Genomic DNA, 72089 nt, shown 5'->3' with positions numbered 1-72089 from the left:
AGGGCCTCTCATGCTACCCATTCCTGTTGTTTTGAGGTTATGGGTGGGTTTGCTGTGCGTTTGGTTATATTGTGCTTATGCGTTGGTTTGGTTCGTGGCGTGTTTACCGCTCTTGTGAGCGGGGCGCTGTGTCACTAATGTTTCTGAACCTGGTGTTTATGTCGTATCTCTCTGATGAGATGTATGGCCAAGTGAATGTTATCATCATCACGATTCACCCCTATGAAACCAGTAGTTTATTTCCCTTTGATTTCATCGAAAATGATGCCTTGTGCTGGCCCAAGATGTTGTAATATCGTTCTATGGCTGCCCATGATCTGTCCTTTTTTTGCGGGTATGGCGTTCTTTCTATACTCAAACACAAAAGAAATTTGTGTTAAGTAGAAGGTGCCGTGTTCAGTCACCAAGCTATAGTGGAATTACATGATTCAGATGAGCATTTCTTTATCAGCATAGAGGCCGTCCCGTGTGGCCCTCTCGCCTTTTTTGTTGTTGTTGTTGTTGTTGCAAAGACCGGGAACTTTATTGAGCAGTTGAGAGTATTTTTTTCATCTGCTTTTGTATTTCTGCAAGTACTGTTGTTTCATGCTTTACTAGTGGAAACATCTAGTTGTTTTGAAGGTCCTCATGATATACTCGTCTAGCTTGCTGTCAGACTGTCTAAGCATGTGTACATGACACTAATTCACTAGTTCATGTTGCTTGCTTGCTAACATACATGTTGCTTGCAAGCATACATGCTTAATTAGGGTTTCCATTAGCAGTACTTGCTTGTATCAGTAGCACATGGAGAAGAAGCTACTTGCTTTCTTATTAATTAGGGTTTGTATCAATAGTATTTGCTTGCTTCTTTTCAATTTCGTTCAAAGCTTGCTTGTTTCTATTAGTAGCACTTTGCTTGCTTGCTTGTTTAGTGTACATATATTTCCACTGTACATGCATGCTTGTTTAGTGCACTTACATGTTTGCTTAATTAATAACAGTACATCACTATATGTGCATGATGGTCCAAATGCTTTCCTTTATAGATACAAGTGCATCATTTTACTTTATCCCTGCCGTATCTGATTGTTGTTTATTCTATTTTGCAAGCACCACCTCAAGATCATCCATGGCAAGGAGGACAAGGTCAAGCATGAGGCCAACCGTTGGTATGCAACTTGCTCCTTGTGGCCAGTTTCATAAAATCTGTGTCTTAATATGCTAAGTGAAATGTATTGCTGCAATCTGAATAAGCTAGCTTAATTGTGCCTGTGTGCTGTTAGTCTTCCTTACCTGAATAACTAGGATTAAATGATAATAAAATTTCATAAGATATGTTTGGCTGCCTGTCCATGCATTCCAAACATTCACCTAATAGTTATGTTTCCTGTATCATGCAAAGAAGAGCCTCTCACCGAGTACAAGAAGGTGAGGGCTAGAAATATCATGAGGAACAATCAGGTGTTCCGGTCCCTTGGCATCGGTGCAATAGCATCGATGATTAGGAAAACAAAGGGTGTACAAGAAGGTAGAAGTGATGAGGTTCAAGAGGGTAGTGGAGTTATCAATGATGACCCAGAGTACAATCCTAAGGAGGATGAAGTTATTGATGGAGAGGAAGTGGATGATGTTGTAGTCAACAAGATTGTTAAGGTGCAAACTCTGTCTTGCTTGGAGGGTTGGGGTTCTGTTATTCTATGCTATTCCTTGTGCTCACATATTTCTCTTGTGATCTAATGCTTTTTTCCGTGTTGTTTGTACGAGGCACTGAAGGAATCTAGGACGAAGAGGCCTAGTGTTAAGAAGACAGTCAGCAAGAAGCACAAGAGCTCAGAAACATCTCCTGCAATGCCTCCAGGAAGGGTGATGGCCCCAGCTCCAGGAAAAAAAAAGAGGATCCTGGTACCTGATGAACCTGCCCTTGATAGAGTCACAAGGCAGAAAGCAAGGATGGCGACTGCGACAGACCATCAGGAAAGTATGCTGCTCATGGACTCTCAGACCTCGGTGCAAACGGGTGATGAGTTGCCGCCCATGGATGAAGTAACCACTCTCAGCATGGATGGAAATGGCACTGTCTGCCTAGATGAAGCAGGAACCATCTGCATTGATGAAGCAGGCACTGTCCACACAGACCTCAGCCCTGTTGCACCTTCTATTGACAGGAACACTGTCATCAATGAAGAAGAACAGCAGCTTGTGCTTCAATCAGGCAAGTTGACCTTTGCAATGCTATCTTTTACTAGTGCATTTTCCAAATGGAATGATCATGTGTGCTTTTGTTGATTCCTGCATTTGTCGATTTCTATTCTAATTTATGAGTTCATTTTCATTTTCAGATGCAATGACTCCCAAGACTAGACTTAGAAAGGGCAGAGGGCTAGAGAGGATCACCAAGTCGCTTGGTAGCAAGGTGCCTACCCAAATTGCCGAAGGGATGATTCATCCAGAGAAGCCTCTGCAGGCAGCAAAGCTTGCTTCTGAGTGTGGACTCGTTGCAAAAAGCCATCTTCCAGTTCTTCCTCACTTCAAGCTATACAAAAAAATGCTAGTCTATTGGAGAACTACATTGGGAAAGTTGCTGTAAGCTACTTGTTTCATAGTTAATGTGCTATCTATTTTCTGTTACACCTATGCATGATCACTAATATTGTTCCTACCATGTTTGCTATCTTGGTAGGCAAATTTTGAGATGAACACGGACTCGGAGACCATCAAGACCTAGTGCAAAGATATTCTGCAGAAATATTCAAAGAACAGATGCCATCAGATCAAGAAGAAGTATTTTGATACTGTAGCTGCAAATAAAGTCAGCATTAAGTCTCCGGTGCCTGATCTAACGGATGGTGAATGGCAAGCTCTGGTGGAGATGTGGTCTACCCCAAGACACAAGGTTTGTCTCTGCTTTGTTTGATGCTTTATGTTCTGCACATGATATGCTAGTGCTAGATCATGCTGACAGTATGCTTTTTTGTAGGAAACCTGTTTGTCGAACAAGATGAATCGACAAAAAGTCGTGTACAATCAAAGAACTGGTTCCAGGCACTACACAACACACATTTTTGCCACTGTGAGAACTCTTCTCTAGATACCTTACCTTTGGTTCCTCATTGAATAACATTTCTGATTCTTGCTGAATAACATTTTGATTTTTGTTGAAAAACATTTCAGAAAGAAGAGCGTAAGGGTGAGGAGCTGTCTGCATTGACTTGTTTAAGGCCACCCACAACAACACGAAGCACGGGTTTTCGGAGCCAGTCAAGACTGCTATAGTAAGTCACTCCATGCTTTGCCCTGTTTGATTCACAGCCAGCTTTGATGCTTTGATGATTTGATGTTGTTTGACTCGGAGCCAGTCAAGAACACATGCTATGTTCCATGCTTTGATGTTGTTTGATAGTTCATATTGTTCCAATTGTAGGCTTGAGATGGAAATTTGATCAGAAGTTGCTGTAGCTATTTGATGCATTTTTTATGATATGATGAAATTTGATCTGAATCTTAGTTTGATGATCGGCTCACTCGGGAAGACATCTTATATAGAACCACCATTCTAGGCTTAATGAAGTGATCATATTGTTCCAATTGCATGTCTCCAGGTCACTAGTCATCATCTTCTTGTATAGATTTTGTGTGCTGGTTTGGTTACTTCAAATAATCCATTTGTGTGCTGGTTTGGTTTCTCTTGCTTGGTTTGGTTTGCAAAATGTGAAATAGATCTCCCACTAATGCCTATCATTTTCCTCCATATGCTAGCTTGAGATGGAAAAAATGAAGGAAGCGCTGGTACCAGAAGGTGAAGAGCCAAAGTCTGCTGTTGAAATTGTCGAACAAGTCCTCAAGACCGAAGTCAAGCAAAGCACATTCCTCAGGAATGTTGGCCTCCAGTCATCTAGGAACAACTCCGGCAAAGTTGCTGCTCATGTTCTTGACCTTGAGCAGAAGCTGGAGAGGTCCGAGCTTCAAGCTGAACTGGTGCAAGAAGAATTGGCGGCAATCAAGATGAAGGCAGAAGAATCTGAAGCTGCACGTGACAAGGAACTTGAGCTGCTGCGCAAGAAGTCTCAAGAACAGGAAGAGAAGTTAGCCCACTTGATGGCTCTCTTTGGAGCTAAGGTAGTTTGATGGCTGTGCTGTGAACCTCTTTGTCTTTGAGCTAAGGTAGTTGAACCTGTGAACCTGTGAACCTGTTGCATTTTGCATTGAGCTGAGCTGAGAGTTGTTGCATTTTGTTGCATTTTGCTGTTTAAACTAGAGCACTTGTGAACCTGTGAACCTGTGATCCTGTGAAGTTATGTGATCACTTGTGGATCATTTTCTGTGAAGTTATGTCGATCACTTGTGCACCTGGGCTTGTGGATCACTTGTGCACCTGGGCCTTTCTGTTTATAGTTATGCAAAATGAGAACCTGGGCTCTAAAAAGGCCAAGGCCCAAACAAGAATAGACCAAAAAGGCTTGGGCCTAAAAAAAGAAATGACTGTAAGAAAAAAATTTGTTAAAGGCTGCATAATAGAAAATAAAAAGGCCAAGGCCCAAATTCGAACTAGACTAAAAAGGCTGTGGCCCAAAACAATAGTGGAATATAAAAAAAATCATCAGAAAAAGGCTCCATTCCCAGAAAATAAAAGGCCAAATTATTGGGCCAGGCCCATGCAGATAAGCAAAATAAAGAGAAAAAAAATTAAATGGGCTGAATTATTGGGCTTGGCCCATCAAGACGGCTGAAATGGACCGGGTTGATTCTATTTAACGACCTTTTCATTTGGTCGTAAGTCTGCCACGTCAGCTTGCCACGGTGGATCCGACGTGGTGTGGTCGGATTGCTAGTGACCAAAACATTTGGTCGTTAAATTTACGACCTTTTTTTTGGTCGTAAACGTTTGCGACTATTCCAGAAGAAAGGTCGCTATAGTTAGTTTACGACGGCCAGGTTTTGGCCTTCTATTTTTGGTCACAAAAAGGTCATAAATGGAAATTTGTGACGTTTCAGTGACCAATAGTGGTGGTCATAAGTTGACATATTTCTTGTAGTGATTGAACATTTTAGTTTTATTCAGTATGATGGGGCCCTCTAGGCGGGATGGCATGGATCCAACAACAAGGATATCGATCATGATGGATTCAACCATTCTGCTCGACATTGGATGCCATAATATGCTTATGATGTTGGTTAATGGAGGTACTCTAGCCCCAACCAAACTATGGCTCATCCAACCTCTGGTCAGGTTCACTATTATTCAACCTTAGTGCTGCATATTTCTATTTGGATGATACTATATCTTATTCCTGAGTTGTTATTTGTAAGGTGATGATGATTGATAAGAATTGATGCCCTTCTTTCTCGTGCCCCTTCTCTTTGTAGATTTAACTACTCGAGGAGGTTTGAGGAAGAGCTCGCTAGGCGAATTCTTCGGTGGGCTTAGTCGGCGCATGACACGGACACTTGGACAAGGTCGAGCCGGCGGCTAGGCTTAGCCATAAGGAGCAATGTGGAGGTCATGGGCGGCAAGGGAAGTAAGTGGCAACACGAATGGGGCGCCATGTTGCAAAGAAGGGCGTGGGCTTATGGGGTTTTGACTCTTTAACTCATGCTTACTAGGCTAAGGGCACCCGATATTTTCTTGATTCTATTCCAGCACGAGTTTACCACGGTAAAGACAATCCACAACCTTATGATCAGAAGACTGGATTGTTATTATAAATTATCATCCTCTTTTGAAGTGGGTGAGAGGCATGGTAGTTATTTTGTATTGCACCTCAAAACAGGTAAACATCACTTCTCCTTTTTGGACGTGTGCATTGTGCTCATTGATAAGTTTTGTCCCGAAATTTTTTCTCATTTGAGTTTTGCCACATTTGGTATTGTTCGATATGCTATTTAATATATAGTGTGTGCTCCCACCTCAGTTGAACGATTGTTTTTCACTTAGCCGCGGGTGCTGATGAACCAACTATGCCAGTAATGTCCTTAATTTTAGAGAAGATGCAAAACCAAGAACATGCATGAGTTTGCGTACTTGCTAGTAGCCGGGAGAATTTTCAGTGACCAATGGAAGCTTTGATGTATTCTTTTCAAGCAGAATAAATCATCTATTACCCATGTCAGGTTTCGGCTCAAATTGTGGTGCTTCTATTCTATGCAATTTTATTTTCTTGCTAATGCTACGATTTAGCATTCCTTATCTTTTGTACCCGGTGCGTGCGTGTGAACTGTGAACTATATTTTCCTAATGGTAAATCTACTTTTCCCCATCGTGTGACTTAAGGCTATTCTATTCATGGTTCATTTTCCTTCATGTACAAACGTTTTTCTTCTCTTTCTTTTACAGTAACATAGACCATGCTCACATGGTCGCAACTTGCAAAAGAGATGGAAACGTGCATATAGATCTCTGAAGCGTGCACATATTCTTCGATGTCATAAAAAGGAAGTCTTGATCGAATCACATAGGAAGTTCTGAAGACAAACAGTCCAATGTCGCCTCCGCTGACTTCGCCGTCGCCTCCGCCAACTTCGCAGGAAGACCATCCACCGTTGTCTCTGTGGACTTCACTGCAAGACCATCGGTTGTTGCCTCCGCCGACTTTGCCGGAAGACCATCAACTGTCGTCTCCACCTACTTCACCGCAGGTATATGTTTTCGTTTGCAAATTATGATGCAACTATTCTTTTTACAACCAGAGCTTACTGATGGTTATAGGATGAAAAACACGTGCATATAAGTTGCAGGATTTTGAATAACAGTTTGATTGCCCCTGGTACTAATCATGCCCCTGGTACTCCTGATGCAGAAGTAACACTTCTAGTTTGATTGCCTGAGGGAAGGGTCTCACTTCAGGTTATTACATGTTTTTTTGCATTGAAGTGTAGTACATGGGATTAACCGTGTCCAGAACTGAACTTTAGCAGTAGGGACTGCAGAATTATCTGAAAAATGCTGTATAAATGGTCATAGAATGCCAAGCTGTAAAGAAATGTGAACCGAAAGGAAGGGGCAAATTGTTTTCTAATGTGAGAAGTCCGACTGAACTCTGTAGTGGTTATCTTATTTCATTTGGCTCTATGATAACTTGCTTATATGTGCAAGTTACTCTGAAGAGGCAATATAAACAGGGTGATGTGTCATGAAAATAGGGTCTACGTAGCATAATCTAATTTGTGTTTCTTTTCTCCTACATTCATTTCTTTACTTTGGTCCATAAGTTTCCAGAGATCTTCTATTTAAAACAACCAACCTGTTCTTTTTTCTAGAATGTATAAGCTGTATAGCTGTAATTATTTTTAATATATGTTGAAGCATTTCATACCAACAGATTTTTCCGCAACTAACATTGTGCACATTTGTCATGGTTGGATTTTGTTCAATATTGAAAACCTAATATTAGTACTGTATACCGGGAGTCATGGTTAGAATTTGAATGATAAGAGATGAAATAATTGATTTTGGGTCATAAATCAAATCAAATGTGATGATTTTTCTCCCGTTGCAATGCACGGGACCTTTTGCTAGTATTCAATAAAAATTCCCCGTAAAGTTTTAGCTTATTTGGAGTTGTGCAGAATTGGTAGCCTGACGTAGCTTTTTCAGGTCCAAAATTTCAGTCGCTGGTATTCTCCCTCTTTGTGTGTACCTTGCATATTATGAGAGAAAAGGCATTAGAATTACTGCAAAAGGATTATTATGCATAAAACCAATATAAATAACAGTAGATAAACATGATGCAAAATGGACGTAAAGACAGTATTTTTCAGGTGCCGGCCGCCGAAGAAACGGAGACGCCGCCGATGACGACGCAGGCACTTGCGCTAAAGGAGGGGCAGTAGCAGGCATGTCAGTGGCTGGAGGTGGTCCCCACCATGAAGAGGAAATTGCAGAAACAACCCATCATTGTGAGGCCACTTGCGCAAATACCAACTATTCGTACTTTTTTTTGCATAAAACACTTAATATTCGTCTAATCCGTTGGACATAAGTCCTAATCAGAATTTTAGTGTGTTAAGGATGTTTCTGACTGATGTGGCCCACAAGTTAGTGCCAGCATGGCATCTTGGCCTTGTCAACGCGGGCCGGGCCAAAGAGGACATCGGGGTGGCGCGGGGCGGATGGCACCGTGTGGCGGCAAGGGCGGGCAGGCGCTAAGGCGCAGGCACACGGGCGGACGGGCAGCACAGCACGGACGGACGAGGTGTGCACTTCCGCCGGCGCCGGGGACGACGGCTCCTCCAGACAGCCATGGCTAGACACCAGAAGAGTTGAAGCTCCCTTGAACTCGGTGAGTACAGGTTGGTCGTCAGCACTGATGTTGCCACGCATACAGCGATGACGGAGTTGGGCGCGGGCGAGGGACTCGGCGGAGCCTTCTGGGAGCACGTCTCCCCGACGTCGGTGGAGGCGCGCACCTCATTTGTCCTAGACACATGTGCATCGATCGTGCCACCCGCCCGCCTGCGCCGTGCGGCACAGCCGCGCCACCCGTCCGCCTGCGCGCCTGCGCCGCGCCGCCCCGAGGTCCTCTTCGGCCCGACCTGATCCATGCTGGTGAGGCCGAGATGCAATGTTCGCACTGATTTGTGGGCCCCATTGGCCAAAAACATCGTTAACGCGCTGAAACTTGGGTTATGACTTACGTGCAACAGATTAGATGAATAGTGGGTGTTTTGCGCAAAAAGTATAAATAGTGGGTGTTTTGCGCAACAAGCCTCACAATCACTAGTAGAAAAATGACTTTATGTTTTCATCAGTAGTCCCAGTTTGACTATGGCCCGGGACTAATGTGACCATTAGTCCCGGTTCCAACGCCTAGGGGCAGGGGAATCATTAGTCCTAGTTCGTGTTAAATGTTTAGTCCCAGTTTGTGACACAAAACGGGACTAAAGGGATGGTGGCAGGCTAGTGTCAGGCTAGGGCCCCACAAGAACCTTTAGTCCCGGTTCGTGTCACAAACCGGGACTATAGGTAGACCTTTATTCCGAGTTTGTGACATGATCCTGGACTAAAGATGTCACTATATAAATCCTTCGTCTAGCTCGAGCCGAAGCACTCTGTTTTTTCCCTTTCCTTTCCTCTCTGTTCTTCCCCTCTTCCTCGAGCTCGTCCTCCATTTTTGCCAAAATTTGTCAAGATTTGAAGGCACCCCATCCATCCAAGTGTTCACAAAGTTTAGCAACTTTGTCCTTTCATCTCTCATTGTAGATTAGCTCTTGCAATGCTCTATAAGTATAGTGATTTGTGGGTTTTAGTTTAGGAGTACTTATATGTGGGAGTTTATTTTATTTATATGCAATTTGAGCTCAAATTAACTTCTTAGTTTGCATGTGCAGGTGTTTTTTACTTAGTTTCTTCCTGTCCCCATCCTAACCACCGTCGATCGCCTGCACCGTCCCGTCGCCCGCACCACCTTGGTGAGCCTTTTGTTCTTATCCTTTTTGCAAAAAAACATGTTTGTGTGATTTAGATAGTTACTTGTATAGTTTTCTTACTTGTATGGCTGTTTGTTATACATAGTGGCATGGTTTTTATATCCGTCCCTGTCGGCCCTCGTCCGGTTTATGATTCGAATGTGTTATATACTCTCTTTTATAACTATCTGTTGTATTTCGTGTTGATGACAATTATGGCCATCAAGTTGACATAGATATTTTTATCAAGGAGGTATGTGAACCGGAAATTGCAATTGACCCTCTTGTCTAGAAGTTAAATTTAGTTGAAAAACAAAACAAGTATTTGAAAGGAAAATTGAAAATAATTGAAGAAGAGAAGATGAAACTGGAGTTGTATGTCGCTGATGTCGTCGACGATCACAAGATAAAGATGGATGCAATGTGCTTAAAGATTAGAACATTTAAAAAATATGCGTTAATAAAGAGGATTGGTATCACTATGTTGTTGGATCAATTGGTATCTTAGTTGCGATCTTGATCGCATTTGTTGTTGCATTTAAATGCTAGAGAGTTCGTATGTTGTTTTATGAGAATAAGTGTGTATGAACAATAGATATGAACTTGTAATAATTTGGTCTTTTCGGTGTTGTGTAATGAAGATGAGCCGGAAATGGATGTACGATGACCGATGCTCTCCCCATTTCACTAATGGCATGCATACTTTTCTGGTTGCGGCTGCGGCAAACAAGCGGGCGGATGGTTTTATGTCTTGTCCATGTGCTGTCTGTAAGAATGATCACAATTACTCTAACTCAAGAACCATTCACATCCACCTGTTTACATCCGGTTTGATGTCCGGCTATAACTGTTGGACCAAGCACGGAGAAAGAGGGGTCCTAATGGAAGACAACGAAGAAGAAGAGGATGATGACAACTATCCTAGCCAAGGGTTCCTTGAATACTGTTGGGAAATGTTGCATGGAAAACAAAAAATTGGTATGCACACGCAATGATCTATACATGGATATACATAGCAACAAGGGGAAGAGTGTGTCTAAGTACCCTTGTAGACCGTAAGCAGAAGCGTTTCATAATGCGGTTGATGTAGTCAAACTTTCTTCGTGCTCCAACCGATCTAGTACCGAACGCACGATACCTCCGCGTTCTACACACGTTCAGCTCGGTGATGCCCTTCGCCTTCTTGATCCAGCAAGACGGCGAGGTGGTAGATGAGTTCCAGCAGAACGACGACATGGTGATGGTGATGGTGAAGTGATTTCCGCAGGGCTTCGCCTAAGCACTATGAAAATATGACCGAGGGAGTAAACGGTGGACGGGGGCGCCGCACACGGCTAAGAAACTATTGTGTGTCCTTGTGTGGCTCCACCTACCAATGTATATATGGGTGGGAGGGGAGGAGGCAGCCCCTAGGGCGCCCAAGAGACCTGGCGGCAGCCCTAGGGCTGCTGCCTTGCCCTCCCCCCCCATTTCCTTGTAAGAAGAAGGGGGAAGGAAAAAGGGGGGAGAGGCAAGGAATGGGGAGTTCTACTCCACACTTTCCCTTCCCTCCTCTCTTTCCTTCTCCTCCTCATAGGGATGACCTGTATAGGGGCGCACCAGCCACTTCTGGGCTGGTGTGTTCCCTACACTACTAGGGAAAATCTTATACACAGAATCTTAGCAGCAGCGTGGTTTAAAAACAAATGCTACTGCTAATTAGCAGTAGCGAGCTTCAGAAAACTGTGCTACTAATAGCCCAGTAGCTGTAGCGCTCTAGGTGAAACGAGGGCTACTACTATAATTGCCACGACGTTGCCTCCAGGCTAGATATAGTAGTAGCACCCTTCCCCTGGATGCGCTACTGCTAAAGTACTTAGTAGCAGCATTTTTCTTCAAAACTCGCTGCTGCTAAGTATCATCCCCTGCAACTAATTAAGTTTAGTCCCATACTGCTAAGCGAACAAGGTGTTTACCACCTTAAATATGTTACTTCTCAAACTATCTTGAGCACTTGGTCTTCATTGAACTATATGTGTAGGATTTGTGGCTGCAATATGAATCTTCACCTGTACCTATACAGGTACGATGAGGATTCATGTTGACTTTTTAGATTCTACACGAAAAGATCAATGATGATCAACGTATATTTTTAATGCTTTTACATAATTGGACTTAGTAGTAGCGTTTTTTCAGGACAAAGCGCTACTGATACTGGGCTTAGCAGTAGCGCGCTCCCTGTACTCGCGCTACTACTACAGCAAAACAAAACACGCGGCCCGGCCCCCCGCACGCTCATCTCTCAGTCGTCCCCCTCCATCCGATGCCGACAACTACGGTTATGGTTTCTCCTCCGCCACCGCCGCCGCAGGTAATGCTCCTCCCCCTCTCGCCGCCCCTCTGCTGCTCCTCCATCCTCTCGCCGCCCACTCTATCGCCGCCCGCGAGCTCTGGCTGGGCGCCTTTGGCTGACCGCCCTCGATCCCCTCATCGGCCGCTGTCGTGGCCCCCCTCTCGTAGGAAAGTCACCGGCCTTCCCCTCGTCAGCACCGCCGACCGAGCTCACCATGCCATTCCCCCTCCTCGACAACACCCCCCGAGGGCTGCCCTACCTAGATGCAGCAAGGGCTTTCGAATTTCACATGGATAACTAGATGCTTTTTTTCTGTAGTAAGTTATTTTTTGCAAAATGTGGGTGCCAATTTAGTTGAAATGCTTTGGTAGGTAGTACTGAGATCTGCTAGATATTGTTTTTGATACAAGTATTTAGTTTGCAAGTGCTAAGTTAATCCCAATTAAATTTGCCACTTGTTTTTGTAATCAGTTATCTTAGGCAATAGGGGCCAAATTAGATGAAATGTGTCTTGGTAGGTGGTACCTTGATTTGGTAGATAACTTATTACAAATCTTAGGATTATACCTTTGGTAGGGGCCAAATAGTTTTTTCGACAATAGGTGCCACTGAAATGCTTTCGTAGGCGATACCTTGTCATCTTATATGTTACTAGATCTTAGGATTATAACTGTCCATCAAATTGCTTCTCGTGGAAGAATCTCTTCATCTAGAGATATTCTAGAAGGTGTTAGTAAGCTAATTGAGAACTTGTTGGCTGATTTGGCATTTGCTTGCTAGCTGTTGGTTCTATTATAGAAGGTGTTAGTAAGTTAATGGAGAACTTGTTGTTTACTTTTTGGAATCGGGTTCCACTATGAAAATATAACTGAAGAAGAACCAAAAATATCACATGATACTGTTTTTCTTTCCTGTGAAGTGAATCATTAATCCTTGCTCATATTGCTTTAGGAAAACGGCGCCACCACCACCCCCACCAGGTCGATTGTGCAAGTCACGGTGTGCCAGCAGCCTTGCAACTGGCAAGCTGTTCGGCATCTACTTCCAGCCGAGTTTTCGTCATGCGGCGGTAAGAAATTATATGAAATGTAACAACTATTTTATTTTTAGTGTTGGCATTATTGCATTGTGTCATTTTGCTTTTTTACACAGATCGTCCCATGCAATGTGAGGTTGAAATTCAACAAGCTGACAGGAGACATTGTGACATTTGAGGCTCCTTGGGGGGCCATACACTATGGAGGTCGAGAAAGGACGCAATATGTCGTAGATTGGAGGAGATGGATGGGCCTGTTTCCTCGCCCGCATGCGTCTTACTGGTGATGAGTTGATCAGCTTCTCCTTCAGAGCAGAAAGACCCAAGCTGGCTGTCATTTATATCAACCTGGTGGAAGATGATGAAGATGACGAAGATGATGAAGATGACAAAGATGATGAAGATAATGAGGACCCACTCGATGAAGATGATGAGAACCCACTTCATGAAGCCATCGTAGTTCAAAGAATGAGGCTGAGCGAGGAGGAGGTGTGCAACCTATGGGACATAATTCCGCCACGTGCTGACTTTGTCGGGGTGCCATTCGTGACCCGCCTGACAAGTACCATGGTCGATTGGCATGAAATGGTATGTTATACTGACTGTAGTAATTTGATGATATATATATGCTTTATTGCTATACTTACAAATGCAAATTATCCGATGATATGCTTAGTGAATCCGATGATATGCTTAGTGTAGAGTCCAATGATATGCTTTGTGGAATCTAGTCCATGATATGCTTTAGTGTAGAGTCTGATCACATGCTTATTAGTGGAGAATCCAAGGAACTATTTATAGTGTAGATAATCCATATATACTTATTAGTAGAATTCATGCTTAATTAGTTAAAATGCATAGTACTCTGTCTTCTGATAGTGTAGAAATCTATACTTAATAGAAATATATTTGCAAGAGTATGTGTGAGGCTATTTATTAATTGATATGTTTTTCTTATTCAGAAATTGCCAAAGAACCTGTGTGTGAGTTGTGGTATCGAGCCTGATGAAGAAGGCTCAGCTTAACTACGCCTTACCGCAACGGGCTCCGTCACCACCTATACTTACAGCATGGACACAGACGGTCACACACACTTAAACTCGATCTGGTGGAAGAGATTCCTCGTTAGCAAAAATCTTCGTGTTGGACAGGCCATGCTAATTACTATCAGGAACACCCACTGCCCAGGCGTTAGGATGATGATCGTTGTCGATATCATCTAGAACTACATATGTGTGTGGCTCTATATCATTTAGAACTACATATGATGATCGTCGTCGATATCATGTAGGACTACATATGATGATCGTCGTCGATATCATCTAGAACTACATATGATGATCCTCATCGATATCACCCTGTACTGCTTGAGGATGCATGTTGACTATATAGGAAAGTACTACCTAATACCTATAATGCTTTATGAAATTGATATCTAGTACTACCTAGTATTTGGAAATTGCAGTTTACTGAAACTGAAACTGGGTAGGATGAAACACATAGCAGTAGCGCGGGGCTAGGAAAGCACTACAGCTAACTAATAGTAGTGTGTTATGGGAAAGCGCTGCTGATATAGTCAATAGTAGTAGCACGGGCACAGACAGCGCTACTACTAATAGTTAGCTGTAGTGCCTATTAGTAGCGCGGCTGCCCGTGCTGCTGATAGCCTCAAAACTCGCACTACTGTTAGGGTTTTCCCTAGTAGTGCTATCTTGCCCCATAAGGCCCATATCTTTGCCGGGGGTGCCCGAAACACCTTTCCGGTGACCCGATAAGTACCCGGTACTGTCCGAAGCACTTCCGTTGTCCAAATACCATTGTCCTATATATCAATTTTTACCTCTCAACCATTTAGAGACTCCTCGTCGTGTCTGTGATCTCATCCGAGGCTCCGAAAAACATTTTGTCACCAAATCACATAACTCATATAATACTATATCGTCAACGAATGTTAAGCGTGCAGACCCTACGGCTTCGAGAACTATGTAGACATGACCGAGACACCTCTCTGGTCAATACCCAATAGCACAACCTGGATTCCCATATTGCCTCCTACATATTCTACAAAGATCTTTATGGGTCAAACCGTTATGATAACATACGTAATTCCCTCTGTCTATCAGTATGTTAATTGCCCGAGATTCAACCATCGCTAACTTTATACCTATTTCAATCTCATTACCAGCAAGTCTCTTTACTCGTTCCATAATACATCACCCAGTGATCAACACCTTATTCATTGGCTTGCAAGCTTATGATGTGTATTACCGAGAGGGCCCACATATACATCTCCGATGCTCGGAGCGACAAATCCTAGTCTCGATCTATGCCAACTCAACAAACCCCTTCAGAGATACCTGTAGAGCATCTTTGTAATCACCAAGTTATGTTTTGACATTTGGTAGCACAGAGGGCATTCCTCCGGTATCTGGGAGTTGCATAATCTCATAGTCAAAGGAATATGTATTTGACATGAAGAAAGCAGTAGCAATAAAACTGAACGATCATTATGGTAAGCTAACGGATGGGTCTTGTCCATCACATCATTCTCCTAATGATGTGATCCCGTTATCAAATGACAACTCACGTCAATGGTTAGGAAACCTTAACCATCTTTAAACAACGACCTAGTCTAGTAGAGTCTCACTAGGGACACAATGTTTGTTTATGTATTCACACATGTATGACTGTTTCCGATCAATACAATTCTAGCATGAATAATAAATCTTTATCATGAGTAAGGAAATACAAAATAACAACTTTATTATTGCCCCTAGGGCATATTTCCTTCAGTCTCCCACTTGCACTCGAGTCAATAATCCAGTCCACATCGCCATGTGATTAACACAAATAGTTCACATCGCCATGTGATTAACACCCATAGTTCACATCGCCATGTGAACAACACACAAAGGGTTTACTAGAGGCAATAATCTAGTTCACATCACCAAGTGATTAATACCCAAAGATTACTAAGGTGTGATCATGTTTTTCTCTTGAGAGAGGTTTAGTCAACGGGTCTGCCACATTCAGATCCGTATGTATTTTGCAAATTTCTATGTCTACAATGCTCTGCATGGAGCTACTCTAGCTAATTGCTCCCACTTTCAATATGCATGCAGACTGAGTCTCAGAGTCATGTAGATCATGTCAAAGCTTGCATCGACGTAACCCTTTACGACGAACTCTTCGTCACCTCCATCACCGAGAAACATTTCCTTCGTCCTTTTTAGGTACCTAATGAAAATTTTGACTGCTGTCGAGTGATCTACTCCTAGATCACTATTGTTACCCCTTGTCAAACTTATGTTAAGGTACACAATAGGTCTAGTACACAACATGGCATATTTCATAGAACCTATCGCTGAAGCATAGGGAATGACTTCTCTCTCTCTATCTTCTGCCCTGGTCGGGTGTTGAGTCTTACTCAACTTCACACCTTCCAACACAGACAAGAACCCATTCTTTGACTGATCTATTTTGAACTTCTTCAAAATTTTGCCAAGGTATATACTTTGTGAAAGTCCTATTAAGCGTCTCAATCTATCCCTATAGATCTTGATACCCAATATATAAGCAGCTTCACAGAGATCTTCCATTGAAAAATTCTGATTCAAGTATCCTTTTATGCTATCCAGAAGTTCTATATCATTTCCAGTCAACAATATGTCATCCACATATAGTATCAGAAATGGTAGAGAGCTCCCACTCACTTTCTTGTAAAACATGCTTCACCATAAGTCTGTATAAAACCATATGCTTTGATCACCTCATCAAAGCGTATATTCCAACTCCGAGATGCTTGCACCAGTCCATAGATGGATCGCTGGAGCTTGCACACTTTGTGAGCATCTTTAGGATCGACAAAACCTTCTGGTTGCATCATATACAACTCTTCTTTAAGAAATCCATTAAGGAATGCTCTTTTGACACCTATTTGCCAGATTTCATAAATGCGGCAATTGCTAACATGATTCGAATGGACTTAAGCATCGCTACGGGTGAGAAAGTCTCATCATAGTCAACCCCTTGAACTTGTCGGAAAACTTCTTGACAAGTCGAGCTTTGTAGATGGTGACATTACCATCAGCGTCAGTCTTCTTCCTGAAGATCCATTTATTCTCAATGGCTTGCCGATCATCGGGCAAGTCCACCTAAGTCCATACTTTATTCTCCTACATGGATCCTACCTTGGATTTCATGGCCTTAAGCCATTTATCAAAATTTGGGCTCATCATGGCTTCTTCATAGTGCGTAGTTCGGCATGGTCTAGTAACTTGACTTCCAGAACAGGATTACCATACTACTCTGGTGCAGATGGTGCTCTGAATGACCTATGAGGTTCAGTAGTAACTTGATCTGAAGTTTCATGATCATCATCATTAGCTTCCTCTCTAGTTGGTGTCAGCATCACGGGAACAGATTTCTCTGATGCGCTACTTTCCAAATTGAGAGAAGGTACAACTACCTCATCAAGTTCTACTTTCCTCCCACTCACTTCTTTCGAGAGAAACTCCTTCTCTAGAAAGGACCCATTCTTAGCAACAAAGATCTTGCGTTCGGATCTGTGGTAGAAGGTGTACCTAATTGTTTCCTTATGGTATCCTATGAAGATGCACTTCTTCGATTTAGATCGAGCTTATCAGGCTGAAGCCTTTTGACATAAGCGTCGCATCCCCAAACTTTAAGAAACGATGGCTTAGGTTTCTTACCAAACGACAGTTCATATGGTGTCGTCTCAACGGATTTAGACGGTGCCCTATTTAACGTGAATGCAGTTGTCTCTAATGCATAACCCCAAAACGATAGTGGTAAACCGATAAGAGACATCATAGAACGCACCATATCTAATAAAGTACGGTACGACGTTCGGACACACCATTACGTTGTGGTGTTCCAGGTGGCGTGAGTTGTGAAACTATTCCACATTGTTTTAAATGAAGGCCAAACTCGTAACTCAAATGTTCGCCTCCACGATTAAATCGTAGAAACTTTATTTTCTTGTTATGATGATTCTCCACTTCACTCGGAAATTCTTTGAACTTTTCAAATGTTTCAGACTTGTGTTTCATTAAGTAGACATACCCATATCTACTTAAATCATCAGTGAAGGTCAGAAAATAACGACACTCGTCGCGTGCTTCAATACTCTCCGGACCGCATACATCGATATGTATTATATCCAATAAGTCATCTACTCGTTCTATTGTTCCGAAGAATGGAGTTTTAGTCATCTTTCCTATGAGGCATGGTTCCCAAGTATCAAATGATTCATAATCAAGTTATTCCAAAAGTCTATCTGCATGGAGTTTCTTCATGCGCTTTACACCAATATGACCAAAACGGCAGTGCCACAAGTATGTTGCACTATCATTATCAATTTTGCATTTTTTGGCATCAATATTATGAATATGTGTATTACTACGATCGAGATTCAATAAACCATTTACATTGGGTGTATGACGATAGAAGGTTTTATTCATGTAAACAGAACAACAATTATTCTCTGACTTAAATGAATAATTGTATTGCAATAAACATGATCCAATCATATTCATGCTCAAAGAAAACACCAAATAACATTTATTTAGGTTCAACACTAATCCAGAAGGTAGAGCACTACAAAAATAAGACAGATCCGTGACATTTTGGGCCGAACAATTTTTTTCTGTCATGCTTATGACATTTCAATAACGATAATTGTGACAAAACCCGGTATCATCATAGATGTGGTGGGCTCCTACTTCTATGACAAAAAATCATGACAGAAAATGGGTTTTTCATCCTCGGCGGGTTAGAGACGCAGGTGCATGACATTCTTTGGGCCGTCCATGTCGGAAAAAATGGTGGTAGAAGCGAGGGCGCGAAAAATATTGGGGAGTTCCCGGTTACGGTGGGTGGTCGGGGCCGAGTGATTCGCATTTCTCTCGTACACGTACGCGCGTGGGTGCGAGGCGTTGGGCTCTAACTGAACCTGAACGAGGCGTTTGCCTACTGAACCCGAGCGATTGCACTGCAGGCTACGTGTTATTGAACCCGAGCAATCGATCGATGGCTGTTAACTGAACCAGATCGAGCGATTCCTTCGCTACTGCTGCTAACTGAAGCCGATCGAACCTGCTGCCTCTTAATGAATAGTGAGCGTTGTTGGGGATTTCGATGAATAGTTCCCGGTGGGGGTTGGATGAACAGGAACCCGTGGTAGTAGAGGGCGTTGTCGCTGGATGAACAGGACCCCGATCAATCGAGCCGGTGGATGAACAGGACCCCGTGATGGGCTGGATGAACAAGACCCCGTGGAGGGCTAGTTGAACTGTAGCCGGTGGAGGGCTGGATGAACAGTAGCCCATGGAAGGGTGGTTGAACAGGACCCCGTGGAGAGGGCTGGTTGAACAGTGGCCGGTGGAGGAGCGCCTGTGGTGGAGGCTGGATGAACAGGAGCCCATGGATGAATAGTCGTAGGTGGATGCCGGAGGAGGTCGACGGTGGATGAATAGTAGCCTATGGAGGCTGGAGGAGGTCGACGGTGGAGAGGAACAGTATCCCGTGGAGTCCCGTTTTGCGGTACGCCACACCTCTCCCGATGAATAGGACCCCCGTTTCGACCGTAGCGCTCCAACACAAGTCCGTTTCCTCCGTTTTGCGGTACGCCACACCCCTCCTGATCAACAGAACCCCGTTTCGACCGTAGCAGGTCCAAGAGAAGTCCGTTTCTCCGTTTTGTGGTACGCCAGACCCCTCCCGAAGAACAGGATCCGGTTTCGACCGTGGCCGGTCGAACAAAAGGCCATTTTCCTCCATTGCGGGATGAAAATTTCTATTACTCAAACTTCGAAACCCTTACTATCCATCGCAGCCAATACCAAAGTATCAGGAGGACCAGACCCTAACCAGGTCATGGTTCTACCCTCAATGCCAGCAAAACTTGCTAAGCTATCACTAACTTTATTTTGACTGCGATAAACATGAGTAATACAATTTTATCTTAAAGACATAAGATATCTAATCTCCTTGACGATGGACGAGTAAACCGATCTGTCAACCTCTGAAGCTTGGATCAACTTCACCGCGATTATGGAATCCATTTCAATCTGCACTGGAAAGGTCACTTCTCTGAATAGAGAGAGATAAACCTTCCATACAAGTGCATAATTCTGCTTCGAGAGCATCGCGACACGAAAACAGCTGCCTGCAAGATGAGAAAATTATGGCGCCATGTTCATCTCTTAACATCATACCAGCATCAGCCGATCCATCATCCTTGTATGAGCCATCAGTACACAACATTACCCAGGCGGGTTGAGGAGCAGACCACAAGGTATCTGCTGCACTTGACAACGTATGTGGCTTGTGTGAAGCATACGTGATGATTGTTTTGCCTTTACTAGGATCATTGGATTGGTCAGTCTTAATGCCTATAAGAGAGTCCAACTAGCTCATCAAGAATATTCTAGACGTTTCCATGGGAGGCGGGGATTTACGATGGACAATTTCGTTGCGAATGTGCCACGCCCTCCACAACGTCATAAGAAGCATCGAACACTCAATTTCCGTTAGAGGTTCAAGGACTTGGAGCAGCCATTCATCTCCAGTATTCCTCACGGGGAAAATATTCTGTAGAGCATAGGCTTTGGGACACCCCCTTATCTAGCCACTCATTTTTGCATCGCGATTCATGCAAGTACATTTTTCTTTTTTGTTTCTCCCATATAGAAAAACATATGAACTTCAAACTTGGCAGCTCAACAAAACATTCTTACTAGAATGTGGGAAAAAACTTTCAGAATTTTTCGTGCAATATAAATACTAAAAAGTACATTCTTAATTACAAAAAATCTAATTTCACATATTTATGTTTGACAAAAAAATCTGAAAGTTTTTTCTCACATTCTAGTTAGAACGTTTTGGTGTCTTGCAAAGTTTGAAGTTCATATGTTGTTTTATTTTGAAGAAACAAAAAAGAGAAAATCTGATGTATAAAGTTAGTTGTCTCGCACGGATCTCAAAGAAATGTTAGAGGGTAAGAATAAGGGGTATCCAGAAACCTGAACTCTAAAAATCCGCGTCTCACTTCCTCACGGAAGTAATACTTGCAAGTGTCCATACTTTTGCCATATTTTCTCAGAGAACTCTCGAAAGAGTACAGCGACAAAGTGCATGGTAACAGTCGTCAGTTTCAGATGCGCACACAGGGCACAAATCACTAACTTCCAGCCCCCTTTTATGTTTGTTTCTCCAGGTTGGCAAGGAATTTGTAGCTAGCCTCCACGCAAAATTACGAACTGAAGAGGGAACGTCCATAGACCATATAAGTTTTCAGCAGCCACGTCTTCAATCCGGATGAAAACTAGAGCCCGTCGACGTACTTCTGTGGGCCTCTTCGAAACCGAATTGGTAAGCACTTTTAACTGAAAATACTCCGTACTTTCCTGGACCCCAGGCAAGCGTGTCATCCTCCTGTCTGGGTGATGCCCGGATTCTCATAATCTCAACCACATCGGCTTGCAAAAAATATTCCTGCAACAGGCCAATGTTCCATGACCCATTTTCATTGAGCAAGTCTGAAACAAAGCGTATCGTGCACCTCCCTTGTAATGTGAACGGTTTATAAGAGAACGGTCTAGGGATCCAATTATCGCGCCACACACGTATATTCCTTCCATTCCCCACTCTCCAAATCAATCCCTTCTTCAAGAGCTCGAGCCCATAACTAATTGCTTGCCAAGAAGAAGATGCATTACTAGCGAAGACGGTGTCCTCAATTTTACCATCTGGATTATACCTGGCTTTTAACACTTCTGCACACAAGCTATCAGGTTTAGATATTAATCTCCATGCTTGCCTGGCCAATAAGGCTTGGTTGAAAAATCTGAAATCTCTAAAGCCAGCACCACCTTTACTCTTAGGTTGCATCAAATCGTCCCAAGCTCTCCAGTGTACTTTCCTACTTACATGATGGGGGTCTTCAAGCTACCTTTTTCAGTGTGTGATGAACTATAACCAGAATGGTAAGAGCCTTTTATTGATGTACATGTCGTAACTACCTGCCTATCTCGTGATCTCTCGATTGATCCATGTGTGAGGGAGCTTGTTGCCAATTGGGTGAAGAGAATGAGTCATATCAGCGAATGGGGGATACACGGAAACTTTGATTAATAACAGTAGTTCAGAGACGTTTTTTTTTGAGACAATCTCGCGAAACTTTATTAACCCGTCACAATGTTTACAAGGACGAAAACAAGATCTCCCGGCTGGCCTAACCACACATGTCGGCCAACCGCGAGGGAGAGAGAATGTTTCGCAAGATTGTGAGCTTCATAATTTGAGCTCCTAAATTCATGTACTATGTTGCAAGTAATAAAACTAGAAGAGTATTCTGAAATCTCTTGAAGAACAGCTCCATAAGTAGCTAGCTTGCCGTGATGCAGCTCGTCGACAACCACCTTGCAATCTGATGCAACCTGTATATCTCTCGCATTTAGATCGTCCGCCAACGAGAGAGCTTCCCTTATAGCTAGGGCTTCCAGCGTTTGAGGCTCTGTAATATTCTTGAACACAATGGCCGAAGCCCCCCAAAAGTTGCCCTGTTGATCTCTGCAGATCGCTCCCACAGAACCATGCTTCCTCCTCACAGCCACTGCTCCGTCAACATTGATCTTGACACAACCTTGTATTGGAGGCACCCATGTTGCACTCCGCCTGACTCCCGTTGGTGCTGCATTCGTCTCCCTTTTGTTAACTATCTCCAACTCTGAAAGATACTTACTAATGAAAGCCGCCGTAGCATGTGGAGATTGAAATATATCCTCATGAATTGCCTTTCTTCTTGCAGCCCAAATTGCCCACATGGTTACCACAACACGAGTGAAGTCATGAGTATCTAGTATTTCATGTATGGCAAATAACCAATCCTTTGCGTCTTCCTCTTGGTGTGTGATGATTTTCTCAACCAACTCCTCTTGCGCGAGAGCCCAAACACTTCTTGAGAGAGCGCAAGAGAGGAGTGCATGTCTCCATGTGTCCCTAGCCCCACACAAGCAACAAGTATCTGTCTCGGCCATATGGCGATGATGGAGCACTTCTCCGCTGGGCATAGAATGTCTGGCAAGTCTCCACAGGAACATACGGAGTTTCGAGGGCACCTGGTTATGCCATATGGTACTCCACAGGCTGCTGTTATGTCCCGCAGACGAGTCGTCGGCCTCGTTCCACCACCCCTCTCTACTCATCTTCGTACGCAGTATCATTCTATATGCAGACCGTACGGTGAAACTGCCAGTTGGTTCTTCATGTCAAGCCCAAAAGTCCGGCTGCCTGCGCATACATACTGGTATTTTTAGGATCTCCTCTGCATCGATCGGGATAAAAACTGAGCGAACCAGTTCCTCGTTCCATTGTGCTGTGGTGGCATCAATCAAATCATTGACCCGCCGAGGAGGGTTTTGCACTAGGGAAGTGATAGGCCTTTTGAAACTATCACGAGGGATCCAGTTTTGTAACCATATGTCCGTGCTGCCTCCATCCCCAATTCTCCTGATAATTCGTTGAGCTAGTATCTCCCTTCCATCTAATATCGCTCGCCATATCTGAGATGGCCGAGCACCCAATTCTGCCTCCAATAAAGTGCTATTCGGGAAGTAAACAGCCTTCAAAATTTGAGCACTGAGGGATCGTTCATCATTCAATATTCTCCAGGCTTGCCGCGCCAGCAAAGCTAGATTAAAGATCTCCAAATCGCGAAAACCAAGTCCACCCATCTGTTTATGTTGTATCATAGTGTCCCAAGCAACCCACGCTGGTTTTCGCTTGCCTTGCTTACTCCCCCACCAAAATTGCCTAATGATGGCCGATATGCTGTCACAAAGCCCTCTAGGGAGCCTGAAGCATGACATAGAGTAGACCGGGATTGCCTGCGCAACTGCCTTGATCAAAACTTCTTTACCGGCCGCAGAGAGTAACTTTTCCATCCAACCTTTAACCTTCTCCCACACCCGGTCTCTCAAGTACTTGAATGTTCCATTCTTTGAGTGTCCCACGTCAGTTGGCATGCCCAAATAACGCTCGCTTAAGGATTCATTATGAACCTGCAAGGAGGTTTTTATTGCTTCCCTCATAGAGCCTGGACAGCCGCGACTGAAGAAGATGGATGACTTGTCATGATTGATACGTTGCCCAGAAGCCTGACAATATGTTTCCAACAGGTTTGACACTGCACCTGACCCCTCAACATTAGCCTTAAAAAGCAGCAGGCTGTCATCTGCAAACAAAAGGTGGTTTATAGTTGGGGCGGTTGGGGCCACCTTAGTACCTGCAATTGATGACTGTGTACTGGATTTCAAGAGGCACGAAAGGCCCTCTGCTGCAATCAAGAATAAGTAGGGGGAAATTGGGTCTCCCTGTCGGATGCCTCTGGTTGGTTTGAAAGAATCAAGCTTCTGACCATTAAAAAGAACAGAAAAGGACACTGAAGAAACCATACTCATAACAGTATTAATCCATCGATGAGAGACGCCAATCTTGATCATAATAGCCCTCAAGTAAGCCCACTCCAACCTGTCATAAGCCTTCATCATATCCAATTTTAGGGCACAATAACTGTTAGTCTTTGCTTTAGATCTCTTCATGAAATGCAGGCACAAATAAGCACATATGATATTGTCAGTGATAAGCCTCCCCGGAACAAAAGCAGACTGTTCAGCCGAAATAATGTCTGGTAGAACTAGTTTCAATCTGTTGGCCACCACTTTAGAGGCAATTTTATACACAACGTTGCATAAGCTTATGGGCCTAAACTGAGATAGGAGAGTGGGGTTTATTACCTTCGGTACAGGAACAAGGACAGTGTCATTTATACCTTCTGGGCTCTCTTCTCCATGCACTATCTTCAGAACCACCCTTGTTACATCATCCCCACAAATATCCCAATGGTGCTGATAAAAATGTGCCGGAAAACCATCTGGCCCCGGTGCCTTTGTCGGGAACATTTGGAATAGTGCTGTTTTCACCTCCTCCTTGGTATATTCTGCATTCAACATTGCATTCATCTCCTCAGACACTTTCCTGGGCACGTGAGCAAGCACAGTGTCCATCCCCTGGACCTCCTCGGAAGTATATAGCTTTTGATAAAAATCATTTACCCTGGCTTTGAGCTCATCTGGATCTACTACAATCGCTCCCACCGAATTGTGTAGCACTTTAATCATATTTTTCTTCCTCCTCAAACTTGCCCGGAGATGAAAGAATTTGGTATTCTTATAACCCGCCCTGAGCCAATCTATCCTCGCCCTCTGGCGCCACATTATCTCCTCGTGGTGATACATCTCAATGAGACGTTCGTTTATTTTGAGTTCCACATGTGATGGCCCCGTTCGCAAAGGATCGGACCGAAGTTCTTCTAGCATTTTCTTTAGCTGCTTGATCTCCTTCCTCACGCTTCCGAATGTGTCTTTACTCCATCTGTCAAGTCCCTTGGACAGGTTCTCAATTTTAAGTCATATCTCTTCAACCGAGTTACAGGGGGTTTCGTTACTCCAGCTTTGAACCAACAAATCTCTCAGACCTGCGTGTGTCTCCCACATGGTCTCATATCTGAACTCCCTTTTTGCCCTTTCGCCTCTACCTCTGCCAAAATCCAAAAGCAACGCCATATGGTCCGATGAAGCCGCAACCTCGTGTGTTATAGAGGCTAATGGGAATCTTGCCAACCAATCTGAGTTTACCAGCGCTCTGTTAAGACGGCATCAAGTAAACGAGCCACCAGTAACTTTCTTCTCAAACGTCCAGAAACAGCCCTTATAGCCCAAATCAAGCAACATGCAAACATCAACCGTGTCTCTAAATGCCTGGATTTGAGCATTACTGCGCTCTCCTACACCTTCATGCTCACTTGGACGTAGCACTTCATTGAAATCGCCTATACATAACCATGGGAGGCCACTTAAAGTAGTGATATTTTTAAGTACTGTCCAGGTCTGGTGTCTAAGATGGGTCTGCGCCTCCCCATACACACACGTCATCCGCCATGGGTCCGCCCCCTGTTCTGAAACTGAAGCATCAAGATGATAACACGAATAACCGAGTATCTCAACTTTTATTGCATTGTTCCGAAATAAGCCAATTCCACCACTTCTTCCCTGACTATCAACAGCATAGCAATTATCATATCCTATCGAACTAGCCATAGCTTCTACCCTTCGACCATCTATTTGTGTCTCAACAATACAAAGTAGGGTAGGAGTAAACTTCCTTGCGAAATCGCGAAGCTCTTGAACTGCCGCAGGTTTACCCGCGCCACGACAGTTCTAGCATAGTGCATTCATTGGGCTCGGCGCCACGATTGTTTCTCCCATCATTACCATCATCCTGCTCCGATCGGGGGTTTGATCCACGGCCACCTCGGCCACCCCGACGTTCTCCTCTTCTTCCACGACCCCCTCCTGGGCCTTGTCCTGTTCTCATGACCCACGAGGCCCTAAGATCCTTGAAGATCAAAGCTGACGGAGGGTGTATACCATTGCCATGCTCCTTTTACTGATGACCCAACATGCCGCAGACCGCACACCAATCCGGAAGTTTTTCATACTTGATCCTGTATATCTGGCGCTTCCCCTCCCTTATCATTAAAACTGTGTTCTTCAGAGGCTTATCAACATTAATCCGGACCCAAACTCGATGGAAGTTGCCTGCAAAGTCTTGCGATTGGGGTTCGGCGTAGATGACCTCGCCAACCTTTGCTGCTAAAGAAGGAACCAGATGAGCATATAATGGAGGTACATCATGAATCTGCACCCAAATTTCTATAGTGTCAAGTTGCACCATGGTTGGCTTTGTCAATCCATCATACGGCTTGAGGATTACAGCATCTCCTCGGAAGTGCCAGGGGCCGTCCCTCGTTACTCTTTCCCAATCCCCCAAGCAGGAAAACTTCACTGTGTAGAGATTATCCTCTAGGGGCTTAAACTGAACTTCTTGGGCAAGATCCCACGCGGCTCTCATGTTTTTGAAGAACCAATACTAGCTGTATGTCTTTGGCGAGTGAACCCTAGCCAAAGCTATCCAGCGCGCCGCCTCGACCGGAGCCTCCTCATCAAAAATCATGTCGTTGAGATCCTCCTCCCGAAGACCTAGCTCCTCCATAAGAGCCGTCACATCATCAGTATCCCTTGATCCACTCGGACGAGATCCTGAAGCCCCGCCCGATGCCATGAAGTTGTCGAACCCTAACCCGATCAGATCGTCTCGGGCTTTTGCAGAAACCCTAGGTCCTCCCCCTTCCCTTGCCCGCCTCAGGCCGAAGAGCGTACCCCCCAAATGAGAGAGGGCAGGAGATCACGGTGAAGATAGGGAAAAAGTTCTCAACGGCGGCGACCGAGATCGCCCCGAGAGGATGAAAACCCTAGCGTGAGGGAAAAAGCTCCCCCCTCAGAGACGTACTCTGTGTGATCCATTGTTCGGTTGATTCTGGCCTGGCCTACCGATGGATTGTTCGGTTCATTCTGGCCTGGCCTACCGATGGATCGATGCTGATAGGTTAGTTAATTAGTTAATTCTTCACTAGCAAGTCATTTATACTCCCTCTATTTTTTTAGTCTGCATATAAAAATTGGCCAAAGTCAAACTTTGTAAAGTTTGACTAGCTTTGTAGGAAAAAATATCAACATCTACAATACTAAAGCTATATGGTATGAAAATTAATTTTATGATGCATTTAATAATATTGATTTCATATTGTGAATCTTGATATTCTTTTCCTATAAACTTAGTCAAAGTTGACAAAGTTTGGCTTTAACCAAATTTTATATGCAAACTAAAAAAAGGAGGGAGTACCTAAGGTACGTGCCCAGTTGAAGGGCTGCCTTGATTCAACGGCATTGGTCGGTCATGCTAGCTTTGCATTCTAGCTTGTTTAGACTACGAGCCACCCACCATTGACGTCAAATGTTTTTAACGTTAGGTGCAATTAGGCGAGATGTACGACCCGATCTAGCTAAATTGTTTCATCTATTGTGAACAATTTAGGTTTTTGGGGTTTGATCCATTTCTACTGTGAAGCATGAGCAAGGCATTTATCACTGAAATGTATGTGCAGTACATTTCATCTGTAGGAACATAGTATACTTGGTGTGCATGTCGGCCGGCTGTAAAGTTTGCATGAAACTTGCTTTGTTAGGAAGGCAGCAAGAAAAAGGGAAAGGAGAAAGCAAGCAAAGCTTTGGTTACAACCAATGGAGAGCCCTGTTGAGTACGTAATTAAACTGCTAATGGTCATGCACCCTTGTTGAGTGGTCTATTTTTGGGGTCATGCACCCTTGTTGAGTGGTCATGACCATAAAAGATATTACTCATATAAATAGAACATGTGGATTGACTGCCCGACTCCTCTGCCTGAAGATCCAGCGGATGCTCTCCTGACGGAGATGCTGACACAGGCCCCTTACGAGGTGCCTGAGAAGAAGATCAAGAAAAAGGCCACGGGAATTCGGAAGAGTTCCCGGCACCAGGTGTTATCAGATTCATCGTCCGATAATTCTGAGGCGCACTCCTACCGCGGAAACGAGGAGGAGGCAGATAAAGGTTCTTCCCCTCCAGCCGGGGAAGATAAGAAGAGGAAGGCCGCCCCAACTGGGGAGGCCGGAGGGTCCGAGAGGGGAAGGACTCTCCCTCCGGACTACTCCGCCACCACCGTCGACAGCGAAGACGAGTGGCAACCCAGGGCCAAGCGCCTGGCGAAATCGTAAGTATTCGGATACCAGAGTAACTCGTGGCTCCGTTTCATTGCACAACTTCACTTAACGCCGGACACGGCTATGCAGTCCGTCTCGGGCCCATATTGCCGTATCCTCGTCGAGTGGTTCTTTGGACCCGTCGGCCATGAGCAGCGGATGATCACTTCCAACCGCCTCCACCCCTCGCCCTACAGACAACGCCGAGGTGTTGTCACAAAGGGCATCAAACCGAGGGGAGGTAGTCCTGGAGGCGCCACAAGGCGACCTTCCGGACTGCAGGCGCAAAGGGAGCAAGGCTCCCAAAGGGCAAGTCCGGCCCCGGGCCGAACACTGCACCGGAACCTCCAGTGGTTCCGGACTCCGGCAGGCGCCCTCCAATAAGAGGGGCAAGTCTACCATGCCGGCGACCTCCGTGCAACCGAAGGCGCCGGATAGTTTGCTGGAGGTGCTTAACGGCGCCTCCATCGACGAGGAGCACCACACTATTATGAGTGTAGTGATCTAGAAGGTTCAGTCCGCCAAGAGCGAACTGACTGAAGCCTATGCCAGCCTTCTAACAGGCTTTGAGGTATGTTTTCAAAATATATGAAAATATTACCGCATAGACAGTAGCCCCTGATGTTCTGTTTGGCGGTCATAAAGAAAATCTGAATAGAGGATCAAAATAACATTCGCAGGAGTCAAATAATATTATGTTGATATGCGTATGCAGGCTTCGCCGCTGACCACTGCCGCATTGACTGCGGAGGTGGATTTGCTAAAGCAGAACCTCGAGCGGTCCGAGAAAGAGCTTGGCCTTGCCAAGAAGCAGCTCGGGGAGAATCAAGGTAAGTAATGCCTTGTCCATATGTGTATATATATATATATAGAAAAGATGCAGTTGCAAAAAATATGATAGGATCATCATGAATGTGCCAGGGACCACGACCGAAGTGGTGGCCCTGAAGCAAGCGCTTTCCGAGGCCGAAAACAAGGCGGCCGCGGAGCACACCAAGCGGGAGAAGCAAGAGGCACGGGTTGTGGAGGTGCAACAAGAGCTCCGAGCTCTCGTGAAGAAGCATGAGACTTTGGAGCTTGACTCGAAGACTCGAGAGTCCGAGCTTGCTGCGGCCCTTGAGAGTGCCAAGGCTGCCAAGGCCGAAGCCCAAAAAGCCCTCCAGGAGATTGAGGCGACGAAGAAGACAACGGCGGGTAAGGCATTCATTATGCAAAGCAAGCATGTGAAAGTAAATTACTTGTTACTTACCCGAGTCCGGAGCTCTCCAGGGGCATTCGCAGATTTGCCCCATAGCGTATCGGATGCCGCCAAGTACTACCGAGCCGAGGAAGGGAGTTCGACGGAGAAGGTGTTCTGGTCCCAGTATGCTGAAGCCGAACACCCGGTGCCCTTGAGCGACCAACTGAAGCAATTGGTCGAGCTCCACAAGGCGACCGAACAGGCCATGAAGGGCCTGATAGTCCGGCTATGGCCTGGAGAGGCAATGCCCAGGAGCTATTTCGGGCTGGTGAAGCGGCTGGTGGATGCCTGTCATTGGCTTGAAGTTATCAAGCGCTCTGTCTGCATCGAGGGCACCCGCAGGGCGCTTGCCCGTGTTAAAGTGCACTGGGGAAAGATGGATGCTGAGAAGCTGGTGACGGACGGACCACCGCAGGGCAAGGAGCATCGCCGCCTCGAAATGTATTATGAGGGCGTCCTGAAGGGTGCCCGCCTTATGGCGGATGAGTGTTCCAAGGATGTAATATTTGAGTGAACTTGCTCGTGTGATCCTATGTTTATGAAAACTTGTTTCATATGCGCTATGCAATGCTCGTTTGAATTTAAAATATTACCTTCTGTGCGGCCGTTTATCAAATCTGAGAGATGGCCAGTCGTCGGCTTCTGCCCCCATGCCACGAGTGCTGGGGTGTTTGGGGTAAATCTGAGCACTCTTTTTCCCATGCTTGGGTCCATCGAGGGAGGTGCTCAGCGCAACGAACAAGGCAATAGGACTATAATGCTTTATCACTCTCACTTAGCCAGAGAATTTTATAATTTTAAATTTCGGCGAAGCCCCTAGTATTCGGAAGACCGAGATCGGGGCGCTATACACGCCTTAGGCCAGACAAAGTCGTCTCCTCGCTCTAAGCGGCATAAGTCTTTAGGGACTCGAAAACCTCTCGAACAGCGACCAGCTCTCGCCTTATCATGACAGTCAGTTTTAGCTTTCTCTACTGAGGTGCTTAGCCCAGCTCAACTGGGGCACAATCACAGTAGTTCTCCCAGCGCTACCTTAGCCGATATAGAGGAACGTAAGGTAACAAAACATGGGAGCCGGGCAAACCCAACTATTGACCCAAGACAAGATTAGGAATTGATGCATATAATGCTATAAGCTCGCGGTGCCGCACTTGTGAAAGTGTTCGGACTTATCACGTCATATTATGGGGTACTTAAGCCCCTGGCGTATTTGCCATACCAAAGTGTACGGTTGCTAGATGTCTTTGAAGAACATATATATATATATAAAGGACGGAATAGAGGATGCAATAATAGACTAAGCCATGCATTGTTTATTCGAAAAGGTGCATTAAGGCAGAACGATACAAGTAGTGAGATAAGCAAAAGAAAAAATATGGGACTATTTGACATGTCCCCTCAAGGGGCAAGCTGCGAAGTGGTATCAAAAACAGGTATTTTGCTCGTTATAGAGACCACCTGGGAGTTCCGTGATATGATGTAGCTTTTCTGCCTCCCTGGTTGTTGTATCGTGTGTTCGGCGATTATGCTGCCGAATAGGTCTTCCGGAGAGTAAGGTCCTGAAAGAAAGAAAAAAAATAAGAAAGTGGGAAGCCCCTAGTGCGGTTGAGCCGCAGTTTAGGGGCGTGCCGTGGTCGTGCCCCTCCCCCTATGCCCATGGTATTTTCATAGCATAATTGTGTACGCGTGGCACAACTTTCGCTGCTTGGCTGGGGCAAGGGTTGGGGCCGCATTTCTATGCTTGCTCGGAACGAGCCAGGCAGTCTTGTTGCAGGTTACTCCGAGAGCGCTTGATGGCGTCCGGACGATTGATCGCCGGACTGGAGAATTGCCTTGAGAGGCTGCTTTGGGCTTCGGCCGCGAGGGCCGCAGTGTGCTCCTCCGTTCGGAGGGAGCGTTCTGTGTTTCCATTGACTGTGATGACCCCCCGAGGTCCCGGCATCTTGAGCTTGAGGTATGCATAGTGTAGCACCACATTGAATTTTGCGAATGCGGTTCTCCCGAGCAGTGCATGATAGCCACTGCGGAATGGGACTATATCGAAGATTAACTATTCGCTTCGGAAATTATCCGGGGATCCGAAGACCACTTTCAGTGTGACTGAGCCTATGCAATGGGCCTCTACACTAGGTATGACGCCTTTAAAGGTCGTTTTTGTGGTTTTAATCCTTGAGGTATCCATACCCATCTTGCGCACTGTGTCCTGATAAAGCAGGTTCAGGCTGCTGCCGCCGTCCATAAGGACTCGAGTGAGGTGAAATCCGTCGATGATTGGCTCTAAGACCAATGCGGCAAATCCGCCGTGACGGATACTAGTGGAATGGTCCCTGCGATCGAAAGTGATCGGACAGGAAGACCATGGGTTGAACTTGGGGGCGACTGGCTCCAACGCATATATGTCCCGCAGCGCACGCTTCCGCTCCCTCTTGGGGATGTGGGTTGCATATATCATGTTCACCGTCCGCACTTGTGGGGGAAACCTCTTCTGTCCTCCGGTGTTTGGCGGTCTGGGCTCCTCCTCGTCATCGCTATGCAGCCCCTTGTCCTTGTTTTTGGCATTTAACTTGCCGGCCTGCTTGAACACCCAACAATCCCTGTTAGTGTGGTTGGCTGGCTTATCGGGGGTGCCGTGTATTTGGCACGAGCAATCGAGTATGCGGTCCAAACTAGACGGGCCCGGAATGTTTCTTTTGAATGGATTTTTCCGCTGACCGGGTTTAGAGCCTCTGCATCTGGCATTGACTGCCGTATCTTCTGCATTGTCACCGCTGATGCGGCGCTTGTGTTTGTTGCGATGTGACCTGCCATTGCTGTCCTTGGTATCCGAAGTACCATGGCTCTTTGATATGTTATTGTTGCGAGCCAGCCAGCTATCTTCTCCCACGCAAAAGCATATCATAAGTGTCGTGAGGGCTGCCATAGATTTCGGCTTTTCCTGGCCAAGGTGCCGGGCGAGCCACTCATCACGGATGTTATGCTTGAAAGCTGCTAGGGCCTCTGCACCCGGACAGTCGACAATTTGATTTTTCTTGGTCAGGAACCGTGTCCTGAATTGCCTGGCCGATTCCTCTGGTTGCTGAACTATGTGGCTCAAGTCATCGGCATCTGGTGGTCGCACATAAGTGCCCTGGAAGTTGTTGAGGAATGCAGCTTCCAGGTCTTCCCAGCAGCCTATGGATTCTGCTGGTAGGCTATTGAGCCAATGCCGAGCTGGTCCTTTGAGCTTAAGTGGGAGGTATTTGATGGCGTGTAGATTATCGCCACGGGCCATGTGGATATGTAGGAGATAGTCCTCGATCCATACCGCAGGATCTGTCGTACCATCGTATGATTCAATATTTACGGGTTTGAAACCCTTTGGGATTTGATGATCCATTACTTCATCTATGAAGCATAGCGGGTGTGCGGCGCCTCTGTATTGGGCTATGTCACGACGTAGCTCGAATGAGTCTTGTCTGCTGTGTTCAGCCCGGCCGGATTTACTTTTAATGTATCCGGCATGACGGTTATCGTCTCGTGCAGTCGGGCGCCCCCGCGATCCATAGACCGATCTTGCTTGTTTTGCCTTGTCCTCCAATACGTTTGGTAGGTCTAGCGAATCTCCCCATGCCTTGGTATTTTTTGAGTGATGCAGAGGTGCGGCCTGAACTTTAGGATGAGAAGCCTCTCTGTCACGGCCACGAGGTGGCCGATCAGCCGCGTCATACGCTGGAGATGTAGGTTTGAGTGCTTCCTGCTCTAATCGGGGTAGCAGCCTGCACTTTGGGTAGTTTTTGGAGGGGCGTTCGAGTTCGTATTCCTCGGCCACATGGACTTCAGTCCATCTGCCGGCTAGCAAGTCTTGATCAGCTCTAAGCTGTTGTTGCTTTTTCTTAAGGCTATTTGCCGTGGCCCTAAGCCGGCGCTGAAAGCGCTCTTGCTCGACGGGATCCTCAGGCACGACAAATTCGTCGTTGTCGAGGCTTGCCTCGTCTTCGGAAGGAGGCATGTAATTATCATCCTCTTCCTCTTTATCTGCCGCTCTCTCCAGAGGGCTGGCTTCTCCATCCTCCTGCGCTAGATCTTGCTGGAGGGGGTCGTCGTTGTCTTCGGCACTGTCCGGGGTATTATTATCTCCCGTGCCTGTATCACTGCCTTTGCTTTGGCGAGATTTAGAGCGACGCCGCTGACGTCGGTGCTTAGTTTGCTTCTTGGAAGGGTCATCCCCTGTTGTTCCATCGCCATTGCCTTCTTTGGGTGTGTCCACCATGTATATGTCATATGATGAGGTGGCTGTCCAGTGCCCTGTGGGTAGTGGTTCCTGTTCCTCTCTTGCATCATTGTCCATGCCGTCGGTGTCTTCGGAGTCGAAGTCGAGCATGTCGGTTAAATCATCGACACTGGCTACTAAGTGGGTGGTGGGTGGGCGGCGAATTTCTTCGTCATCCGCGTCCCAATCCTGCCTGACATAGTTCGGCCAGGACTCTCCTGACAAGGAGAGAGATCTCAAAGAGTTTAATATGTCGCCAAAGGGCAAGTGTTGAAAGATATCCGCGGAGGTGAACTCCATGATGGGCGCCCAGTTGGATTCGATTGGCAGGGGCGCAGGCAGATCAGATTCCATGGCCGGAGAAGAATCCGACAACTTGGAGTCATGGTTTTCGTGAAGGGTAAGGTTGGTATTCGGCTCGATCGCTGCTGAGACTGCAGCTTCTGGCGCGGGGTCCAGCCACCCGTCCACGGATGGCGCAATTGGCTCCAATTCAATGGTCGGAGCGGTTGCCGGTGTGGTCTCTGGAACATTGTCCGGCGGCAGAGCTAAATAATGCCCATCATGACAGTGCGACGCACTTGGCCGAGGCTTGATTCCGTCGAAGATCAAGTCTCTGCGGATGTCAGCCATGTAGTTTAAGCTTCCAAATCTGACCTGATGGCCAGGGGCGTAACTCTCGATCTACTTCAGATGGCCAAGCGAGTTGGCCCGCAGTGCGAATCTGCCGAATACAAAGATCTGTCCGGGGAGAAAAGTCTCACCCTGGACCGCATCGCTATCGATGATCGAAGGAGCCATCATGCCTGGTGATGACGACACAGAGGAAATCTCAATGAAAGCACCAATGTCGGTGTCGAAACTGGCAGATCTCGGGTAGGGGGTCCCGAACTGTGTGTCTAGGTGGATGGTAACAGGAGACAAGGGACATGATGTTTTTACCCAGGTTCGGGCCCTCTCGATGGAAGTAAAACCCTACTCCTGCTTGATTAATATTGATGATATGGGTAGTACAAGAGTTGATCTACCACAAGATGGGAGAGGCTAAACCCTAGAAGCTATCCTATGGTATGATTGTTGTTCTTGTCCTATGGACTAAACCCTCCGGTTTATATAGACACCGGAGGGGGCTAGGGTTACACAGAGTCGGTTACAGGGAAGGAGATCTACATATCCGTATTGCCAAGCTTACCTTCCACGCCAAGGAGAGTCCCATCCGGACACGGGGCGAAGTCTTCAATCTTGTTTCTTCATAGTCCAAGAGTCCGCCAAAGGTTATAATCCGGCTGTCCGGATACCCCCTAATCCAGGACTCCCTCAGCCGGCTCGAGCGCTGGCGGTACCGCATGCGGGTGGCGAAGGTTGCGGCCGCCTACAAAGAGGGCGATGAAGCGGGCGAGGCACTGTTTGGCGAAACCGAGGACTAGGCAGAGGACAATGCCGGCTCCGACGAGTCCTCGCTCCGCTGGCGTCGACGAGGCCCTGCTCCACCGAGGACCCGCGACGCCAACAACGAGGCAACGGACACCGCCGGCTCCGCCGAGGCCCCGCCCCGCCAACAACGAGGCAGAGGACATCGCTGGCTCAGCCGAGACCCCACCCTGACGGCAACGTGGGGGAGGATTTCCACCGCTCCGCCGAGGCGCCGGCCGCTGGCAAAGAGATAGAGGACATCGCCGGCTATGCCGAGGCCCCGCTCCACTGCCAACGAGGCCGCGCCACACAGAAAGCGAGGAAGAGTAGAACACGGTAGGTCGCCGCCGCTCGGGTCCAAGTAAGGCCACCGCTGCTACCCTTTGGTTGAAGCCAAGCTAGGCGGGTTGACCATTGACGACCGGTTAGCTTCTTGGCGGCGACGTGGAGCAGCAGTCTCACATGTACTCCCTCCGGTCCTTTCTAGTCTGCATAAAAGTTTTGTCTGCAGTCAAAGTATCTCTACTTTGACCAATCTTATACAAAAAAGTATGCACTTTCACAACGTGCGAAGTAAAAAGGAACAAAAGGAGTACAAAGAGTTTCAGCAGCTTTTTAACGTTTCTGTACATTGCAATCAAACACACAGGGCTGGCAATTCATAGAGAACATTCAAAACAATCGATGATTATGCATCTCAGCGACTCACATGTCAAAGGCAATATTTACTTCACAACTAAAGAATAAATAAAAAATTGATCGACGCTGCTGACAGCAAAGGGCGTCCCATTTGAAAATATCAAACGCATGTCTTGCTAAAATCAATGAGGAAAATTTGACAAGGTTGTCCCATTCCAAAATATCAAATGCCTATGATCGTGGAATGGGCATGGTTTGCCATCAGTTCGGACATTGACATGGCACCTCGTGCTAAATAAACCAGCTATTCTTTTTGTGCAGTTCCACCAAAATCAGCCAAAGTCGCGCGTAGCTTGTATGATTTTTCCCTTATATGTTGCAACGCCTTGAACTTATCGCCACCTCCTTTCTTGTGCTGGAAATGAATGATTCGATATATTCATGAACATTTTGTGCAGTTCGCATTGAAATCATGCTAGGCACCTGTTGGGGATATTACCACAAGGCGTGAACCGGCCTACTTGGGCCGGGTTAACTTCATTAGTGGTATAAGCAGATGAAGGCCCAAGGCCTATAGTTGGTCTAGAACTTGTAGCCGTAAACTGGCCTGATGTATAACTTGTATTGTAAGTTAGGAATAGGGAGATACCAACCGGGATACGAGTATGAACCGGTTGGGACTCTATGGACCGACGGGCGTCACCCATGTATATAAGGGAACGACCCGGCGGCGGTTCAAGAGAGACAACCACAACTCGAGCCTAGGCGAAGCTTATTTGCTCCCTAGCCATCGAGACCACATCAATTCCGTCACAACTAGACGTAGGCTTTTACCTTCATCGAAGGGGCCGAACTAGTATAAGAACCCTTGTGTCTTTGTGTCCACTTTAACCCCTTCAAGTAAACCCATAGCGATGGCTCCACGACTAAGTCCTTTCACTAGGACATCTGCCGTGACAAATCCCCGACAGTTGGCGCCCACCGTGGGGCTATCGCACGATGGTTTGACGATCTTGGAGGGCAAGCTCAAGGGACTCGAAGGCTATGTTGTGGGCCGGATGACCAAGAGTCGTCGTGGCAGGATCTACATCGACGACGCAGGATGGGGTCCCGAGGCCAATTCGATCGAGTACGGGTACCGGGTCCCCTTTGGTGGCATACACGTTTTCATCGGCAAGATCGGTGGGCCTGGGCCTGAGCTGGACATCTGCACCGACCTCGTCGAGACGGCTCAGCGTGCGAGATCTACCCAGGTTAAACCGGCCGTGAGGCGTGTCTTCATTGGAGTCGTTCACGGAGGAGAGCGTGAGGACGAATCAGAACATGGTAGCTAGACCGTCGTCTATTCCGGTGATGAGTCCTCGACTGGAGAGACCGAATCGCTATACTAGTTGCAAGACGACCAGGTTAGGGGCTGTTCCGATGGCGACAGTATTCCGGACCCCCCAGGCCAGGTTAACCGGGTTGGAATATTCATGGCCGGCACACAGGCGGCGAATCACTCCTCGACCGCCACGGCGATGCTCTCCGGATCAGCATCAGCAGCGGCAGCAGGGGCAGGAGGCCTTGTGCGGCCGCCGGTTCAAGTTCTATCTGATCTGTTTGATGCACTAGCCGCGCTTATGGCAGAGGCCAATCCGGCGGATCAGGAGGCCCATGATGCGGAGATTGCAAAGGTGAGAGAGCAGATCGTGCAAGCCAAAGCAGATCTGGCAGCAGAAAAGGACAGGATGGCTGCAGAGCGGGCCGCTTTGGACGCCCAGGCCTACAAACTCATGCATGATCAGAATGCATCACAGGAGGTTTTGAAGCGGAAGCACAGATCACGCCTGCCGTTAGGGTGTGACCCCCGAAATCTCTTTCACACTCCAGGAGTTGGGCCTAGTAATCCGCCACAGTACCTGGAGACAAACCGGATTGAGGCACCAGGACAAGGGGCGACGGTCCAACCTCGCTTGATGGAACCTCCTCAACAGAACATTGTGGTTCCTCCACCGGTTCAGACGCCCACGGGTCGTTATTCTAATCCTATGGATAACCTTGTTGCAGCCGCCACGCGGTTAGAGGCCATTCCGGTCGAAGGGGACTCTCGCAAGTGATAGAGACGCGTCGGGTTAAGGAGCTTCTCCGGACCGCGCTGATTCAGCGGGAAGCATATTCGTACAGCCGTGATCGAATTCACTCCACGCCCCGTCCAAGCCGGAGCTATAGCAGATGCATGGATGAACCGGCCATATCAAGCAACGCACGAGGCCGTGAAGCGGCCCGTGGCAATAACCCGGCAGGTGGAGTTCGCGATGCTCAGGATGTGGTGGACCGGGCCCGGGCACGAAGGGAGGCCGAGTTAGCAGCACAGAATGATGCGGGTCAACTTACACCGGTTCGTCCTACCACCTTCGCCGGACCAGGAGTCGCATCCACTTTGGGAGTGCCTTGTTTAATCCCCGCTTTACGCAATGTGCGCCTGCCCAAAGATTTCAAGGGTCCGCGCAAGGTGCCGAATTACACTGCTGATTTATCTCCCGAAGCGTGGGTAGAGAGTTATGAGATGGCCATGGAGATGCTAGACGTGGATGATACCGCGTGTGCAAAATACTTCACCATGATGCTTGAAGGCACGGCTCGTACTTGGTTGAAGAGCCTACCACCCAATTCTATCAGCTCATGGGCCCAGTTGCGGGCCCGGTTTATCCAGAATTTCAAAGATACATGTAAGCAGCCCAAGTCCATAGTAGACCTGGCGGCTTGTGTCCAGGAGGACGGAGAATCAACAACCCATTGGGTACGCCACGTTTCGGAAGTTTTGCACTCATCTGACAGGATCAATGCGGACTCTGCAATCTTAACGCTGGCAGGCAACTGCCGGTTCAAGCCTTTAAAATTGAAATTAGGACGCATGAAGCGGTTCTATAATGACATGGGAACCCTCATGGCCGCTGTAGTGAAGTATGCTGATTCGGACAGTACCAAGGATCCCGAGACTGATGATGATGAAGCAGGGAAGGGAAAGAAGAATAGCAACTCCAAGGGGCAACAGTACAAACCGGCGGGTCATGGAAACGGAGGCAAGCGCAAGGCAGATGGCAGCAAGGACTTTGTGGCTAACACTAATGCACATGACAGGGGGCAGCGGCGCAGAGGTAAAGCGGCAAATCGTAATGGGGCTCCCAATCCTAACGCAAGCCGTTTGAATTATTTATTGAATCAGCCTTGCCCAAAGCACGGGACGAAGGAGGCGCCGGCTAACCACCTTTGGAAGGATTGTTATATTATGCAGGAGTTTAAAAACTCTAATGCCTTCCAGTATGACCACGGGTCAGGCGGCGGTTCAGGATCCGGTTTCCATGGGCCGGGTCACGATGGAGCTTCTGGTTCAGGTCTCAATCAGGGCGGTCACAACAATCAGAATAATCAGAATATCCAGCAGCAGCAGCAGCAGCAGTCGGGTCATCAGAGCCAGCCAAAACAGTTGAACAATGGGCAATATCATGTTTTCACAACTAGCTTGGATAAACGCGACCGAAAACTCCACAAGCGAGCGGTGAATTCTGTTGAACCGGCCTTGCCATGTTACTTGCGCTGGTCAGAACAGCCTATCATGTGGAGCAGAGAGGATCACCCGCCCCGGGTTGATAATCCGGGCCAGCTAGCACTAGTGGTAGACCCTCAAGTGGGGGGTTATAAATTCACCAAGGTACTCATGGATGGAGGAAGTAGTATCAACATACTATACTATGAGACATTCCGCCGCATGGGTCTAACAGACAAGGATCTCAGACCGTCTAATACGGTGTTCCATGGTGTGGTGCCTGGCAAATCGGCATATCCTGTTGGTACGATAGCCCTGGATGTGGCCTTTGGGGATGAGCACGATTCCCGGTCGGAAAAGCTAACCTTTGAGGTGGTGAAGATCCGGAGCCCGTATCACGCCTTGTTTGGGCGGCCGGCTTATGCCAAATTCATGGCGCGGCCTTGTTATATCTACTTACAGCTCAAGATGCCGGGTTACAAGGGGACAATAACGGTTCATGGGAACCGTAGGGTCGCTTTGGAATGTGAGGAAGGTGATGCGGCTTATGCAGAGTCGGTCTGTGCCACGGAGGAGTTGAAGTACTATAAGGACAATGTTGATCCGACGAATATGACCCCTTTGAAGAAGCCAACTACAGAGCATGATTCGGATCTGAAGTTCAAATCGGCAGCTGAGGCCAAGCTTGTTGACTTCGTGCCCGGCGATTCGTCCAAGCAGTTCACTGTCAGTGCCAACCTGGATCCCAAATAGGAAAGCGCGCTCATCGAGTTCATCCGTGAGAATCGGGACATTTTTGCATGGAAACCGTCCGACATGCCAGGTGTACCGAGGGAACTCGCTGAGCACACTCTTAATGTGGATCCTAAGTATAAGCCGGTGAAACAATTCCTCCACCGGTTTAACAAAGAAAGCCGCAAAGCCATTGGAGAGGAGGTGGCCAGGCTTTTAGCAGCTGGCTTTATCGTTGAGGTGTTCCATCTAGAGTGGCTTGCTAATCCGGTGCTGGTTCTTAAGAAAAACGGCACTTGTCGTATGTGTGTGGATTACACGGATCTTAACAGGGCTTGTCTAGCGGATCCTTTTGCCCTCCCCCGCATTGACCAGATCATTGATGCCACGGCGGGTTGTGAGCGTTTGAGTTTTTTGGATGCACTCTGGATATCATCAGATCAAAATGGCGGTTAAGGACCAGGAGAAGACAGCGTTTATTACTCCCTTTGGAGCCTTCTGCTATGTATCTATGCCCTTCGGGCTCAAGAGTGCCCAAGCCACCTATCAACGGTGTGTACAGAATTGCCTGCATAAACAGATCGGCCGCAATGTGCACGCCTATGTGGACGATATTGTAGTAAAGTCAAGGCAGAAGGAGACACTGGTGGATGATTTGAAGGAGACCTTTGACAACTTGCGAGTTTACAAGATGATGCTTAATCCGGCCAAGTGTGTCTTTGGTGTTCCGGCACGCAAGCTACTGGGTTTCCTGGTGTCTAACAGAGGAATTGAGGCTAATCCGGAGAAAATTACGGCTATTACCTCCCTGGCTAAACCGAAGTGTATCAACGATGTTCAGCGCCTGGCGGGCCGAATCGCCGCACTGAGCCGGTTTATCAGCCGCCTCGGAGAGAAGGCCATCCCTTTGTACCAAATGCTGAGGAAGAAAGACCATTTCGTCTGGAGTCCGGCTGCTGATGAAGCATTTGAGGACTTGAAGCGGCAATTAGCCAATCCGCCTGTTCTTGCAGCCCCGGTCGACAAGGAGCCACTATTATAATACGTAGCAGCCAATGCTCGGGCAGTTAGCGTGGCTATTGTGGTGGAACGCAAGGAGGCAGGCAAGGAATATCCGGTTCAGCGGCCGGTTTATTATATTAGCGAGGTGCTTATTGAATCCAAGCAAAGGTATCCGCATTGGCAGAAGCTGGTCTTTGGTGTTTTCATGGCCAGTCGGAAGTTGAAGCAGTATTTTCAAGGGCACCCCATCACAGTGGTCAGTTCAGCTCCCTTGGGTGATATCATACAGAACCGGGAGGCGACTGGCCGGATTGCCAAGTGGGCTATAGAGCTTGGGCCACATGAACTGAAGTATGTACCTCGGACGGCGGTGAAGTCTCAAGCACTTGTTGATTTCATCAATGACTGGACGGAGTTACAAGCACCAGACGAGAAGCCGGATCACACATATTGGACTATTCATTTTGATGGATCCAGGCAATTGGAAGGCTCGGGGGCTGGAGTCGTATTAACTTCCCCACGAGGTGATAAGTTTTGTTATGTTCTCCGCTTAATGTTCCCTTGTACTAATAATGTAGCTGAGTACGAAGCCTTGCTCCATGGTCTCCGGATGGCTAAAGAGATGAACTTAAGCCGGGTTAAGTGCTTCGGTGACTTGGATCTCGTGGCTCAACAGGTGTCTGGCACTTGGGATTCTAAGGACCCGCTCATGGCTGCATATCGTCGGGAAGTGGATAATATTGCGGGTTGCTTCAAGGGTTATCAAGTGGATCATGTGGACCGTCGGAAGAATGAAGCGGCGGACTCTTTAAGCCGGTTGGGTTCTCAGCGCAAACCAGTCCCGCCTAATGTCTTTCTGGACGTGTTGCACAACCCGTCAGTCCAGCTCCCAGCTGAAGCGGATTTGGCTATTCCCGATCCGGAGGCTCAATTGGTGGCAGCCCTGCATGTTATTCCGGATTGGACAGTTCCTTATCTTGCGTACATGAACCGGGGGGAGTTACCAGAGGATGAGACTCTAGCCAGGCAGATAGTCCGGCGATCCAAGTCTATGACGATTGTTAATGGTGAATTGCATCATTGCAGTGTATCAGGGGCGTTTCAATGTTGTGTTTCTCCTGAGGAAGGCTGTGAAATCTTAAGAGAAATCCATGAAGGGGATTGTGGACACCACGCCGGTTCAAAGTCTCTGGTGGCAAAAGCGTTTCGTCACGGGTTCTACTGGTTGACAGCGCATGCTGATGCGGAGGACTTGGTTAAACGGTGTGACGGATGTCAGAAATTTTCAAGGCGTGCTCATGTGCCGGCTCAAGAATTGAGGATGATCCCAATAACGTGGCCGTTTGCAACTTGGGGGCTGGATATGGTCAGACCTTTTAAAAGATCCAAGGATAAGAAAACCCATCTTTTGGTGGCAGTTGACAAATTTACCAAGTGGGTTGAAGCGGAGCCTGTCAGCAAGTGTGATGCAGCAACAGCGGTGCAGTTCATCAAAAAGGTGATTTTCCGGTTGGGCTTTCCACACAGTATCATTACGGACAACGGTACCAATTTATCCAAGGGCGCTATGAAGGAGTTTTGTGAACGTGAGCACATCCGACTTGACGTATCGTCAGTGGCACACCCCCAGTCCAATGGACAGGCAGAACGAGCTAATCGAGAGATCTTGCGAGGCATCAAACCCCAGCTTATGGTCCCATTGTAAAGAACACCAGGATGTTGGGTTGAAGAGCTACCATCCGTGCTATGGAGTATCAATACTACGCCAAACCGGTCCACAGGATACACACCATTTTTCATGGTCTATGGAGCAGAGGCAGTTCTCCCTAGTGATATCCGGCACGATTCGCCTCGTGTGGCAGCTTATGTTGAAGCGGACAATGAGACAGCACGGCAAGACGCTTTGGACCTATTGGACGAGGAGCGTGATATAGCGGCTGCCCGTTCGGCGATTTACCAGCAAGATCTTCGTCGCTATCACAGTCGCCGGGTTAGAACAAGAACTTTTCAAGAAGGAGATTTGGTGCTTCGACTCATCCAAGACCAGACAGATATGTACAAGTTATCCCCACCTTGGGAGGGACCTTTTGTGGTCAGCAAGAATCTGCACAACGGGTCGTACTATCTGATTGATATTTGAGAGCATCAAGACTCACGCACATCAGAGGAGGAGACCAACAGGCCGTGGAACATAGCTCATCTTCGGCCTTACTACACTTGAGCCATCGGCTCTATATATGTACATATCATGACAGTGCATATATTATCTTTGATATAATAAAACCGGAGCCTCAGCTAAAGCGGGGTCTCTGTCTTTCTTATCATGCGTGGTTACATGGAGTGGCTCTGTTTTTAAAACGGCCTCCGGTTTACCCCTTGACATTTGCTTTTTATATATCACTTGGGGCCTTGGTCATGTCCGAACCAACGCGAAACCTCTAGATAGGCGACAACCACCAGATCACTTGGCGACATGGTCAAGTCTGAACCAGTCACGCCTCTTGATCGGCCTAAGGCCACAAAATCACTTGGGGGCATGGTCGAACCCGAACCATTGCCACGCCTCTTGATTTGGCATATATGCCACGAATCATTTGGGGACCTGGCTGACTTGAATCATTGTCACTCCTATTGGGGGCTTGGTCCTGTCCGACCATGGTAACACCATCTGATCAGCTCAGTATAGCATATTTTTGCAAACGGTTTTATCATTGCCTTTGCTTCGATGTTATTTTCATGGCTTGTTTGTTATTTGTTTTTGTTGGATTTCTTTTATGTCAACAAACACTTTTTTTCCGGTTCAGCCGATGGATTTGATTCCCCTTTAATTCGGAGAAGTATGCCCGGTTTAACTTTTCCTATTAACATCATGGAGCAAGAAGGGGGCTTCTATTGATTCAGTACGGTTTATACGGGAGCTGTTTTCTCCCCCTGTCGGTGTCAAAACCGGCGGATCTCGGGTAGGGGGTCCCGAACTGTGCGTCTAGGCGGATGGTAACAGGAGACGAGGGACACGATGTTTTTACCCAGGTTCGGGCCCTCTCGATGGAGGTAAAACCCTATGTCCTGCTTGATTAATATTGATGATATGGGTAGTACAAGAGTAGATCTACCACGAGATCAAGGAGGCTAAACCCTAGAAGCTAGCCTATGGTATGATTGTTGTAATGTATGTTGTTCTACGGACTAAAGCCCTCCGGTTTATATAGACACCGGAGAGGGCTAGGGTTACACAGAGTCGGTTACAATGATAGGAGATCTACATATCCGTATTGCCAAGCTTGCCTTCCACGCCAAGGAAAGTCCCATCCGGACACGGGCCGGAGTCTTCAATCTTGTATCTTCGTAGTCTTGGAGTCCGGCGGACGATGATAGTCCGGCTGTCCAGACACCCCCTAGTCCAGGACTCCCTCAGTAGTCGATCGAGTGGTTGACCAGTCTCTCGCTGTATCATGACAGTCAGTTTTCGGCTTTCTCTACTGAGGTGCTCGCCCAGCCGAACTGGGGCACAATCGCAGTAGTTCTCCTGGTGCCGCGTTAGCCGATGATACGGAACGTAAGGCAGCAAAACACAGGAGCCGGGCAAACCCAACATTTGACCAAAGACATGATTCGGAGCTGATGCATATAATGCCTAACTCGAGACGCCGAACACTCCCTAAGGTGTTCGGTCTTTATAATAATGGGCAGAACGATGCCCTAAGCCCCTAGTGTCTAGGTACGGGCATGGTCTTCTGACGCGGCCGATGCCGAAGCGTCAGGCTCCGCTTTGGCTATAGGAAGAAACCAAGGGAGACCAACAACAAGAGACAGTAAAAAGGTTTACGCAGGGTCTTAATCTGAAAAGAATCCTCACAACGGGTCCCTACTGCACGTCTGCGCCTGTGTCTCCGTTGCGCCATTATCCTGGACGGGTATGCACGTTGTTCATCGGTAGAAAGAGAGGAACGTTTAGTTTTAAAAACAATTCGTGCGAAAAATATGTGTAAAATAAGAAATATAAATAATTAAAGCAGGGTTTGTATGAACCCGCAGTTGTTTGTGCGCGCAGCCCCCTGTGAAGGGGTATGCGGCTACGGAGCCCCTAGCCTACTGAAGCCGGATTCGTCTATCCGAGTCCGGGGTCTTTAAGTGACCCTCGCACTAAAATGACGCCACGCGGACCGGGCATCTTGAGTGTAAGAGACGCGTAATGCGGTATGGCGTTGAAGAGGACAAAACCCTTTCGTCCCAAGAGTTCTTGATATTCACTTTCAAATGGGACGATATGAAAAATTAATTTTTCTCGTCGAAAATTATTCGGCGATCCGAACACGACTTCTAGTAATATGGAGCCTGTGCACTTGGCGTAAGGGCCTGGCGTCACTCTTTTGAAGGAAGTGCGGCTGTGTCGGATTTTGGCAGGGTTTATGCCCATCCTACGGATTGTTTTTGAATACTGCAGGTTTAAGTCGCTGCCTCCGTCCATTAGGACGTTAGTAAATTGTAATCCGTCTATTATGGGATTCAATATCAGGGGAGTCCATCCCGCGTTTCGAATGCTTCTGGAATAGTCCAGGTGGTCGAAAGTGATTGGTTTTGATATCCAATCTCTACGGTCTGCTGGGTTGGACCGCGCGAGGCTCTTTTTAGAAAGTGTCGCACTATTTTTCCGTATTATCACATGAAGTGAGTTTACTGCTTTGACCCCTTGTGGGACAGTCTTTTGTTTTCCGGTGCTCTGCTGGTGGGGTTTATCGTCTTCGCTTGACGCGTCGAGCCCCTTGTGTTTGGCGTTTAGTCGGCCGGACTGTTTAAAAATCCAACAATCCCGGTGGGTGTGATTTGCAGGCCTTCCGGGGGTACTGTGGATTTGACATATCCGACCCAAAATCTTGTTTAAGTTGGACAATTCGTCGCTGTCATCCTTTAGAGGCTGTGTTCTGCTGTTGGGCCACGAGCTTTTGAATCCGGCGTTGACTGCCGTGCTCTTTGGGCTTTTCTCTTTATTCCGGCGCTGCTCTTTTCTGCACCGTGATTTTCCGTTTCCATCTCTTATCTCGGATGTACTTGGGTCGCTGGTGCTGCATCTTGCTAGCCAGCTATCCTCTCCCGCACAGAAGCGGGTCATAAGGCTTGTTAGTGCGGACATTGTCCTCGGAATCTCTTGACCGAGGTGCCTGGCGAGCCATTCGTCTCGGACATTGTGCTTGAAAGCTGCTAAGGCTTCGGTGTCCGGACAGTCGACTATTTGGTTCTTTTTGGTAAGAAACCTGTTCCAGAATTTCCGCGCTGACTCTCCGGGCAGCTGAGTTATGTGATTTAGATCATCTGCATCCGGAGGACGGACGTAAGTCCCTTGAAAATTTGCTCTAAACGCATCCTCGAGCTCTTCCCAACTTCCAATAGTGTTTTCTGGGAGGCTCTTAAGCCAATGACGGGCTGGCCCTTTGAGCTTGAGGGGTATTGGAAGGTGTCCGCGGCGGTGAATTCCATAATCGGTGCCTAATCCGGATCGATTGGTAGGGGAGCGGGAGGTTCGGAGTCCGGCGCCTCGGAATCACGAGTTTCGCAGGAGACAAGATTTGTGTTCGGCTCCATCGCGGTGGATGTTGATGCCCCCAGGGCGGCGTCTATCCGCCGGCCCTCTATCTGGGCGATCGGCTCCGGGCTAATGGCCGAAGCGGATCCGTGTGCGGCCACCAAGGCACTGTTCGGTGGCAGAGCTAGATCAGGCCCATCGTCACAGTGCGGCGCGCTTGGCTGTGGCTCGAGTCCGTCGAAGATCAAGTCTCCGCGGACATCGGCCATGAAGTTTAAGCTTCCGAATCTGACCTGACGGCCAGGGGCGTAGCTTTCGATCTGCTCCAGATGGCCAAGTGAATTGGCCCGCAGTGCGAAGTTGCCGAATACTAAGATCTGTCCGGGGAGAAAAGTCTCACCCTGGACAGTGTTGTTGGTTGAATATGCCATCAAGCCTATCGGTGACGACACAGAGGAACTCTCAATGAAAGCACCAATGTCGGTGTCAAAACCGGCGGATCTCGGGTAGGGGGTCCCGAACTGTGCGTCTAGGCGGATGGTAACAGGAGACGAGGGACACGATGTTTTTACCCAGGTTCGGGCCCTCTCGATGGAGGTAAAACCCTACGTCCTACTTGATTAATATTGATGATATGGGTAGTACAAGAGTAGATCTACCACGAGATCAAGGAGGCTAAACTCTAGAAGCTAGCCTATGGTATGATTGTTGTAATGTATGTTGTTCTACGGACTAAAGCCCTCCGGTTTATATAGACACCGGAGAGGGCTAGGGTTACATAGAGTCGGTTACAATGATAGGAGATCTACATATCCGTATTGCCAAGCTTGCCTTCCACGCCAAGGAAAGTCCCATCCGGACACGGGCTGGAGTCTTCAATCTTGTATCTTCGTAGTCTTGGAGTCCGGCGGATGATGATAGTCTGGCTGTCCGGACACCCCCTAGTCCAGGACTCCCTCACCCCCCTTATTGACGGTAATGGTTTATAACACTTCCGCTTCAAGCTTGGTTAAGCCAGCTTCATGCCCAGACATGGCAGGTATTCTGTGTCACCTATTTGTTACAATTACTGACACACATATCAAGATCATAAACCGGCTGGCGGTATAACCGCCACCGAAGTTCAAATTTTTCTGATTGCAGGAAATATGAATTGAAGTTTTTTGAACAAAAGCTTCAGTACTTATGCACGAAGGCATATTCAAGGCAGAAGTATTAACTATCCTATTACAAGGCAGCACGGTGCCCAAATAAGATCATTGTTCTCTTGGAAAGATGCCAAAGACAGCTATCCAAACCGGCTTCCGGTTCAAGCCTGCTCCTCATCATCCGCCGCTTCAGCTTCCTCGTCTCTACCCATTGACTGGAAATCAACAGTGGTCCAGTCGATTCCCATTAAAGCTTGGTGTCAGTGTCAAAACCGGCGGATCTCGGGTAGGGGGTCCCGAACTGTGCGTCTAGGCGGATGGTAACAGGAGACGAGGGACATGATGTTTTTACCCAGGTTCGGGCCCTCTCGATGGAGGTAAAACCCTACGTCCTCCTTGATTAATATTGATGATATGGGTAGTACAAGAGTAGATCTACCACGAGATCAAGGAGGCTAAACCCTAGAAGCTAGCCTATGGTATGATTGTTGTAATGTATGTTGTCCTACGGACTAAAGCCCTCCGGTTTATATAGACACCGGAGAGGGCTAGGGTTACACAGAGTCGGTTACAATGATAGGAGATCTACATATCCGTATTGCCAAGCTTGCCTTCCACGCCAAGGAAAGTCCCATCCGGACACGGGCCGGAGTCTTCAATCTTGTATCTTTGTAGTCTTGGAGTCCGGCGGACGATGATAGTCCGGCTGTCCGGACACCCCCTAGTCCAGGACTCCCTCAGTAGCCCCTGAACCAGGCTTCAATGATGATTAGTCTGGCGCGCATAATGTTCGGCATTGCAAGGTGGGTTCTTCCCTTGAATAATCCAGAGAAGATCATGAACACCAGGAAAGTGTCCGGCTCTGCAAGATAAATTCCACATTCCACCGTAGAGAGAATAAAATGTATATCCGTTCAATCTGCTGACGTATTATGCGGCGTGACATTACGCCGCTACCAAGCCACTGTTTTGAATCATTTTTTACTATACCACCTCAGCACGTTTAGCGAAGCGGTTTCCTTGGCACGTCTTGTCGAAGCAGAGATCGTGTCCCCTTTATTCCGGGATTCCCATCAATACGTGCGTGGGTAACCCAACCGTTCCCGTCGCCACGCCTCCTCTATCGAAGGCGAATCCCAAACGGTCACGGAGACGGCCCTTGGTATTTCTTCCCCTTTATAAGAGGACCAAGGCTCGTCCTTGTTCTTCAATCTCGCATTGAATCTCTTCCCCGCTCCCAGTTCCAACACCCAGAGCCTCAGATTTGAGCGCTTCGGATCCTCAACCATGTCCGGCTCCGACCTCCAGGGCCGGTGGATGCCCTCCTCCGTCACGGAGGAGGACATATTGAAGGTACGTGAAGCCAAGTACCTGGCCTACGAGGTTTCGCACAGGTTGCCTTCCCCAGGGCAGGCCGTGCCCGCCCCCGAGCCCAGTGAATACGTCGTCTTCGTATCCCACCTCCGTCGGGGTTTAGGCTTCCCGACGGACCCCTTCGTGAGAGGGCTCCTATTCTACTATGGGCTGGACTTTCACGACTTGGCTCCGGAGTCCATCCTCCATATCTTTGCATTCATTATCATCCGCGAAGCCTTCCTCCGCGTCACTCCCCACTTCGGCATGTGGCTGAAGACCTTCAAGGTGGAGCCGAAGATGATCGGGGGGTGTCAAGCGGAGTGCGGTGGGGCGGCCATAAGCAAAAAGGCCGATGCCCCGTGGCCCGAGGGTTCCTTTCAAGAGGAACTCGGACTGTGGCAGCAGGAGTGGTTCTATATCACCGCTCCGAAGGGCAGCAAGCAAAAGCCGCCGCCTTCATTCCGCCTGGGACCTCCACGCCAGCTAATGTCGTGGGTCAACCAAGGACTCAATTGGGGGCCGTCCGAAGACGTGCCCTCACTGCAGGGCCGGATTCGAGACCTCCAAGCGAGGGAGATCGACCTGATCAAGGTGATGCAGGTTATGCTAATCAGGCATCTTCTGCCCTGCAAACGCCGTCCTCTCCGTCTATGGGAGTTCAACCCGGAGGGACCTCGGATTCTCCAACACTTTATGGGTGCGACACCCGTGGAGATGTACAAGTTGTTCTTCGGACCGGAGGTGGCGTGTCCGGAATTAGCCGAGAACGCAGGCCTAAGCCACAATCGCCCGGATACTCAGGTAAATAGCTCCGAATCCGGGCATTCTGTTTATATGCCCTTCTAGAGTTCGCCTCCTGACCCATTACTCTTCATAGGAATGGGTGGCGCGATCAAGGCTGATAAGTTGTCCGGCCCCCCTCCCAGAGACCGCACTGGAGCCCGTGCAGGTCAGAATGTTGGAGGTCGCGCCAGCAGAAGGGGGCGAAGGGGAAGATAGAGGAGCAAATATTTCGCCCAAAGGGGCGTCTGAAGAGGGGGGAATCAAGAACCCCTCCCTTCAGGGGGAGAAGAGGACCGCCTCCGAAGATCCGGAGGCCAAAGCCCCTAAGCGTGAGAAGAGATCCTCACCGGGGGGTCCGGCGTCCGGAGGGAATCCGGACGCACAATCATCGCCAAAAGATCAGCCCTCTAGCGAGCCGTGAGTATGAAAGAGGGAGTTAATTAGTAAGGAAATACCTTCATTTGTGCTTCTGTGGGTAACTGAAATATTTATATTGCAGTTCGGATCTACAGCCTTCTCAGATGAGTTCATCTTCGGGGGACCTTCTTCCGGAGATGATGGAGAGCGAAACGCCTCCCTCTGCAGCGCCGCCAGATAAGGCAGGCGAGCCCGAAGTGTCGTCACGGAGGGTATCCCCGAGTCCGGAGGGGCCAGAGAGTTTCGCACCCACTAGTATCCGGCCGGGGGAACTGTATCATGACAATCAGTTTTCGGCTTCCTCTACTGAGGTGCTCGCCCAGCCGAACTGGGGCACAATCGCAGTAGTTCTCCTGGTGCCGCGTTAGCCGATGATACGGAACGTAAGGCAGCAAAACACAGGAGCCGGGCAAACCCAACATTTGACCAAAGACATGATTCGGAGCTGATGCATATAATGCCTAACTCGAGACGCCGAACACTCCCTAAGGTGTTCGGTCTTTATAATAATGGGCAGAACGATGCCCTAAGCCCCTAGTGTCTAGGTACGGGCATGGTCTTCTAACGCGGCCGATGCCGAAGCGTCAGGCTCCGCTTTGGCTATAGGAAGAAACCAAGGGATAACAACAACAAGAGACAGTAAAAAGGTTTACGCAGGGTCTTAATCTGAAAAGAATCCTCACAACGGGTCCCTACTGCACGTCTGCGCCTGTGTCTCCGTTGCGCCATTATCCTGGACGGGTATGCACGTTGTTCATCTGTAGAAAGAGAGGAACGTTTAGTTTTAAAAACAATTCGTGCGAAAAATATGTGTAAAATAAGAAATATAAATAATTAAAGCAGGGTTTGTATGAACCCGCAGTTGTTTGTGCGCGCAGCCCCCTGTGAAGGGGTATGCGGCTACGGAGCCCCTAGCCTACTGAAGCCGGATTCGTCTATCCGAGTCCGGGGTCTTTAAGTGACCCTCGCACTAAAATGACGCCACGCGGACCGGGCATCTTGAGTGTAAGAGACTTTTAATGCGGTATGGCGTTGAAGCGGACAAAAGCCTTTCGTCCCAAGAGTTCTTGATATTCACTTTCAAATGGGACGATATGAAAAATTAATTTTTCTCATCGAAAATTGTTCGGCGATCCGAACACGACTTCTAGTAATATGGAGCCTGTGCACTTGGCGTAAGGGCCTGGCGTCACTCTTTTGAAGGAAGTGCGGCTGTGTCGGATTTTGGCAGGGTTTATGCCCATCCTACGGATTGTTTTTGAATACTGCAGGTTTAAGTCGCTGCCTCCGTCCATTAGGACGTTAGTAAATTGTAATCCGTCTATTATGGGATTCAATATCAGGGGAGTCCATCCCGCGTTTCGAATGCTTCTGGAATAGTCCAGGTGGTTGAAAGTGATTGGTTTTGATATCCAATCTCTACGGTCTGCTGGGTTGGACCGCGCGAGGCTCTTTTTAGAAAGTGTCGCACTATTTTTCCGTATTATCACATGAAGTGAGTTTACTGCTTTGACCCCTTGTGGGAAAGTCTTTTGTTTTCCGGTGCTCTGCTGGTGGGGTTTATCGTCTTCGCTTGACGCGTCGAGCCCCTTGTGTTTGGCGTTTAGCCGGCCGGACTGTTTAAAAATCCAACAATCCCGGTGGGTGTGATTTGCAGGCCTTCCGGGGGTACTGTGGATTTGACATATCCGACCCAAAATCTTGTTTAAGTTGGACAATTCGTCGCTGTCATCCTTTAGAGGCTGTGTTTTGCTGTTGGGCCACGAGCTTTTGAATCCGGTGTTGACTGCCGTGCTCTTTGGGCTTTTCTCTTTATTCCGGCGCTGCTCTTTTCTGCACCGTGATTTTCCGTTTCCATCTCTTATCTCGAATGTACTTGGGTCGCTGGTGCTGCATCTTGCTAGCCAGCTATCCTCTCCCGCACAGAAGCGGGTCATAAGGCTTGTTAGTGCGGACATTGTCCTCGGAATCTCTTGACCGAGGTGCCTGGCGAGCCATTCGTCTCGGACATTGTGCTTGAAAGCTGCTAAGGCTTCGGTGTCCGGACAGTCGACTATTTGGTTCTTTTTGGTAAGAAACCTGTTCCAGAATTTCCGCGCTGACTCTCCGGGCAGCTGAGTTATGTGACTTAGATCATCTGCATCCGGAGGACGGACGTAAGTCCCTTGAAAATTTGCTCTAAACGCATCCTCGAGCTCTTCCCAACTTCCAATAGTGTTTTCTGGGAGGCTCTTAAGCCAATGACGGGCTGGCCCTTTGAGCTTGAGGGGTAGATATTTTATGGCGTGGAGATCGTCTCCTCTGGCCATGTGTATATGTAGTATATAATCTTCTATCCAGACTCCAGGGTCTGTTGTTCCATCGTAGGCCTCTATGTTTATGGGTTTAAATCCTGCTGGGAATTCATGGTCCAGCACCTCATCGGTGAAACATAGTGGGTGTGCGGCGCCCCTGTATTTGTGTGTGCCGCTATCATCGGACACTTGACGTGTTGCCTTGATTCTTGGGGCCTTCTCCTTTGGCCCGTAGATGGACCTGGCTGGGCCATCTATCCTTCCAAGTGCGTTAGTTGATTTGTGTGTGGCGCCGCTGTCAGAATTTGGCCTGTCATCTGGCCGTCTATCCAACCAGGCAGCCCCTTTATTTTTGGACGGTGGAGGCTCTATGGCCTCCTCGTCGAATTCCGGTAGCAGCTTGCGCTTCGGGTAGCTCTTTGATTGGTGGCCATTGCCGTACTTACCTGCGGTTTTGAGCACTTTGCTCCATCTCATTCTGAGTGTGTCTTCCGCTGTTTTGAGCCTCCTTTTTTCCTTCTTCAGGCTTCTTGCAGTACTGACGAGTCTTTTCCGAAGGTTCTTGCTCTCTGGCGGCGTGGCCGGCATGAGGTCGTCCGGACTGTTGTTTTCACCGGGCCTGGACTGATTATCTGACTCGTCATGTTCGGACGGTTGCTTATTTGCATGTTCGTCGTCCACTTGTGAGCCCAGCCGTATTGCGGGCTCCTTTGGAGCGTTGCTGTCGTCGAGGCAGGACTTAGGGCGGCGTCTGCGCCGCCGTTTTGGTCGTTTATTGGCGGGGTCATCTTCTGCCGCGACCCATTGGTCCTCGTTATCGCTCTCCTTTGGGGTGTCTACCATATATATTTCAGGTGACGAGGTAGCCCTCCCGTGCCTTATAGGCTCTGTTTCTTGTTCGTCTCCAGCATTGTCGTCTATTCCGTCAATGTCTTCGGAGTCATAGTCTGGCATGTCGGTTAGGTCGTCGACAGTGGCTACAAAGTGGGTGGTGGGTGGGATCTGAATTTCTCCGTCGTCCGTACCCCAACCATCCTGGCCATAGTCCGGCCAGGACTCTCCTGATAACGAGAGATGCTTTAGTGAATTCAGGATATCGCCAGAAGGCGAGTATTGGAAGGTGTCCGCGGCGGTGAATTCCATAATCGGTGCCTAATCCGGATCGATTGGTAGGGGAGCGGGAGGTTCGAAGTCCGGCGCCTCGGAATCACGAGTTTCGCAGGAGACAAGATTAGTGTTCGGCTCCATCGCCGTGGATGTTGATGCCCCCAGGGCGGCGTCTATCCGTCGGCCCTCTATCTGGGCGATCGGCTCCGGGCTAATGGCCGAAGCGGATCCGTGTGCGGCCACCAAGGCACTGTTCGGTGGCAGAGCTAGATCATGCACATCGTCACAGTGCGGCGCACTTGGCTGTGGCTCGAGTCCGTCGAAGATCAAGTCTTCGCGGACATCGGCCATGAAGTTTAAGCTTCCGAATCTGACCTGACGGCCAGGGGCGTAGCTTTCGATCTGCTCCAGATGGCCAAGTGAATTGGCCCGCAGTGCGAAGTTGCCGAATACGAAGATCTGTCCGGGGAGAAAAGTCTCACCCTGGATAGCGTTGTTGGTTGAATATGCCATCAAGCCTATCGGTGACGACACAGAGGAACTCTCAATGAAAGCACCAATGTCGGTGTCAAAACCGGCGGATCTCGGGTAGGGGGTCCCGAACTGTGCGTCTAGGCGGATGGTAACAGGAGACGAGGGACACGATGTTTTTACCCAGGTTCGGGCCCTCTCGATGGAGGTAAAACCCTACGTCCTACTTGATTAATATTGATGATATGGGTAGTACAAGAGTAGATCTACCACGAGATCAAGGAGGCTAAACCCTAGAAGCTAGCCTATGGTATGATTGTTGTAATGTATGTTGTTCTACGGACTAAAGCCCTCCGGTTTATATAGACACCGGAGAGGGCTAGGGTTACACAGAGTCGGTTACAATGATAGGAGATCTACATATCCGTATTGCCAAGCTTGCCTTCCACGCCAAGGAAAGTCCCATCCGGACACGGGCTGGAGTCTTCAATCTTGTATCTTCGTAGTCTTGGAGTCCGGCGGACGATGATAGTCTAGCTATCCGGACACCCCCTAGTCCAGGACTCCCTCACCCCCCTTATTGACGGTAATGGTTTATAACACTTCCGCTTCAAGCTTGGCTAAGCCAGCTTCATGCCCAGACATGGCAGGTATTCTGTGTCACCTATTTGTTACAATTACTGACACACATATCAAGATCATAAACCGGCTGGCGGTATAACCGCCACCGAAGTTCAAATTTTTCTGATTGCAGGAAATATGAATTGAAGTTTTTCGAACAAAACCTTCAGTACTTATGCACGAAGGCATATTCAAGGCAGAAGTATTAACTATCCTATTACAAGGCAGCACGGTGCCCAAATAAGATCATTGTTCTCTTGGAAAGATGCCAAAGACAGCTATCCAAACCGGCTTCCGGTTCAAGCCTGCTCCTCATCATCCGCCGCTTCAGCTTCCTCGTCTCTACCCATTGGCTGGAAATCAACAGTGGTCCAGTCGATTCCCATTAAAGCTTGGTGTCGGTGTCAAAACCGGCGGATCTCGGGTAGGGGGTCCCGAACTGTGCGTCTAGGCGGATGGTAACAGGAGACGAGGGACACGATGTTTTTACCCAGGTTCGGGCCCTCTCGATGGAGGTAAAACCCTACGTCCTCCTTGATTAATATTGATGATATGGGTAGTACAAGAGTAGATCTACCACGAGATCAAGGAGGCTAAACCCTAGAAGCTAGCCTATGGTATGATTGTTGTAATGCATGTTGTCCTACGGACTAAAGCCCTCCGGTTTATATAGACACCGGAGAGGGCTAGGGTTACACAGAGTCGGTTACAATGATAGGAGATCTACATATCCGTATTGCCAAGCTTGCCTTCCACGCCAAGGAAAGTCCCATCCGGACACGGGCCGGAGTCTTCAATCTTGTATCTTTGTAGTCTTGGAGTCCGGCGGACGATGATAGTCCGGCTGTCCGGACACCCCCTAGTCCAGGACTCCCTCAGTAGCCCCTGAACCAGGCTTCAATGACGATTAGTCCGGCGCGCATAATGTTCGGCATTGCAAGGTGGGTTCTTCCCTTGAATAATCCAGAGAAGATCATGAACACCAGGAAAGTGTCCGGCTCTGCAAGATAAATTCCACATTCCACCGTAGAGAGAATAAAATGTATATCCGTTCAATCTGCTGACGTATTACGCGGCGTGACATTACGCTGCTACCAAGCCACTGTTTTGAATCATTTTTTTCTATACCACCTCAGCACGTTTAGCGAAGCGGTTTCCTTGGCACGTCTTGTCGAAGCAGAGATCGTGTCCCCTTTATTCCGGGATTCCCATCAATACGTGCGTGGGTAACCCAACCGTTCACGTCGCCACGCCTCCTCTATCGAAGGCGAATCCCAAACGGTCACGGAGACGGCCCTTGGTATTTCTTCCCCTTTATAAGAGGACCAAGGCTCGTCCTTGTTCTTCAATCTCGCATTGAATCTCTTCCCCGCTCCCAGTTCCAACACCCAGAGCCTCAGATTTGAGCGCTTCGGATCCTCAACCATGTCCGGCTCCGACCTCCAGGGCCGGTGGATGCCCTCATCCGTCACGGAGGAGGACATATTGAAGGTACGTGAAGCCAAGTACCTGGCCTACGAGGTTTCGCACAGGTTGCCTGCCCCAGGGCAGGCCGTGCCCGCCCCCGAGCCCAGTGAATACGTCGTCTTCGTATCCCACCTCCGTCGGGGTTTAGGCTTCCCGACGGACCCCTTCGTGAGAGGGCTCCTGTTCTACTATGGGCTGGACTTTCACGACTTGGCTCCGGAGTCCATCCTCCATATCTTTGCATTCATTATCATCCGCGAAGCCTTCCTCCGCGTCACTCCCCACTTCGGCCTGTGGCTGAAGACCTTCAAGGTGGAGCCGAAGATGATCGGGGGGTGTCAAGCGGAGTGCGGTGGGGCGGCCATAAGCAAAAAGGCCGATGCCCCGTGGCCCGAGGGTTCCTTTCAAGAGGAACTCGGACTGTGGCAGCAGGAGTGGTTCTATATTACCGCTCCGAAGGGCAGCAAGCAAAAGCCGCCGCCTTCATTCCGCCTGGGACCTCCACGCCAGCTAATGTCGTGGGTCAACCAAGGACTCAATTGGGGGCCGTCCGAAGACGTGCCCTCACTGCAGGGCCGGATTCGAGACCTCCAAGCGAGGGAGATCGACCTGATCAAGGTGATGCAGGTTATGCTAATCAGGCATCTTCTGCCCTGCAAACGCCGTCCTCTCCGTCTATGGGAGTTCAACCCGGAGGGACCTCGGATTCTCCAACACTTTATGGGTGCGACACCCGTGGAGATGTACAAGTTGTTCTTCGGACCGGAGGTGGCGTGTCCGGAATTAGCCGAGAACGCAGGCCTAAGCCGCAATCGCCCGGATACTCAGGTAAATAGCTCCGAATCCGGGCATTCTGTTTATATGCCCTTCTAGAGTTCGCCTCCTGACCCATTACTCTTCATAGGAATGGGTGGCGCGATCAAGGCTGATAAGTTGTCCGGCCCCCCTCCCAGAGACCGCACTGGAGCCCGTCCAGGTCAGAATGTTGGAGGTCGCGCCAGCAGAATGGGGCGAAGGGGAAGATAGAGGAGCAAATATTTCGCCCAAAGGGGCGTCTGAAGAGGGGGGAATCAAGAACCCCTCCCTTCAGGGGGAGAAGAGGACCGCCTCCGAAGATCCGGAGGCCAAAGCCCCTAAGCGTGAGAAGAGATCCTCACCGGGGGGTCCGGCGTCCGGAGGGAATCCGGACGCACAATCATCGCCAAAAGATCAGCCCTCTAGCGAGCCGTGAGTATGAAAGAGGGAGTTAATTAGTAAGGAAATACATTCATTTGTGCTTCTGTGGGTAACTGAAATATTTATATTGCAGTTCGGATCTACAGCCTTCTCAGATGAGTTCATCTTCGGGGGACCTTCTTCCGGAGATGATGGAGAGCGAAACGCCTCCCTCTGCAGCGCCGCCAGATAAGGCAGGCGAGCCCGAAGTGTCGTCACGGAGGGTATCCCCGAGTCCGGAGGGGCCAGAGAGTTTCGCACCCACTAGTATCTGGCCGTTTCAGAAGAATCACCGTGCGTTGATGCGTATGGTGATTGGAAGGATTTCGTCCGCCGAGAGCGGATTGCGCAATGCCGCCATGAGTTTGCTGGCGGGATTTGAGGTATGCGAGAATGACGCACCCTTTTGTCTTTTAAAAGTTTCGCACATAAAAATGCGCCCTGCATAGATAGTAGCCCCTGAGACTCAGTAGGTTGTCGGAAACGACAGCGTACCGAGGATCAAAATCTAAAGTAATGAATTCCGTCGTTCCTATGCAGGTGGCGGATAGTCCGGGGGCTAGCCGGACTAGTGGGTTTGCCGAATTAAATCGGCAATTTGACTTGGCAGATGCGGACATCGCACTTGTCAACAGGCGACTTGACGAGTCGCAAGGTAAAAGAGTTCTCCGCAGTCGCTTTATTAAGGGGGTCGAAGCCCTCCTCTGATAAATTATATGCTGTTGTATAGACGGTGCTGCTGCTGTGGAGAGCCTTCGGGCCGAACTTGCTCGAGCTAAGGAGCAAGCCCGAAGGAGTGACGCGGCTGCCTTGAGGGCGGCCGAGGAGTTGAAAGCTGAAAGGGCTGCGCACTGCCTAAGCAGGGCAGAGGTGGCCGAATTGGCCATGAAAGTTAAGTGTGCTGCCGACCGCAATGAGGCTCTTGAAAAGGAGCGCTTATCGGAGCGGGAAGACCTGAAGAAGGCCACCGCCAAAGCCAAGGATGCCCGCTCTGCAATGCGGGCTATGAAGGAGGAACTGCGCCAGGCCGGAGATATCGTGGCTGGCAAGCCTTTTCTGCTGCGTCGCCGGTTTATGGATGGAAAGTATGCTCAATTTGAGCGGCTGTGGAGTCCGGAGGATCCGTATATGGACTTAGCTGCAAGTGCGGCCGATGCCGTTAAGCACTTCCGGAGCCAGAAGGATCACGAGACGGAAGAGCTATATTGGTCTCAATTCCACAGTCCGGATCGCTCACTTCCGTTGACAGACCGATTGACTGAATGGGCCGAGCTAAATAGATTGTCCGGACTTGCCATAACTGACATCGTGGCCCATTTCTGGCCAAAGAGGTCCAAGGCGACGAGCTACTTCGGCTTACTGCAGCAATTCCTTGGAGCGGTGCCGCATATAAAGGAGATGAAGCGGTCGGCCTGCATTGAGGGCGCGCGGATGGCTCTTGCCCGTGTGAAGGCGCATTGTCCGGAGATGGATGCCACCGCTGTTGCCGCCCAGGGTTCGGATGAAAGCCGGCTCCCCGCCGAGCACTATTTCAGGGAAGTTATGCGTGGCGCTCGTGTAATAGAGTCGCAGTGCTCGAAAAATGTCACGTTCAAATGAACGTATTAGCTTGTAAATCGATGATTATGTTATAACTGCTTTTTATACTTGTGCGTCCCAAGTAGTAAAACTTCTCTTGTGCGGCCGTTTACGTATACTTTTGTATAACTTGAAAGATGGCAGTCTTTGGCTTCAGCCCCCACGCACAAGGTGCGGGGGTGTTCGCAAAAATAGCGCGTTTTCACACTTAATCCGACGTCTCGGTCCTGTTATAAGGAGGTGGTAGCGTAGCGAACGAGGCAATCCGGACTATAATGCTTTATCACTTTCACTTAGCCAGTGGAGCTCGAGGGTGGGGCTACGATATAGCCCCTGGTGGCATCGCCCTTCTCCGAAGTCGGAGCGCGTATATGCCTGACCAGGAAACGGTCCTTCATCAAAGCGGGGAATTCTAAACATTCCGATAGTCGATTGAGTGGTTGACCAGTCTCTCGCTGTATCATGACAGTCAGTTTTCGGCTTTCTCTACTGAGGTGCTCGCCCAGCCGAACTGGGGCACAATCGCAGTAGTTCTCCTGGTGCCGCGTTAGCCGATGATACGGAACGTAAGGCAGCAAAACACAGGAGCCAGGCAAACCCAACATTTGACCAAAGACATGATTCGGAGCTGATGCATATAATGCCTAACTCGAGACGCCGAACACTCCCTAAGGTGTTCGGTCTTTATAATAATGGGCAGAACGATGCCCTAAGCCCCTAGTGTCCAGGTACGGGCATGGTCTTCTGATGCGGCCGATGCCGAAGCGTCAGGCTCCGCTTTGGCTATAGGAAGAAACCAAGGGAGAACAACAACAAGAGACAGTAAAAAAGGTTTATGCAGGGTCTTAATCTGAAAAGAATCCTCACAACGGGTCCCTACTGCACGTCTGCGCCTGTGTCTCCGTTGCGCCGTTATCCTGGACGGGTATGCACGTTGTTCATCTGTATAAAGAGAGGAACGTTTAGTTTTAAAAACAATTCGTGCGAAAAATATGTGTAAAATAAGAAATATAAATAATTAAAGCAGGGTTTGTATGAACCCGCAGTTGTTTGTGCGCGCAGCCCCCTGTGAAGGGGTATGCGGCTAGGGAGCCCCTAGCCTACTGAAGCCGGATTCGTCTATCCGAGTCCGGGGTCTTTAAGTGACCCTCGCACTAAAATGACGCCACGCGGACCGGGCATCTTGAGTGTAAGAGACGCGTAATGCGGTATGGTGTTGAAGCGGACAAAAGCCTTTCGTCCCAAGAGTGCTTGATATTCACTTTCAAATGGGACGATATGAAATATTAATTTTTCTCGTCAAAAATTGTTCGGCGATCCGAACACGACTTCTAGTAATATGGAGCCTGTGCACTTGGCGTAAGGGCCTGGCGTCACTCCTTTGAAGGAAGTGCGGCTGTGTCGGATTTTGGCAGGGTTTATCGCCATCCTACAGATTGTTTTTGAATACAGCAGGTTTAAGTCGCTGCCTCCGTCCATTAGGACGTTAGTAAATTGTAATCCGTATATTATGGGATTCAATATCAGGGGAGTCCGTCCCGCGTTTCGAACGCTTCTGGAATAGTCCAGGTGGTCGAAAGTGATTGGTTTTGATATCCAATCTCTACGGTCTGCTGGGTTGGACCGCGCGAGTCTCTTTTTAGAAAGTGCCGCACTATTTTTCCATATTATCACATGAAGTGAGTTTACTGCTTTGACCCCTTGTGGGAAAGTCTTTTGTTTTCCGTTGCTCTGCTGGTGGGGTTTATTGTCTTCGCTTGACGCGTCGAGCCCCTTGTGTTCGGCGTTTAGTCGGCCGGACTGTTTAAAAACCCAACAATCCCGGTGGGTGTGATTTGCAGGCCTTCCGGGGGTACTGTGGATTTGACATATCCGACCCAAAATCTTGTTTAAGTTGGACAATTCGTTGATGTCATCCTTTAGAGGCTGTGTTTTGCTGTTGGGTCGCGAGCTTTTGAATCCGGCGTTGACTGCCGTGCTCTTTGGGCTTTTCTCTTTATTCTGGCGCTGCTCTTTTCTGCGCCGTGATTTTCCGTTTCCATCTCTTATCTCGGATGTACTTGGGTCGCTGGTGCTGCATCTTGCTAGCCAGCTATCCTCTCCCGCACAGAAGCGGGTCATAAGGCTTGTTAGTGCGGACATTGTCCTCGGTTTCTCTTGACCGAGGTGCCTGGCAAGCCGTTCGTCTCGGACATTGTGCTTGAAAGCTGCTAAGGCTTCGACGTCCGGACAGTCGACTATTTGGTTCTTTTTGGTAAGAAACCTGTTCCAGAATTTCCGCGCTGACTCTCCGGGCTGCTGAGTTATGTGACTTAGATCATCTGCATCCGGAGGACGGACATAAGTCCCTTGAAAATTTGCTCTAAACGCATCCTTGAGCTCTTCCCAACTTCCAACAGTGTTTTCTGGGAGGCTCTTAAGCCAATGACGGGCTGGCCCTTTGAGCTTGAGGGGTAGATATTTTATGGCGTGGAGATCGTCTCCTCTGGCCATGTGTATATGTAGTATATAATCTTCTATCCAGACTCCAGGGTCTATTGTTCCATCGTAGGCCTCTATGTTTATGGGTTTAAATCATGCTGGGAATTCATGGTCCAGCACCTCATCGGTGAAACATAGTGGGTGTGCGGCGCCCCTGTATTTGTGTGTGCCGCTATCATCGGACACTTGACGTGTTGCCTTGCTTCTTGGGGCCTTCTCCTTTGGCCCGTAGATGGACCTGGCTGGGCCATCTATCCTTCCAAGTTCGTTAGTTGATTTGTGTGTGGCGCCGCTGTCAGAATTTGGCCTGTCATCTGGCCGTCTATCCAACCAGGCAGCCCCTTTATTTTTGGACGGTGGAGGCTCTATGGCCTCCTCATCGAATTCCGGTAGCAGCTTGCGCTTCGGGTAGCTCTTTGATTGGTGGCCATTGCCGTACTTATCTGCGGTTTTGAGCACTTTGCTCCATCTCATTCTGAGTGTGTCTTCCGCTGTTTTGAGCCTCCGTTTTTCCTTCTTCAGGCTTCTTGCAGTACTGACGAGTCTTTTCCGAAGGTTCTTTCTCTCTGGCGGCGTGTCCGGCATGAGGTCGTCTGGACTGTTGTTTTCACCGGGCCTGGACTGATTATCTAACTCATCATGTTCGGACGGTTGCTTATTTGCATGTTCGTCGTCCACTTGTGAGCCCTGCCGTATTGCGGGCTCCTTTGGAGCGTTGTTGTCGTCGAGGCAGGACTTAGGGCGGCGTCTGCGCCGCCGTTTTGGTCGTTTATTGGCGGGTTCATCTTCTGCCGCGGCCCGTTGGTCCTCGTTATCGCTCTCCTTTGGGGTGTCTACCATATATATTTCATGTGGCGAGGTAGCCCTCCCGTGCCTTATAGGCTCTATTTCTTGTTCGTCTCCAGCATTGTCGTCTATTCCGTCAATGTCTTCGGAGTCATAGTCTAGCATGTCGATTAGGTCGTCGACAGTGGCTACAAAGTGGGTGGTGGGTGGGATCTGAATTTCTCCGTCGTCCGTACCCCAACCATCCTGGCCATAGTCCGGCCAGGACTCTCATGATAACGAGAGATGCTTTAGTGAATTCAGGATATCGCCAGAAGGCGAGTATTGGAAGGTGTCCGCGGAGGTGAATTCCATAACTGGCGCCCAATCTGGATCGATTGGTAGGGGCGCGGGAGGTTCGGAGTCCGGCGAGGAGTCCGACGCCTCGGAATCACGAGTTTCGCACGAGACAAGATTAGTGTTCGGCTCCATCGCCGTGGATGTTGATGCCCCCAGGGCGGCGTCTATCCGCCGGCCCTCGATCTGGGCGATCGGCTCCGAGCTAATGGCCGAAGCGGATCCGTGTGCGGCCACCAAGGCACTGTTCGGTGGCAGAGCTAGATCATGCCCATCGTCACAATGCGGCGCGCTTGGCTGTGGCTCGAGTCCGTCGAAGATCAAGTCTCCGCGGACATCGGCCATGAAGTTTAAGCTTCCGAATCTGACCTGACGGCCAGGGGCGTAGTTTTCGATCTGCTCTAGATGGCAAAGTGAATTGGCCCGCAGTGCGAACCCGCCGAATACGAAGATCTGTCCGGGGAGAAAAGTCTCACCCTGGACAGCGTTGTTGGTTGAAGATGCCATCAAGCCTATCGGTGACGACACAGAGGAATTCTCAATGAAAGCACCAATGTCGGTGTCAAAACCGGCGGATCTCGGTAGGGGATCCCGAACTGTGCGTCTAGGCGGATGGTAATAGGAGACGAGGGACACGATGTTTTTACCCAGGTTCGGGCCCTCTCGATGGAGGTAAAACCCTACGTCCTGCTTGATTAATATTGATGATATGGGTAGTACAAGAGTAGATCTACCACGAGATCAAGGAGGCTAAACCCTAGAAGCTAGCCTATGGTATGATTGTTGTAATGTATGTTGTCCTACGGACTAAAGCCCTCCGGTTTATATAGATACCGGAGAGGGCTAGGGTTACACCAGAGTCGGTTACAATGATAGGAGATCTACATATCCGTATTGCCAAGCTTGCCTTCCACGCCAAGGAAAGTCCCATCCGGACACGGGCCGGAGTCTTGAATCTTGTATCTTCGTAGTCTTGGAGTCCGGCGGACGATGATAGTCCGGCTGTCCGGACACCCCCTAGTCCAGGACTCCCTCACTTGGAAAAGAGCTTCTTCATGGATCAGGGAAGACGGTTCAATGTCAGGAGCGTAAGTATGCTTACGGATTGGAGGAATCAGATTCTCCGCTTCAAGGGTTGGGGCAGGCACTCGCTTGTTCTGATTGTTGTATTGCGCTTGATAATGCGTCAAGTCTGCCTCTTCAGCTAATTGACAAGCCAGAGGTCGCACTGCATGGTTTATTACCCTCAGATCATCTTCGTTAAATTTAGAGCCATCTTCCTTCAGGCTAGGATAGCCTTGAGCTGCTTCCACAGGGTCAAAATCTGGCACCCATGCCTTTGCCTGGATCAAGGCGTTAATAGCTCCGGTACGAGCAGCGGATTTTTTCAGCTCCTCAATCCGGGCCGGAAGCATCGACAACCTGTTAAGAGTGTCCTGGATTAAAGAAGGTGCCGGGTTGTTATGAGAGGCTGTGGTGATGATCCGCTGGGCTCCGGTATATAATTGTTCCACTAAGGTGTAGGCGGCCTTCAGTTTCTTCCGCACATCATTTCCTAAGTGCCCGATGCGTGTGCCTACAACAGTATAGGGACGGTCTCAAACCGGATTTATACTCCAGCAGGTCCAAATTATCACAGAAGTTGAAAGGAGCTTACCAAAGATCGCAGCGGTCATGGAGTGTATTTGCCGCTTTATGGCCGTAAGTTCATCCACCACCGGTTTAAGGGCAGCTTCAGCATTTTCAGCCCTTTTGGTTAAAGCGGCCTTCTCAGTGGCCCAATCAGCCCGCTCTTTCCTGAAGCCTTCCTTCAACTGTTCAGCGATGCTCAAGGCGCTGGTTAATTCATCTTTCGCCTTGTCTGTTTCAGCCTGTTGGGTTTTTAAAGTCTCCTGCAAATTGGCAATCCGGTCCTCCTTGATTCTCACCTCAGCCTGTATACAGACAACATTTAGCTTTAAATAGGCGGTCCAAGAAATTGAAGTATCAACCACATAACAAAGTTATACGCCTGATACTTGGGGGCTAATGCACCTTCAATTTTCATATATTACTAGATTGCAAAGTCCCAAGCTCAATACAGGTATTCAACTTGGCACTTGGGGGCTAATGGCTATTTGATCAAATTATGTTCTAAGGATAGTTTTCTATCGGAGCTCCGGTTTAACTATGCTAAGTTAAACCGGCCCTTGGGGGCTATATTGATGGATTTCAAAGTGTTGAGGATCGTATTCAAGTCCTGGTTTGACAAAGGTTACAAACCGACCCTTGGGGGCTAGGAGGATTGATACGATGGCAGTAAGTAAAAAAGTAAGTTACCTCAAATTTATCCCTCATCATTTTCACCAGACCAGCTTCACAGTCACGGCTAGTAAAAGCCGGTTTAAATAGCCGGAATGAAGATCTTGGGCGCTTGGAGCAGCATATGTCTCCAGTTCGACATCCCATTTTCCTTTGTTCAGAGCGGAAAAATCCTCTTTTACGGTATGCTTGGTTAAGGTGACAAGATTCCCGGGCTCAAAGCGGCCTACACTGGTAATCACAACATCATCATCTTTAGAATCGGCGGTTTGTGTTGGTGCGGCCGGTTTGTCAGCATGACTGTGGGATTTCTCAACTTGGACGGAGCTGGCAGGTGGGTCAGCAGAAATTGAAGTGTTAACGGGCCTCTCTTCGGGAATTGCATCGTCTTGCAATGGAGGATCATTGGGAATATCTTCAGGAGAAAACGCTTCAAGATCTGGCACTTTGTCATGTGTTGGGGCTACATCTTCTTCAGCCGCTTTATCCAGGCGGGCCTTCTTGCTTGGTTTAGGTTTGGCCCTGAAAGAGAAACAAAGAGTCAAGGAACAACATAAGCCATTACACAGTATACTGGAAGCATATGTTCAACTTAACTTACCCAAGAACCGTTTTCAATGGTGGCAGCTGAGTGGCCGACGATTCACCAGAAGATGAATGAGAAGTAACCTGATAATCGGAGTCGGATGGATTAAGAGGTTGACAGAAGAAACCCGCTTTAGGATTTAAATCAATAAAAAGGTCGGAGACCTCGGAGCGGCATTTTCGAACCGGACTGTTTGGTAAACCGGCGGAGGTAACTACCTGGCCACTGTGCCGGGTTGTGCGGCGAGCTTCATGTTGGTGAGTCTTCATAAGAAATTTGGGATCCAAATAAGCAAGAGGATGAGAAAATTTAACTTTCCAATTTGCCTGGCGAAATTTTGGCAAAGGCAAGATTTCTGAATCGGAAGAGAGAATAGTTACCTCAACGAATCCCGCATTGCTGGCTTCAGCGTCGTCCTGACAAGCATCATCATCAATAACCGGATCAGATGAAGCGGTGGTTTTTCTCTTGTGAGCTGGTTTCTTGATAACCTTCGTCTTAGGTCGGGTTGACCGCCCTGCCTTCTCCGTTTTGTCTTGTGGAAGCTTCTTGCTCCAAAACGGATTATCACCCTGGATCAGCAGTAATTAAATGTCAGACGAATAAAGCAGTAACAGGTTCAACAATAGAGCAATTAAAATCTTACCGTTGGCGGTTTGTTGGTGGCGCAGTAAGGAAGCAGACCGGTTTGAGCACAGAGGTGCTCCGGTTCATTCAACATCTTCTTTACAGAATCTGTGACTTCATCATCGGAGAGTTGGATTTTAGTGTGTCAGAGTGGGTCATCGACGCTACCAGTATACTTGCACATCAAACCGGAGCGCCGGCTCAGAGGCAGTATACTCCACGATATCCAACAGCGTGCAAGGTCTATTCCTGTCAACCCGTTGGCCATAAAGGCTCGGAGCTTGGACAGTTGCGGAGCATATTTAATTCTCTCCTTGCCACATAGTCTTTGTGGAAAAGGGTGAGTGTTGCTGAGCCATTCTGGACGGAAGCCAGGCAAGGGATTTTCATTCTCAGGAGAGGTATCTTTGCAATAAAACCAAGTTGCATTCCACTCCTTGGGGTGAGTATGGAGTTTGACGTGGGGATAAGTGATTTCCTTCCTCTTCTGAATGGCCATGCCACCCAATTCAGTATTGGGACCGTCGGTAAATTCAGTACGACGGTTTAAATGGAAGAGGTCTCTAAACAACTCGACAGAAGGCTCCTCTTGAAGGTATACCTCAGAGAGTACTTGAAAGTGACATAGATTGGTGACGGAATTGGGGCCAATATCCTGTGGACGGAGCTGAAAGTTGGCTAACACATCCCGGTAAAACTTAGAACCGGGCGGTTTAAAGCCCCGGGCCAAGTGATCTGCAAAGACCACAACCTCTCCCTCTTGAGGTGTGGGAGGACATTCATCTCCAGGAACCCTCCAGTGGATTGTATCTTTGTTATCTAAAGCGCCGATCAGGACTAGATCATCCAACTGAGATTCAGTGCCGCGAGAGGGAACCCAATTGCACTCATATACTTGTTTGGCCATGGTGAGATCTACAAGAAATAAGTGATCCGGTTCAAGAATATGTTGTATAAAAGAAGGTGTTGATCTAAAACAACGATAAACCGGAGGCAATATCTATAAACCGGTCTTCTACAATGCGGCATCATAAGGATTCTGGCGGTTCAACCAGGGGACTAATGGTGTATACCGGTTTAGTAATTTTCTCTATGGTAAAGTTAAACCGCCTGACCTAAGCATCGGAAGCAATTTAAGTTGTGGATAGCTAGGTATGCAGAAACAGGTTTCACAAAATCCTATTACAGCCACGGATCTACAGCAAGTTCATAAAAGCAGAAAATATTCCGAAGAGTAAGACAGAACGGAAGTGAACCATTGAGCGGGTATGTGCGTGAGATCTATGGGCTTAAATGAGAAATTATAGGCGGATGCTTAGAGATTACTACTAAACACAGCAGGGGTTCACAGATTCATTCAAGAATCGGAGAACAAGTATGAGCAAGTGACGAACACAGCACGAACTTGGAACCCTAAGAACAGATCTAGGTCAAGAAGAGGAGAAAGCTTACTGGAAACGGAGAAGATGTGGAAGGATACCGCAGTGCTCTGGTACGTTCAGGTTGATGCAGCAGCCCAAGACAAAGCAGAGGTTGATGACGACGGCGGAGCTCCAAGGTTGGCGACGCGAGGAAGACGAAGAAGAAGAGACGAGGGGAAAAGAAAGGATATGACCCTTCGGTCGTATTTATAAGGCAACAGAGTTAGGTCAAGCGCGCGGATCCAGGAACTATTGTTAAAGGAGGGCGTTATAAATGATAAATTTCATGATGACGTCATGCCGGTTTACAATAACCAGAAATGATGACGACATGGCGGTCTACCAATTACCAGAAGATGTCCAAGACACAAGATTTTGAGGATTGACATGAACCGGTTCAAATCAATCTGGGGCCTAATGTTGGGGATATTACCACAAGGCGTGAACCGGCCTACTTGGGCCGGGTTAACTTCATTAGTGGTATAAGCAGATGAAGGCCCAAGGCCTATAGTTGGTATAGAACTTGTAGCCGTAAACCGGCCTGATGTATAACTTGTATTGTAAGTTAGGAATATGGAGATACCAACCGGGATACGAGTATGAACCGGTTGGGACTCTATGGACCGACGGGCGTCACCCATGTATATAAGGGTACGACCCGGTGGCAGTTCAAGAGAGACAACCATAACTCGAGCCTAGGCGAAGCTTATTTGCTCCCTAGCCATCGAGACCACATCAATTCCATCACAACTAGACGTAGGCTTTTACCTTCATCGAAGGGGCCGAACTAGCATAAAAACCCTCGTGTCTTTGTGTCCGCTTTAACCCCTTCAAGTAAACCCGTAGCGATGGCTCCACGACTAAGTCCTTTCACTAGGACATCTGCCGTGACAAATCCACGACAGCACCCCTGTTTGCACAAATACAAAAAAGTGATTAGTATAAAGAAAACTGTACTATGAATTGACAGTTTAAATAGGCACCTACATGGTCCATGTAGAGCACACTTTTAGAAAAATGGAACTCACCAGAAAGAATCCTATAACAACATTGTACTCACGCATCACAGCAAAAAATGGAGATTTGTCAGTCCTTCTGAGATGAAGTTAGTTTGGTCTTGTGGGGAGTAATGTAACCACATCCTTCAACTGCTCCTTATGATGAGAAGATAGACAGGGCTTTTTCATCCTGGCATAATCGGAACTAGTCACTTCACGTATTCCATATTCTTCTTCAGAGGAAGATGATCCTGTTGTGCAAAGACAAGAGGACTACTAAATGCTAGCATCCCTGTTTGCTCGAAAAAAGGAAAGGAAATATTTAAAACAACACAGATGAAGCACTTCTCAAGGACAATACCACTTTTTCATGAAAGTATCTAAATAGTAGCACAACACCGATAGAGATGACAAAGCTCAATCATATGGATGAAATCAGCGGGTGAGTACCAACCTTTGTCAGGAGGCTTATTGTGTAGAGCATACAGATGAAGCACTTCTCCGGAACCATCTGTTGCTATCTACGGTGGTGGCCATGCTTACTATATACTCCTCGATTAGTTTAATGTTTCCAACATCTTCTTGTGCAGTTCCACTAAAATATATGGTATCTTCAAAGAAGATCCCTGTTTGCACAAGTAGAGTTAATTACGTATTACATTAAGAGTGGCGTCAAATCAGTGGCAAAACAATTGCTCGTTCCAGGCATAGCAATAAATTAAGATGCAAAACTATATCATTACTTGTGTCATCACAGTTCTAGTGCTTCGTTACAACACTAGGAGTTGATTTTTGTTTTTCTTCAGCTTGTTCTTCCCCTTCATCACTTGGTTAAATAACTGACAAGCTTCGCCTTCAATGTAAGATTTGGCATGTCAATTAGGGAGCACTAGTATAGTACTAAACTTAATTTTCTGATGAAAGTGGCAAAATACAGGCCAACAGTTGTGAAATATCCTTATCTTACCTCAATGGGATATTACGGTGCACATACAGATTGGAAGTCTTGTCTCCATTTCTGAAGTTCACTAAAATCAAGCAACATTATCGTACAAGTAGCACAACATATGAAAGCACACTACAGAATCATGTGAAAGAACGCTAGTACTGACCTCTCATGATGCGGAATTCAAACAACTCACAAGAAGAAGATCTGAACCAAATTTGCCAACACGGATAGGAAGTAAGATCTCCTCTTGTGCAGTTCCACTAAGATCAAGCAATCAAGCAACGTTGTCGGTGTGACATTTTGGTTGAACTGCACAAAACACTCTTGAAACAAAAGTGTTTTGTGCAGTGCAACAAAAGGTCACAATGGCAACGAGGTGATGATGATAACCCAGTTTACACAGAGGTGCAAAGGAAACAATTAGTGGTCAATAACGGTGGATGACACAGAAGCCAACAGAAAGAAGCATCTACCTTATCTAAATGGGAAAGAAAGCAAGACAGTAACATTTCTCAAACGGTGGCATTGATTAATATTAACATAGAGATTATATTAACAATAAAATTCGTTAAACATGTAATTTGCTTTTAACTATGGCAGTGCATCAATTTTCCAGCGGCATTATTAGAGGGTGTTTGTTTACAGGGATATTTTGGTGTAGGGACTAAAAAAACTCTGTGTCAGTCCCATCTAAACCAAACAGGAGGGACTTTAGGGACTAAAAGTGGGCATTTGGGACTAAAGAAAGAATACACTGAGGGAGTCTTTTTGGGACTTTTTCCAACAGTTGCCCCTACCACGCATCGCACCTTGTCTCTATTAGTTCATTATTAGGGGTAACATGGTCTTTTAACATGTCATTTAATAACCTGTAGTCCATGTTTAGTCCCAGGAAGCAAGCAGGTAGGGACTAGGGAGTTTTTAACCAAACATGGCCTTAGATTAACAACAATTAATGAGTTGCACGGGACAGTGGACGCACCAGCACCATGTGCATCTACCGATGTACTGTGGTCATGCATAGTCTGTTGCAGCAAAGAACAAACAACCAAGGAGCATATTTGTGTTGGTCCCAGTTTTGTTATCTTTAGACACCTTTCCCTATGTCAGCGCAGCAAATCTAGTCCTGCTCAAACTCTACAGCCTTGTCCCCCAAAACAAAAGATCAGCTTGTTACAGATGTGCGTACTGCGTTTGTCATTGTTTTCCCTTTTCGACCAACGCAGGTGCTGGATAGCCAGTCTGTACTAGTACATTCGCCCCTTCCTTTCCTCTTTGAACCACGTCCTAGATTTATGCGAACAACTTTCCCCACTACTTTCCCCCATTCCTTTCCTCTTTGAACCATGTCCTAGATTCATGCTATACAACTTTCCCCCTTCATTTCCTCTTTGAACTACGTCCTAGATTCATGCTATATACAACTTTTCCCACTACTTTCACCCACTCCTTTCCTCTTTGAACCACGTCCTAGATTCATGGTATACATGCAGCTAGAGCAATGCATGTGGAGTAAGTAAATTATACCTTAAGGTTCTTGGGGCGTGGTTCGATGGGCGACGGAACGGCGGCGAAGAAGAAGGGGTCGGAGGCCCTCCCGCGCCGCTGCTGGGTGAAAGTGAACAACTGCGCTGGTAGTGGATTCCCTCCCTCGCCGACGGCGACAGCGTTAAGCCTCCTTCCCTTCCCGGTGGACAGATCCTGCCGGCTCTTTGAGCAGCAGTGAGGGGAGAGAGAGGCAATGAAGTCTTGTTTAGATCTGGAGAGGGCGAGAGAGTGTGAAGAGAGCAACTACAAGTGTTGAGGCTCCAGCGTGTCTATATATATTGGAGAGAGAGAGAGTGTGAAGCATGCAAACCCTAGAAAACAAGTGTCGAGGCTATAGCTTATACCTTATGAGGTGATTATACGGTCACTACGAGATCGTATAGCTCCGTATCCATCCATTTTGACCAGTCAAAGAATGCTCCTGGCACAAATTATGCTCAAGTGTAGTTATCGAATCAGAGACCTCAAGTTTGATGAGAGAACAGGCTAACCAGCTACACAACCCTCCCATTATGTTCAACGAGAGGAAAATAACCTTTTATACATTCCTGCATTCGTGGGACAAGCATGCCGTGTTTTTTTTTGTGTGTGTGGGAGTCATTCGGATTTCAATCATAATCGTGTCATGTGGCTTTGATGGTAAGACTATCCACAGTGGTGCAGAAATAATGCAGCCTTAGTCACCTTACCTCTCTCCACGTAGTACGTTGGGTCCCACCAGTCAGAGGGTGAAACAAACAAATTAATAAGAAAAATAAAAAGCGCCAGCGGTGTATCTTACCTCACACATATCGCTACTG

The sequence above is a fragment of the Triticum dicoccoides genome, chromosome 3B, assembly GCF_002162155.2.
Source record: "Triticum dicoccoides isolate Atlit2015 ecotype Zavitan chromosome 3B, WEW_v2.0, whole genome shotgun sequence".
Taxonomy (NCBI): Eukaryota; Viridiplantae; Streptophyta; class Magnoliopsida; order Poales; family Poaceae; genus Triticum; species Triticum dicoccoides.
The sequence above is the reverse complement of the archived record's forward strand: the minus strand, read 5'-3'. Positions refer to the sequence as shown.